The sequence below is a fragment of the Prunus persica genome, chromosome G3 (genome assembly GCF_000346465.2).
Source record: "Prunus persica cultivar Lovell chromosome G3, Prunus_persica_NCBIv2, whole genome shotgun sequence".
NCBI lineage: Eukaryota > Viridiplantae > Streptophyta > Magnoliopsida > Rosales > Rosaceae > Prunus > Prunus persica.
In genome coordinates, this window is record NC_034011.1 from 22,682,573 (window position 1) to 22,750,758 (window position 68,186).

General features: G+C 36.6%; 12 protein-coding genes across 15 annotated transcripts in view; 6 read left to right on the plus strand and 6 right to left on the minus strand.

Moving 5' to 3' along the window:
* LOC18781660 lies at positions 67-4,227 on the plus strand. Its single transcript, XM_020558859.1, has 5 exons — positions 67-140; positions 418-2,405; positions 2,960-3,061; positions 3,147-3,324; positions 3,821-4,227. Exons 2-5 carry the CDS (start codon positions 433-435, stop codon positions 4,010-4,012), a joined length of 2,445 nt encoding a protein of 814 aa, XP_020414448.1. The 5' UTR covers positions 67-140; positions 418-432; the 3' UTR covers positions 4,013-4,227.
* LOC18783989 lies at positions 5,668-7,196 on the minus strand. Its single transcript, XM_007217117.2, has 2 exons — positions 6,637-7,196; positions 5,668-6,527 (listed from the first exon to the last, which is right to left on the minus strand). The coding sequence occupies exons 1-2, from the start codon at positions 6,889-6,891 to the stop codon at positions 5,964-5,966; spliced, it is 819 nt and encodes a 272-aa protein (XP_007217179.2). The 5' UTR covers positions 6,892-7,196; the 3' UTR covers positions 5,668-5,963.
* Positions 13,508-14,718, plus strand: LOC18783817 (transcription factor MYB14). The gene is made up of 3 exons (XM_007216648.2): positions 13,508-13,697; positions 13,820-13,949; positions 14,049-14,718. The coding sequence occupies exons 1-3, from the start codon at positions 13,565-13,567 to the stop codon at positions 14,623-14,625; spliced, it is 840 nt and encodes a 279-aa protein (XP_007216710.1). The 5' UTR covers positions 13,508-13,564; the 3' UTR covers positions 14,626-14,718.
* LOC18783354 (myb-related protein 308) lies at positions 18,275-19,567 on the plus strand. The gene is made up of 3 exons (XM_007216429.2): positions 18,275-18,484; positions 18,581-18,710; positions 18,859-19,567. The coding sequence occupies exons 1-3, from the start codon at positions 18,352-18,354 to the stop codon at positions 19,355-19,357; spliced, it is 762 nt and encodes a 253-aa protein (XP_007216491.2). The 5' UTR covers positions 18,275-18,351; the 3' UTR covers positions 19,358-19,567.
* On the minus strand, positions 28,491-30,706 carry LOC18783138 (putative cyclin-D6-1). Of its 2 annotated transcripts, none has more exons than XM_020558939.1 (6): positions 30,308-30,706; positions 30,068-30,118; positions 29,758-29,853; positions 29,476-29,677; positions 29,235-29,365; positions 28,491-29,125 (listed from the first exon to the last, which is right to left on the minus strand). In XM_020558939.1, exons 1-6 carry the CDS (start codon positions 30,482-30,484, stop codon positions 28,871-28,873), a joined length of 912 nt encoding a protein of 303 aa, XP_020414528.1. In that variant the 5' UTR covers positions 30,485-30,706; the 3' UTR covers positions 28,491-28,870. The 2 variants fall into 2 exon arrangements, with proteins under 2 accessions (XP_020414528.1, XP_007215712.1); XM_007215650.2 differs by having other exon boundaries at positions 30,068-30,148; positions 30,308-30,705.
* LOC18782385 (cytochrome b6-f complex iron-sulfur subunit, chloroplastic) lies at positions 36,499-38,639 on the plus strand. The gene is made up of 5 exons (XM_007215864.2): positions 36,499-36,691; positions 36,788-37,029; positions 37,596-37,713; positions 37,944-38,126; positions 38,379-38,639. Exons 1-5 carry the CDS (start codon positions 36,653-36,655, stop codon positions 38,478-38,480), a joined length of 684 nt encoding a protein of 227 aa, XP_007215926.1. The 5' UTR covers positions 36,499-36,652; the 3' UTR covers positions 38,481-38,639.
* On the minus strand, positions 39,006-40,605 carry LOC18782580 (aromatic-L-amino-acid decarboxylase). The gene has a single exon (XM_007217328.2). The coding sequence runs from the start codon at positions 40,603-40,605 to the stop codon at positions 39,076-39,078; it is 1,530 nt and encodes a 509-aa protein (XP_007217390.1). The 3' UTR covers positions 39,006-39,075.
* LOC18784023 (equilibrative nucleotide transporter 3) lies at positions 43,119-46,495 on the plus strand. Its single transcript, XM_007216039.2, has 10 exons — positions 43,119-43,611; positions 44,188-44,254; positions 44,352-44,456; positions 44,640-44,795; positions 44,889-45,032; positions 45,154-45,259; positions 45,436-45,608; positions 45,699-45,859; positions 45,933-46,191; positions 46,279-46,495. Exons 2-10 carry the CDS (start codon positions 44,213-44,215, stop codon positions 46,384-46,386), a joined length of 1,254 nt encoding a protein of 417 aa, XP_007216101.1. The 5' UTR covers positions 43,119-43,611; positions 44,188-44,212; the 3' UTR covers positions 46,387-46,495.
* LOC18782748 (uncharacterized GPI-anchored protein At4g28100) lies at positions 47,472-49,337 on the minus strand. Its single transcript, XM_007215608.2, has 2 exons — positions 48,102-49,337; positions 47,472-48,012 (listed from the first exon to the last, which is right to left on the minus strand). The coding sequence occupies exons 1-2, from the start codon at positions 48,741-48,743 to the stop codon at positions 47,680-47,682; spliced, it is 975 nt and encodes a 324-aa protein (XP_007215670.1). The 5' UTR covers positions 48,744-49,337; the 3' UTR covers positions 47,472-47,679.
* LOC18782345 (myb-related protein 315) lies at positions 54,233-55,886 on the minus strand. The gene is made up of 3 exons (XM_020560343.1): positions 55,642-55,886; positions 55,420-55,549; positions 54,233-55,329 (listed from the first exon to the last, which is right to left on the minus strand). The coding sequence occupies exons 1-3, from the start codon at positions 55,772-55,774 to the stop codon at positions 54,483-54,485; spliced, it is 1,110 nt and encodes a 369-aa protein (XP_020415932.1). The 5' UTR covers positions 55,775-55,886; the 3' UTR covers positions 54,233-54,482.
* Positions 61,295-67,250, plus strand: LOC18783578 (diacylglycerol kinase 5). 3 transcript variants are annotated; one of them, XM_007215195.2, is made up of 13 exons: positions 61,295-61,824; positions 62,220-62,437; positions 62,591-62,713; positions 62,817-62,945; positions 63,445-63,530; positions 63,836-63,959; positions 64,470-64,518; positions 64,763-64,845; positions 65,399-65,466; positions 65,557-65,634; positions 66,016-66,100; positions 66,189-66,305; positions 66,414-67,250. In XM_007215195.2, the coding sequence occupies exons 1-13, from the start codon at positions 61,791-61,793 to the stop codon at positions 66,732-66,734; spliced, it is 1,515 nt and encodes a 504-aa protein (XP_007215257.1). In that variant the 5' UTR covers positions 61,295-61,790; the 3' UTR covers positions 66,735-67,250. The 3 variants fall into 3 exon arrangements, with proteins under 3 accessions (XP_007215257.1, XP_020414677.1, XP_020414678.1); XM_020559088.1 differs by having other exon boundaries at positions 61,305-61,395; XM_020559089.1 differs by lacking the exon at positions 61,295-61,824 and adding an exon at positions 61,995-62,091.
* Positions 67,163-68,186, minus strand: part of LOC18781967 (protein THYLAKOID FORMATION1, chloroplastic) — a 3,325-nt gene continuing 2,301 nt past the window's right edge. The window contains exons 4-5 of the mRNA XM_007215703.2: positions 67,898-68,013; positions 67,163-67,558 (exon numbers count right to left, since the gene is read on the minus strand). Of these exons, the coding sequence (XP_007215765.1) occupies positions 67,495-67,558; positions 67,898-68,013 (180 nt within the window). The 3' untranslated portion in view covers positions 67,163-67,494. The remainder of the gene's footprint in view (positions 67,559-67,897; positions 68,014-68,186) is intronic.

The following is a 68,186-nucleotide window of genomic DNA, read 5'->3' on the forward strand; positions in this document are numbered from 1 at the left end:
GAGAAGACCAGCACTGCTGAACTTGCTCTAATAGATCCGGTGCTTAAAACCTTAATCAACCGTTAAACCCAAGAAAGAACCCAACTAATTTTTGCTTTTCAAATTCATTCTCATTACGCGCCTTCTGCTTTCTCTCTCAGGTACACTCTCTGCAACTATTGTGATTTTCTTTTTCATTACAAATATAATCGACAGAAAATAGTTTTCCTTCAATCTTCTGTGGCTCTTGTTGTATTTCTCTCTTTACTTTATATGAATTTTACTGAAAAAGATTGGATTTTTCCTTGAAAAATAGACCGCATAAAAATTGGGTATGTTAGGGTTTCTTTGGATGAGATTGAATTGCTATCTTCAAGTTTCTTGAGGATGGAATGAACCCTTCTATTTCTTTTGTGTGCCCTCTTGGTGTGTGATTAGATTCGTCTAAAGAATATGAACGGAAAGGCGATGAACCAAAAAGGGGAAAATTTTGAACCCAATCCTATATCTTTATGTACGGATAATCCAGATGGAAAGATTTATGAGAAGAAGAAGAAGAAATGGAATAAGAAGAAAGGGAAGTTAGCTAAGACGTCTGATCTCCCATGTGATGGTGACAAGAAACTTCCCATCTGCTCCCGTGATGGGTTTCCTGATCATACCCAGAAATGTTCATCAGTTGGTATTCAGAATTCTAATAACTGTTCAAAGATGAGCAACCATGGGTCTGATGAAGTAAGAAATGATAGTTTTCTTGAGGATCTTCAGGCCAGCCACCCCTCTGCTGTACTTCATTGCAGCAAGGTCGAACTTGAAGATTCTAATGGCAGTGTTTGTGAAGATAACAAGACTGGTAGTGGCAGATCCTGCGCCCACGATGGAAAAGAAAATAGATTTTTTGTAAAGAAGTGGCAGAAGAGGCAGCGTACTGCTAGGGATCAACAAAGGCACTGGGTCAAGGAACAACCAAGTTACAGATATCCAGCTGTAGAGAATAGTGTCTGGGTTGAACATGGTAATAGTTTGGAAGCTAATGCATTGGTTTTTTCTGGGCACAACAGTGGTGCTTATGGGAGAATGCCCCGGAGAGTATTGGGTGAAGCACCACAATGGGTTGCTTCTCAACAGAGGTTGAATTGCAATGGGAAAAAAGGACTTGGAAATTGTAGAGCAAACTTCTTTGGGTTGCATGATAAGTTTGTTTCATATCAAAAAGAATTTTCACAGGTTCCTTTTGGCATGCACCATTACAAGAATAGAGATACAGCCAAAAGAATGTTTTACAATAATCACCATGTTGCAAGTCATGGATATGAACTATGTTTGAACTCATCCTTTGTGTATTCTAAAATATCTACTCAAGGTGTGATAAATGGCAGTCAACCACATCAATTCATGAAGATTCCAATCATGGAACATAATTCAGGTAGGTGTTTATATTCTCCTTTGGACGGTAGACAATACTCAGAGTTTGGATATCATAGTGATCATAAGTTTAGGAAAGATGTTACTACTGGAGCAAGTTCTAAGAAGTGGAAACCTGTTGGTACAAAAGAGTCCAGGCCAATGGAGGGGATTTGCTCTGCTGCTACTTGCAATGCTTCAAATCTTGACCTACCAGTTTTAAGCAAGGGGTTGGGTAATATCCATCCAGAGGGAAGTTCAATTCCTTCTCCTTCATCTGATACATTTTCTGAAACTAAAGGCACAAACTCAATATCTAGCCATCAATTGCCTTCGGCTTATTATGAGCACCCAACATTTCATAAGTCCACTGCAGAAGTAGAAGATCAGAAAATTGAAAGTAATGGTTATGAAGCAAATGGTATAAGACCAAAGGACACCGTTGAGTTCCTAATTGGTTCACAAACGGCAGTGGAAGCTCTAAATGATTCTTACAGAATGCAATTAGCATCTGAGGTTGTTCACCTTACAATGGGGTGTCCACTTGCAGAGTTTGAAAGATTCATCCACTGCGCTGCTCCTGTTATTGCTTCTTCATACGAACATAAAAAATGTTCTGCTTGTTTGGACGATCAGCTGTCTCATAGTTTCCTATGCAAGCACCAGATACCAAACTTATCACTTCGCACTGTTTGGAACTGGTATGAGAAACCAGGGAACTATGGATTGGATGTGAAGGCAGATGATTCTAGAAACCTCAATGATTCAGTGTCATTCCATGCCCACTTTGCTCCTTCCCTTTCTGCTGTTCAACTGTTTCGGTCCAACGACCCTGGTTCCAAAACATTAAATTCCACATATTCTGCAGAAGCAGCAGAGCTGAACTATCTTCGGGCAGGGACAGAGAACTTTGATTCGGTCAAGGAGCCTGTTGGTTCTTTTGATTGGTCACCTGATTGTAAGCTCATATTTGAATTTTTTGAATCTGAGCAGCCACATCAGCGAAAGCCTTTCTACAATAAGTATGTTCTTGCAACTCTTTTGACAAGATATGTTGCCTTTTTTTCTTATATTGTTCTATTCATCTTGCAGACAGTAATCAAAATTGGATTGATGCTAACGACATTCATTTACTTCTCTAGCTTTTCACTTTCTGTCTACACTTATGTCAATTTATTCTGGAACCTTGTTCTTGACCTGAGACTGAGGGAGGCTATGTCACAACTTCCAAGTAGATATATAGAAATGTGATTCCTTTTACATTTAAAGCATAAAATAATTATGCAATATGATTGATCTATATTTGAAACAACAAAGAAGAAAGAGTTTCTTAGGCTGTGAGAAATGACCTGATAACCTATAATTTGGTCAAGATTAGAAGCTTGGCAATGAAGTATGCACACAAAGAACTCCAAATGTGTTGGATTTAGTACACTTTTGAGTGCTGATTTAATTTCATGTTTGAAATTCTGTATATTCCCCACTTCTCTTAATTTGTATGTTAATCATTTTTATTTTATTTTATTTGAGATAAAATGTGCAGGTTATTTATACCTGATTTCCTAATTGACTGCAGAATTGTGGAGCTAATTGGTGTTGGAACTTCTAATCATCACATATTTGGTGACCCATCAAAACTAGATTGTCTGAATTTGCATGATTTACATCCTGCCTCTTGGTGAGAATCAATTTTTCTAGCTCATATTTCTGTTTTGATGACTAATTTGAGCATTTGAAGAAAGTTGGGTTAATGTGGATTTCAGGTTTTCGGTGGCCTGGTATCCAATATATCGAATTCCAGAACTAAACTTCCGTGCATCATTCTTGACCTACCACTCACTTGGACATTTTGCACAGAGACCTTTTCCAACTGATGCTTCCAATGAACACACAAGTCGGATTCTCTCCCCTGTGTTAGGATTGCAAAGCTACAACGCACAGGTAAGAAATCGACACTCTTTATCTTTAATGTTCTGTATTTTTTTCAATATCACTTTAATATGTGAGAGTGATGAGCAACATGAATACGGTGAACAGTACATAAAGCTATGCTCTGTGACAGTTTGGAAGTGTGGCAACCCTATAGGATGGGTAGCTGTGACAATAATTTTAAGAGTTTTGCCATATTACTGGGATATTTAGAAATTTACAATCAAGTCTGAGCAAGTCCTAGTATGAGGCCTAGCAGTTACAGAATAAATAAGTTTTCATGCCTAGTCTCTTCACTCTTGCATTAAAAAAATTGAGTTAGGGACCCAAAGTGGACTATACTTCAGAACTCAACTGCTTTTTTTTTCAGCATCAAAGCTAATATGTAGAACTTTCTTGCTGTAATCCTTTGAAGAATGATAATTGTGAGAGATTCTCACTTAGGAAAACTTATTTGGTATTGACACAATTTGTCACAATATATATATTTTTTCTTTTTCTGTTGTAGGGTGAAGGCTGGTTTGATCCCAAAATACCTACAGCTTCTAACAGTGCAGAAATTCTCAAAGAAAGGCTCAGAACATTGGAAGCAAATGCAATACGTTTTGGCAGAGGTTGCGTTTTCAAGGATAAAGTCATGGTGTTCAACAGGCATCCAGATTATGAGTTCTTCAATTCTCGAAAAACACATTATAAATAGTTACATACAAATTAGACCATTTTTCTTGCTGGCTTTTGTGAATTTGGGTTTGCCTCCATTGTAAAGGGTAAAACATAGGGCAAAAGGAGAAAGAACATTGTACTCCTCGGTACTTCTGTTCTGTGTCTTAATTTTGTAGATAACAGGAAAACTTTCTGTAGCTATTGAAATTGATTTGCGATGTTCCTTTTATCATCTTTATTCATATAGTTCCATATAAAGTGTCCAAGTGCCACGGGAGGACTCATCTCCATGGCCTACTTTTTATACCAAGCTTTAACTAAATCTCAAGAAACATGTGAAATCCACGGCTGCAAAAGAAGAGTTGGATGCCTTTCCATATCATTATTGTCATTGTGCCCTCTTTTTGTGGTTTGTAGTTGGGGATATTCTTCAATAAATATTTTAATTAATCTCGATTATTGGATTGTATTCATTAGATGATTAGATTCCTGTCATCTCTTATGACTTGTATTGGTGGAGGTCTAGGGTTAAGAAAACTGCCAGACGGCAGAGACAGAGAGTATATATGTGATTTTGGGGTTTTCTTTTAAGTGAATGGCCTAACCCTTTTTGCAATAAACATGATAAAGCACAGCACTCTGTCCCTTTCTTTCTGATTTTCCTTTTACATGTAGAGATAGAAATCCTTAAATAAATCCTTGCCTTGCCACTTGATTTTTATTAATTACCGTAGACAAAAAGACCAAAAGACAATCTTTCTTTTAATTTTGGTTTAATTCAGGAAAGAAGGGCAAGTGCAGAAACTTGAAAGCTCAAACATTGCCTTGCACCCTACCTGTCCAAAACTTTTACCTTGTTGATAGTATTTTGCTTTAACAATCACAGGTAACGATTTCTTCAACTACCAGAAATCCACGTGGCAGACACCCATTGAATTATATAGACAACAAGCCTCCAAAATCCAACCATCTTTCTGGATCTTGGTAGGGTTAGTAAAGAATCGTTTGCCACCCTTAAATGCTATTAAAATTCGAGATCTTTCGATATTATTGATGAGATCAGTTGCGTGGTTTAAGTCCACGCCTGGCTATAAAGCCTAGAGGAGGAGATAGAAATGTACATGTATAGGTAAAGTTAAACTTACCTCAATATTTAAAGGCAATTTAGACAAACTGGAGAAAACAGTAAAACGAGGACATGTAATTAACCATGTGTTAAATGCTGCCAAAGGTGACTAAGTTCTGCTAAGCGCCAACCAAATAAACAAAAACAGCTGGTGCACTGATATCTAAACTCAGCTTGATTCTTCCTGGGAGGGAGATGCCTTGGAACCTCCTCAATAAACGATGGTGAGAAATTAGAAAACGATATTTAATTTTTCAAAAAAGGAACATCAACATCAGTTGCAGTTTATGTACCAGTTCTTGTAAGATTTTACTGCTCAAATCATCATTGTCAAAACGATCACTAACATGATGAACATCGTTTGATGGTGAGCCAAATCTTATATGCATCAGAAAAATCCTTGTGAAATGGTAATAACAGTATTTTCATATTCTCGGCCAATTATGGTATATCACTCGTGATAACTTTTTCATTTGGCATATCGTAATTGCTCGAGATTAGCAAAATAGTGTTATTCATGTTACACACAAGTGTTTCTCTGTATGCAGAGGGTGATGATTCTCAAATTTGCCTAAAACAATGATCCCAGATTGATTCCATATATAGAAATACATAATCAACCACAAAATGGCCACTTGCAATTTTCTGTGGCATGGCTAGTATGATACATTGTTAACTACATAAAACATGAGAAACCGACAAAACAGAGGAGAAGTAAATGTAGATACAGAATGTTCTGTTTTTTTTTTTTTCCTGCCTCTATTTTGCCACAAGGCACCTACACAATAAACTCACTGCTGCTGTCCTTTCCAAGCAGAGAAGCAAAAGCAAACACGAAACGGAGAATTTTCACGTCAAAAATTTAATGCCCTCTGTTTTCTCTCTGGCTGTGGTGGTTCTTCCTTTCAATCAACCCTTCCATTATGACCTTCTTCTTGTTGTCTCTGCACTCTGCCTCCGACCACTTTCTCACGTTTTCCGGCTTCACATTACTTGCATTATAACGCCCTGGAAAAAAGTAGAGCCAAGTTGATGCGACAAGGATTGCAAAGACCCTGCCCCAAAACACTGTGATCGCAAGGCTTATGAGAAGAAAATATATCCCAGAGTTGAAATCAGAGGAACTCATTTGCGTGTTCTTTGATTTCACTGCAGGGTCTTGTTGGTTTTTTTTGCTCTGTTTCATTGAGTCTGATAAATCTTTGGACAATCTTTTGGATTCTGAAATCGAACTTGAACGTGATATTGATGATGGTGATAATGAACTAGGAGAAGAAGTATGCAACGTCTCCAAATTGGGTTTGGTTTCTTCAACCTTCATCAATTCATCGCTGCCCAAATTCAGAGGTGCTTCACTTTTCACCGAAAAACTTTTTGATCCAAACGAGTCTTGCCTGTAACCTTTTCGATCACGAGCTCTCTTGGCCTGTAAAAATAGCAAAAAAGAAATACTAAAAAAACTTTGTTATAAATCAGAAACAAAACCAACCCAGATATCCATATCTGTCAAAGATTGAGGCTTTAAGATCACTGACCAGAATTGTTTCAAACACAACGGCTTTGATCGCCCGAGAAAACGTTCGGTTTGGACGAGGAGGCATTTTCGTGTTCTCTGACTTGACAGTGCACCCTCTGTCCAAAGACATGGTTTTAGTCGACAAAGAGTTCTCGTTCTTGTTCTCCTTCTTCTCAACAATCCTTACAGCTTTCGACTCGAGCACCATGTCCATGTCCACGACCGGTCGGAAACAGTGCAGAAACTTGGGTTTTGGTTTTGGAACGTTTTTCATTATGTCTGCAAAACTTAAAAGGAAAAAACGGGCTTCGTCTTAAGACGCTAATTAATGGGGTTTGAAGGTTACATATAATGGATATGGTAAGTGTGTTATTAAAGGTTTGGTGAAAACGAGGAAAGAGCAAGAAAAGAAACAGAGACACTCTTCTTCTTCTGTGTTTATTTTGGTGTTTTGGGTGTTCAAGGCCGGCATGGTTTCCTGTTTTTCACATACAAAACAACAAGTGCTCGGTTGGACCTCGGGAGTTTGGGAGTTATATACGAGGGGGGATCTTTTATGCTTATCTTGTTTTCTCTCTCCTGTCCAAATTGAAACATCTGGAGTTCATTTATCAAACACTGTTGCTAAAGTCATCCAAAAAAGTTCAAACTTTTTAGTCGTGTAATGATTTTATAAGCTACATAGCGATCCAAGATTTTGAAGTTTTGTTTTGGTGCTTTTAGTTGGTTTCTTATGGCTATAGGTAATTACACAACACAATTAAGTCTTCATTGAAAGATCATCTTTGCCAAAAATTAGCACAATCAAAAATCATTAAGACATTCAATTGTGATCAACAAAATCGATAATTCCAATAATTCAAGAAAACACAATTTTTTATAGAAATTATTTTTGAAGAAATACTTTTAAAATAGACAATTTGGATTATAAAAATACAATGTAAATAGACTCCACAAAAACATCCTTCAAATAAACTTATTTGAGGATTCCTCAACTGAAAGCTTTATTGGTAAGAATTTTTGTGCATGAATTAGGTTTAGGGTTATAATTCCTATTTGTTTTTGTTGTGATGTGGATTAATGGGTTATAATGAGTTAGTTGATGTGGTTGAGATTTGAGGCTTTGAGAGATAGTGGGATGCAATGGCCGTCCATTAAATTTGAATGCAAACTTTTTCCATGAGTTCATTAGGTGGGCAAATTAATGCGAGTTTGACAAGTTTCATTGTCTTTTAGCTCTAGTAGAATCCATGAATATGCAATTAAGAAACATTGAATAAATTTTCTAGTCTCGACATTGATCTTGACATTGTATGATTCCTTTTGCGTATTTAGAAAACATCGAACCCCTTCATTGAATTAATCTTTAAATAATTTTCCTTTTTATTTTTGAAAACGCTTGGTCCTTATATGTCTATGTCTGAATATGAATCTGTAGGTTGTGATTTGACCCAAAAAAGAAAACAAACAAAATTTGGGTTGGCGTGTGGCATATGTCACAAGACAAAGGAAACCTACAACAACAACAACAGCTACAGGACATGCCAATATTATCATACTTTTTTGTCTTTGTATTCCAATTGGTGCTGACTACTTCTATATTGAGAATCTACAAGTATACGTAAATGGGAAAAGTTGGACATAATGCACCTATATCAAACGTCTTGTATATTACGGTAAGTTTTTGAAGGAGTAGATTAGGTACAAGCATGATTTTTAAAAGTTTCGTGAGTACTCACGTGAGCATCAGTAGATTCAAAGGGACAATGAATAAATATTCATAATGCATATTTTAGGCACATCAAAAGATCCGACGAGTAAACTCAGCTTGTGAAAAACACCCCCTTGAGAGAGCTTTAACATAAACAGTCCCGGTTAGGAGTGGTTGCAAACTTTGCCACCATTTCTTTATAAAAAATAAAAAAAATGGATCCGACGAGTCAACGGAGTCTAGCTCAGTGGAAAATGGTTTTGACTGTTTGAACCTTCATAACATCTTTGATAGTGTGTGTACGAGAAATCCTTCTCTTCTACCCCTTATAGTTTAGAGTATCGCTTGTATTCAAAAAATGATCCGAGGAGCTTTGTTGTAAACTTTCTTTTGTTTTTGTTTTTTAAAAAATTCATGAACTTGGTGAAACATGTCTGATTTGATGCTAAATTAATTAAGTTTGGGTTTGGGTTTGAAGTTCTGGCTCAATCAAAATTAATTAAGTTTGGGTTGAGACCAAAGGCCCCAAAAACAAAGGAAACAAACCCATGAAAGATCCTTAGGGATGAAAGGTGTAGAAATATCATCCTAGGGATTTTGGATCCCAGAGGCCATACAAGCAATTCTTGACCCAACCCAACTGACTAGAAAATTATGTTAATGGGATTTTATGGATAGAAAAATAATCCAAGTACAAAATGCTCTCTTTGACCCACAATAGAAAAATAGAAAGAAGCAAAATACTTATGTTTTTTTTTAAATTAAAGAGGACTTGGTTCAAAACTAGACTCCAGCAGCATTGACTAGGGTTCATAAGAATTTAAACAGTTGGGATGAACTTCCTCAGAAACGCGCACAATATCAATATTCTATAATTAAACGAGTGAGTTTAATTAAGCACATTAAAATCTTGCGGCTCTCAAATTACTGAAGTCGTTTTTTTTAATTTAAAAAAAAAAATCAAGTATTATAGTCAAGTCTGATCATCTGCGGAATTCCTCTGGGGAAAAAATAACTTGACTTAGTCCAATAATAAAAGAAAACAATAAATAAAAAAACGAACCAACTTGGTATTTTGGAGTTGACCTTGCTCCAAGATTTAAATACCAAAAGGGAAAAGATCTCTCTAGACAAAATGGTTTGGCAGCAGCAGATGAAATCATGTAATGTATGAGGTAGGAGACGAAGGTGAGTCTTACACACAAACATACACTTGTAATATTAATTTAATTTTTTACAACAGATGCTAGGGCTAATTTATTGGGACAATCTCAACATCAGCCTTCTATTTAGATGTTAAATTTCCCTTCTTCTTTTTTTGGTGGCTTGGAAATTTTGTTTTGTTTCAGAAAATTAACTTCACATCTCAAATTAATTAGATTTGACTATATGAATGGTATTGGCATATGGTGGGCCCTAAAATTTTAGAGACCATAGGCGAACGAATAAAATGTGACTCTCGACCGTCCATGATGTAATAGACGGTCATCTTGCTTCTATATGCCAAGTGTTATTTATTTTTTAGCAACATAAAATATATATGTTGTTGGACTTTGAATTTGAACTATTCCATTAGCAACGCGTACGTATGTGGGAATTTAAGTATCCAACGGTATACAATTGAGCTTTTATTCCTTACCTTCAAAGAAGCTGCAAAGTCGATGTAGATGTAGATAAATATATATATGTATGTGAACAGAACAACAAAATAAGTTGTGTTTGTTTATAAAGCTTTAGGTTTATTTGGTAGTGACGATACGGTCAGGATCAAATGGGAAGGGGACAGAGTGAGAACATGATGAGAAGTGAGAAACAAACAAAGAGTGCTCAATAATCTTGACAGCACATGAAAAGCTTGACATTGAATTCAAAGTCAACACACTTTCTATCTTTCTACATGGAATTAGGAAAGTAAACGAGGCAAATATGCTTTATATCTTTTATACATGCAGGAAATTCAAGTCTGATGACTCACGACTGCCACGTATTGAGGGCCTGCCTGGTTCTAGAAAGTGAGTTAAAGAGACGACACCATTAATAATTTACTCAATACATACAAAAACAAAGTAAATTTAAATTTTAGTCACAAAAAAAAATTTTCACTTAAAAAAAAAACTAAAATTTTTTCAAAAAAGACAGAAAAACATCTCAACTTTCAAATCAAAGACATGCAAATGTAAAGGATTCTTTAGGAAATCCAAAAATAAATAAGGGCAATTTTGTCCATTTTGGCTTCTTTTAAAAAATTTCTCTCTTCTTTGGATTTTTCCAAAATCTTCCCAAAAACAATCAACTAAGCTCCTTGAATTCTTGTCTCCACTAAAGGAGAACTACAAAATGCTTCAAGTCTCTTGTTATTAACTTGTTTTTTTGTGTTAGTATTTTGCCATAAGATAAAACTCTAAAAATATTGAAAATAAACGCTCTTTTAGTACTTAGAAAAGTCTCGAAAGATAGAGGCTTATAACTCTATAGTACTTAGTAGAAAGTATGAGACCATTTACTTCAACTTTTTAAGAGGTTAGAATTCGGACATTCTTCTCTCTCTTTCTTGCTCTCCTTTATAATTTGTACGAAAAGAAAAAAAATTTAGAAGATTTGTCATTCTCTCTATATCATTTCAGTTTTTCGGCTGGTTCATGTATGTCATATTGCTATTGGGATGGATCCATTTACAGTATGTGTCCTAGGTACGCCTTTTTTCTATTGATCTAATAAAATTTTATCGCATTTTTATCAAAAGAAAATGAAGAATTGTAGTTCTACCTTTTAAGGTAAGTAAATTTAAATACGCTCAATCACTACTAGAATTATAAGTCCCCACAAGTTAGAGTGAGCTTAAAGCATCTCCAATTGGGGGGGGGGGGTAAAGCCAAGTGTATGCTAAATATACACACTTTGTTACCAGAATCACCTGCAATGGGCAAGTGTAAATGGTTGTAAAAATGCATCACAGCCATAGAGATGCATGCACATGTGCATTCTTTTTTACATCCTTTGTAGGCGAGACCCACTTTAGAGAAAGGGAGAGAGAAGGTTGGAATCACTCTTCAGACGCCATACAAGATTATGTTGAGGGCCCCACTTGATGTCAACACACCAAGTGGTGCATTGCAATCCCCAACAGCTCTATGATGAATGGCTAAGATGGATTGGAATTCAAAATGGAAGGCCCAGATGTCATGCAATTTGCATTGCACTTCCAATAGTCTGAAATATTAGAAAAAAATACCTTAAAATAGTTTAAAATAAATTATAAATTTATACATAGATATTTTTATGTTAGTTTGTAGGTAAAATTATATGTTCTCCAAATTTAAATTTTTTTAAGTCCATTTATTTGGAAAAATAAAATAAATCTAACACACACAAAATTAATTTTAAATAATTAAAGCACAAAAATGAATTATCTCAAATAAATCGAATATACATATTTGGATTTAGATTGTTTCCCATTAGAGCAAAAAACAAATTTACACCCTACTCCCCCGGCGGGAGGAGGTGTAAAGGGAATGTAAAAGTAGCTTTACACCCCTAAAAATACACCCTCTCATTAATGATGCTCTTAGATATTTAAAAAAAATAAAATATTATTGCCATATTTGGATTTAAAGTTATTGAAATTGTTTTGAAGTTTACAATAAAGTCGATTATGCTTGACCACCTTTAAACATGAAGAATTTCACTGACTTTTCGTAAAAGGTTTCAAAGGAGGGTGGGACAACATTCTCAACAGGAGTCTTAGATAGAAATTAATTAATTGTACTAAAAATCAATTAAGAAAATAATTAAGAGGACCTCATCTTATCATCTTAATTAATCTCCTATTTCTCGAGACCTTGATTACGAGTGAGGACTTTCGACCCAAAAAAAATTACGAGTAAGGACCACGTAAGTATATGTAATTAAAAAAATGGGGTCCCACTCCCAGTAATTAGTCCTAGTCGTCCCACAAAATAAAGAGAAAAGCTTGGTGTTGGTTCCATCTCATTTCTTGAGAGAGAAAGGTTATTCATTGACTATCAAGTATGTGTATACGTGGAGTGGAGCCAAACGTGATTCAAACCCCACGTATGAACAGGAAAACAAATCCATTTCACATGTGGTGTGAAACCTCTTACTAGTACTAAGTTGCTTCCATCGACAAGCTACTACTGATTAAATCTGTCCTTATTGCCACATGCATGTTGCGTATACTTTAATACATTAAGTTAACAAAATAAATTTGAATCGGAGATGGATCTGGTTGTTAATGATAAATCGGATTTTCAAGTCGAGTCGAATTTTAAATACTCCGATCCGTTTATAGGCATACTTGGCAGCCCTAATTTTTTGACCTCCCTCCTCTACTATATAGTATATATAATAGACAATTTGTAATTTAAGTTACTAGCCCTTCTAAAATAAATTAAACATAATTAAGTTTCAAATATTTAACCTTATTATGTAAATTTTAAATCATATATATTTTATGTACTTTATTTTCTATTTCAATCTCCAATCTTACAATTCTAGCTTGACCACATATAGCATCACTCTGTTTACTGAAACTGACGTATAAATCTGTCCCATGAGTGGACTTGTTTGGCCACGAATCACGATATTCTTGTCATGAATTTGTGGCCGGTTTCCTTTCTCTATTTTGTCCACAATTAGCATTGGCTTAATGGCCACACAATTCGTAAATAGTTGCCAAATTATATGGGTTGACTTGAAGTAACATGAGGCGAATTTAATTCACGGCTCCATGAGAAGCGTTTTCTGGTGCATACACATGGTTGTGATGTGCATGTTATAGTACCAAGGAAGCTGCTGGCAAGCATCGGAAGCAGGGCCTGTTTCCTTGAAGCTGGCTATAGGCACTCGTGTCTAGACAAATATAATTATGTAGAGTCAAGTCAGGCCTTATACATTAAAAAATAAATAAAGAAAAATAAAGAAATATGGACCTCCAGTCCAATCCAATCCAATCCAATGAATCTTCTCTCTTATTAGGGTTGGGGGCCCCATGTTGAAGCAATGACCACTTTGTTTAAGTGTAAATACTGTACTCTGAAACGAATGGGATTGTGGGTCCCAAAACCAGAAAAATATACACATGATTATCAATACTTTATTGTGTGCAACACGTTTTTGGGGACGGTATAAATAAGTGAGAGTTCAACTTCCTCTAGGACCTGAAAAACAAACTACTCTCTTCTCTACTCAAACTTCACAAAGAGAACAACTAGGAAAAATGGTTAGAACTCCTTGCCGTGATGAGAATGGGATGAAGAAAGGTACATGGACACCGGAGGAAGACAGGAAGCTCATAGCTTATGTCACTAGGTATGGCTGCTGGAATTGGCGCCAGCTTCCCAGGTTTGCAGGTGAGAGAGACATGAATTATTAAGTAGATGATAATCATGAACTTCTAATTGATTTTTAAACTTCCTCAATCATTAATTGATTAATTCTTAGCCTAATTAATTTGGTTTTACTTTGAGATTAGGTCTGTCAAGGTGTGGGAAGAGCTGCAGACTGCGGTGGATGAATTATTTGAGGCCAAACATCAAGAGAGGAAACTACAGTCAAGAGGAAGAGGAAACTATCATCAAATTACACCAGCAGTTGGGCAATAGGTATGTAATTAGTGTAAATAAATTTATGCTTCTTTGTCTGATATCATATGGCCAAGAAGATCACATGAAATCTCATGGTTTTTTTCTTGTAATTTGCAGATGGTCAGCTATAGCGGCCCAGCTACCAGGAAGAACAGACAATGAGATAAAAAATCACTGGCATACAAACCTCAAGAAACGCATGAACAATAAACACTACAAATCATCTTCATCATCATCATCATCATCATCATCATCATCATCATCAGTCACACAAACTGATGATCAAGAAACACCCAATTGCTCAGGCCTTGTAGAGCTAGCCGTCGATCAGCTAACTAAGAGTGCTACAATTTTACCAAATGCAGATGAAACAGCTGATCATCTTCAAGTGCCCCAAACTGATCATGATCATCTTGATAATATCTTCCAACTGTCGTCGCCGCAACCCTCGTCGAGTGAAGTCTCGTCCTTGACCACAGACAATGCCCCGGTTGTTTTAAGCAGCATGAATAATGATGATTGGGTTAATTATGTGGAAGAGGACAATGTTATTAGCTCCATGGAAGCATATGCAGATGTTCAGTTCGGCAATGATTTCTGGACCGAGCCATTTTTGGCTGATACCTCCTACATCCCGTGTGGGCTTTTGACTCCCTCCATGGATTCCGAGTTTTTCTATCCACTGTTTGATTGAGATTTCTTGTAACACACAACATGATATCAGCCTATCTAATTTCAAATTTTATGCTTGGAGGTCTTTTGGAATAGAAATGCATGCATTTTATTACGTTTTTCTTGTTTAAATATCTCAAATCATATATATATATATATATATATATATTTATTTATTTAAATTTTCTGAAAATAAAATATAAAATATAGTTCATAATATAAATCAAACAGTAACATTCCATTGATGTTAGGGTGTGTAAAACTAAGAGTTCCATTGATAATATCCTATGAGATTTTAAGAGTTAATCGCATAGATAATTAACCGACCTTCACATCATATTTTTTTTTGTATATCCTCAGTAATTTCATTAATAAAAAGGCATTACAAGAATATAGCCCCACAAAGGGCTCAAACAATAAACATAAATATTGCTAGACAATGACCAAAAATAATTTTACATCTTGAAGACTCAGCTCACTAGGAGCTGAAAAACATAAGAGGATCCATAAAGCCATTGTATTTGATGTTGTAAGAAGATCATATGAGAGATAGAACTCTCTACCAGTTTGGGAGTTGGGGGATAGAGAACACTTACAAGTGGAAAAGCAAATCCCATTCAATTTCCATCAAGACATATGATCACGATGTCTCCTAAACACCTCTAAACCCAAAGCACCAATTAATAGTAGGTCCACAAGTATGGGGAGATGTAATCCGGTTTATTCGTATGATGGAATGATTCTATTAGGAAGAAAGAAAGAAGGCGGATGGAAGGAGAGAGTGCAATCAAAACATCCCATATAATAAAGAAATGTTTTTAATAAAGAAAACTAGCATCAGATTAATAAATCAAGAAAGAGTACAATCAAAACATCCCAAATAATATCATGTGGTTGCTCAACCAAATACAAATCTCACTTATATATAGGGAAAATCATACTAGACGATGAGCAACTCTATTGGCCTAATTAAGTATTATTATTGTTGATTAAGCCAAGGACTTAGAGCCATTAATTGTCTAATTATTATTTAATTTGTCCCAATTGTCAATTATAATTCAAATGATTATTTATTTATTGTTATTATGTGTTTTACTTTTTTTTTTTTTAATAAAAAAAATTATAAGGATATTTACAATGAGAAAATCCACACATAATGAAGCTATACTACCATAAGATACCTCCTCCAATCAAATGGAGAAAATCTACCACTAAACAAAATGCTAGTGAATATAATATGTAACCAATCAAGGAAAAGAAATACCACTCGAATCTAAACATATGCAATTGTATTTGTGCATGTACTAGATCTAATTCAAGATAAAATTAACACGACAACAAGATGATGACATGACATGAACATGATTCAGTACATATTATGTCGTGTGCCCAAATAAAAATGATAAAATTAAGGAAAATATTATTTCATATGATTAGGGCTTTTCCACATTGGAGAATTAGTTTGGTTGGTGTCCAGAATTTTATCCTCTCAAGTCCTCGGTTAATGGTTAAAGGTTAATAATGGCGTTTGGCTTTCAGTGCGCTGTTGTATTTGCGACTTGTCGTATATGTAGATTACCTTGTCAAACACTTGTCGTATCCTATCACCAATCGAATAGTAATAGTTTTATCCTTGTAAGTAGCCGCCATAATTGATTACTTTTAATAACATTGATTTAATCACTGTTCATGTTATATAATCCACGTGATTCATATGGCCCTCCAAGTCTACTGCCTTTTGTTTTGAGCGAACCCTCTCGTCCTAATTGCTTAGCAGCCCTTGTTTGTTTGGTTTTTTTTAAAAAAAAATTGGCAAAGGCTATTATTTTTTCACCAAATAAAAAGTAAAAAATAAAACTCTTTAACATTACACTCAATAAAATTCCTTGCAAGTACTTCAACTCACAATTATAGACGCAGTAAGTAATGATAAGAGGCTTTCAAAAACGGAATAATATGTTAACCTAATTCTATTCTTCTTGTGTATATATATATATATATGTGAAACTTAATTATTTATTTTTAATAACAAAAAATTCAATTCTCTCAATAATCGCAGGCCACAACTTTAATAGAAACACTTCGAATTATATTTGTTGAGCATACATTCATTTCGTCCATGTAGCTTATGTTTGCGGATATGAATATAACAAGTTTATAGAATGATCGTCCAACTAAAATAGAAAAAGCGATTAAAGATTAAACGAAAGAAAAAGGAATCAAAGACTGACCCAAAAAGATAAAAGGAGTAATAAATTAGTAAACATAAAAACGTATTAACCAGAGTCATTTATTTATTTTGTTTTAAGTACGAAATTACATTGTAAAATAATATCTACTAACATAAAGCCTTTTTATATAAAGAATTGTTATGAGCCATGACAGAACAACAAATTTCCATTGACCTGTGCTACACGTGCTTCAATTCAAACCGAGTAATTCAAATTTCAAGTCAAATAAAATAAAGTGTGAAATGAAACCACGTTATCTTTTCGCAGAAACAAACGTGCTAATTTTATAATTAAATTAACGATCGTTAAACAAAACAGACAATTTTGATATCGTAATTAGTGTTTCTAGGTCCAACCATTGATGACATCGCCTCTTCTACGTCACCGGCTGTCGATATATGTATACAGTCCTTTCATGGAAGCATCATCACAACATCACAACATGTGATGTCATCTTCCTCAAATTAATATTTTATGAATTATTTATTTCACCTTCCATGGTTAATCAATTAATTAGTTAATTATGGAAACATTTACAAGGGACAAGATAAGATGCTCCCCATGTGCCTATCGTATCATGGATCCATCATCCATGAAACCTTTGTATATGCTATATATATATATATATATATAGTGTGAAAAGGGGCTTGAGATTGAGAAATTATTTGAAGTTGTTCATACATAAGAAATGGTTTCATGAAATCTTTGGTTGGTTATACAAATTAAATATGAAAAATGAAATAAAGTGGTATTTTTTGGTTATTTTTTCAACCATTATTAGTATATATCTCAAAATTGAGACCGACTTTTCAAAGTAAATTTTAACTAGGCATTTGATAAACTTACATATAACAATTTCAGAAAATCGTGATTTTACTTTTTAAGGCTTGGTCAAAGTCGGTCTTCCCATGACCAATCTGTCATGAGTCATGACGCAGATGTACCCATGATGAATCAATAGTCTCCATGAGAATGAAAAAAATAATAATTATAATTCTAGGCAACCACCAAGAAAAGCACTTGTAATAATGAAGTTAGAGAAAATAAACAAATAAATATATGTGATCAAATCGTAGTGGTGCACTTTTCCTATTGAATTGGCTCTTCCTTCCCGTTTCATGTGACACTTTATGTCCACTCTGATCATGATCCTATTATTTTTATAATCAATTGAAAACATTTTCACTGCATCTTCTATATAAATTACGCATGCATATATTATAATTATATTAAAAGATGCATCTTCGAATCGAAGCCGTTTGTTTTTTCTTTCTTTAATTTACCATCATAGTAAAAGTGACGCAACTCAATTATTAAGCTGGAAAATTTGGTCACATCATCAATCCCTGGAATGCTGATAAGCATGAGGCATTTTGATTTTGGACTGTATAAATACTGCCAGAGTGTCATTTTGATCACCTAAAACAAACTTGCCAGAGTGTCATTTTGATCACCTAAAACAAACTTGAATTGAGAGAGAGAGAGAGAGAGAGAGAGAGAGAGAGAGAGAGAGAGAGATGGTAAGAGCCCCCTTCTACGACAAAAGTGGACTGAAGAAAGGGGCATGGAGTCCTGAAGAAGACGACACGTTAAGAGCCTATATTGAAGAACATGGCCATTTGAACTGGCGTTCGCTTCCCAAATTTGCCGGTGAGTAAGTTTGCAGATAATTTTCTCAATTCCAATATTGTTTTGAAACGCATAAAGCAACATATAATTGCAGCCTGGTTTTGCATATGATCACAGGTATATCTAGGTGTGGCAAAAGTTGCAGACTGAGATGGACCAACTACCTTCGACCGGGTGTAAAACGGGGAAATTACACTCAAGCAGAAGACGATTTGATCCTCAAATTGCATGAAGAATTTGGAAATAAGTATGGCCATGTATTATTAGATATATATTTCCTCTTCAGTTCATGACTTCCAAAGCTAGGTAGCTAGTGTACTTCTACAACTATAATCTATTGGAACATAAATTAAAGGGCTTATGAGTAAAGTCTTATGAATTTTTGTCCTTTGCAGATGGTCAATGATTGCTACAAAATTACCTGGAAGAACAGACAATGAAATCAAAAATCATTGGAACACCCGCTTTAAGAAGCTCACAGAGCAAAATCCAACATCATCTCAATCAGCCAAAGAGCAGCCTTGTAATCACGAGTCTTCCCCAACTGTAACTAGCCAAAACACAGAATTAGGAGCTCAAAGTGGTCCAAAATTTGATGCATCTGTTCACCAAATTTTGGAGAGCTCTCCCTTGTCCCCCGAAACATTTTCCAGTGACTCCTCCTCCCTGAGCTCCAATCAGGCATCTGCATCTACTTCTATGAGTTGGTTTAATGAATCGACCGGAGATTTTTGGACCGAACCATTTCAATTGAATGTCCAAAGTAACTATTCAGTTAACTACTTGAGGGAGGAGGAAGTTTTATCATCACCATCCTTAACGTTTTATGATATAGGGGACAACATGGATTTGTTCTACCAGGTGATGCCAACATGGCCAGAGAATATTGATTAAATTAGGGTAACAACGCAAATGCATAATTAGGGCTTGTGGAATAAAAATTCTCAGCACTTCAGTACAAATGTAGATCATGCAATAAAATTTCTTTGCCAACACTAAAAACGCTTCGAATTTTGGGCTTGTTATTAAGCTTATCCTTCTGATCACAAGTTGATAAAAATTACTTGCACTTGCATGAATAATTGCTGATTGTTCTGATGAGTGAGAAAGAAAGAGACATGGCTGCTGCTAGCTAGTCTGGTCATGCATGGTCTAAATAAAATACAATATATAATGCGTGATTTTATTACTAAAATATCATTCCATTTTTTGTTATAAAATTTCACATCTACTGATTTATGTAAATGATTAAGTTGGAGGCAGTATCGGTGCTGCTAGTAGTGGACTCACCTATTTTTCTGAAATTTAACGTGAATTGGAGAAATCATAAACAACGTTTTAGTAGATCAAGGAATAACAGACAGAAATTAGTAGATCAAACTTAGACTGTAAAATCTAAATGTGAATTTGAATGATCATGGGGACAAAAAGTAAAAGGCACATATGTATAAACTATTTCGATTGTAACTTTAACAAGCAAAACAGGCCTCTGCAATTAATATTTTTTTTACCAGCTTTTTATTTTTTTAAACACCAAGAGGAATCTAGCCTCGGATGCGAGCATCTTCCTACTCTTTGTCAATAGATTGATGTATCCAGATGTAGTGTGAATAAAGGATTGCATGATGTTCATAGCATATATATTGGTGGAAAACTATATCTTTCGAGTGTTCTAGAATAAATTATTTATAATTTCTCTGCCACGTCATGAAGAATCAGAAGAAAGCGGACAGAACATGCATATGCGCTATGGTAGAAAGCTTAATTTGAACTCTCAAGCAACTTCAGAGAACTCACTGTAGATAGATGTACGGCGGGGCCTATTTGGGGTCCGTTTGCTTTTGATGGCAAACTTTTTTGCTAACAAGAAACACGAGTGGGAACAGAGGTGTGCTTGTTTGTCAAGAAACGGATCAATTAAAGAAGAAAGCTTTCAACTATACCACCCCTCTCAGTTAGAATTTTATGCCTCTCACAGAATATAACTCACAATACATACTAAAATATTAAAAATTATTTTGTCTATTCATTACAATTAGAATTGTCCTTAATAAATATATTAAGGACAATAAATATATTAAGTAATTAATTAATATAGGTTATTCAATGACATCATAATACTTTTTTTTATAATAAAAACTGAGTGGAGACATGAGACTGTACTGGTCCCAATCTGCCATAGCCCCTGACCCCACCGTCATTTGAGTCGATCAATTATTGTTTTAACCAATGGCGGACCCATGAATTTTTCAACAGAGGTATTATTTTTAAAAGCTAAGAGCTCAACTAAAAAAAAAAAAAGATAAAGAAAAAGGAAGACAATGTCGATTACTCTTCCCTATAAGTGTTTGAGGCATGTCATTTTCGCTTTTAGGTTGACAAGGACCCCTTTGCAGATAGGCTCTTTGGATTTGTTCTCGAAAATTGAGATTATAATAAGTAATTAGAGGTCTAAGTCCAGGGTCTGCAGGAAAATTAGTCAATATTTCATTCAACTCAGTGACCTCCGATCGTTTTGGACTACTCGAATTATTCAGGGGAGGATGTGAAGTAGGTGGATAATTTGAAGGATGATTTGAACTAGCCAGATTATTTGAAGGAGGGTTGGAACTTGCCAAATTATTTGAAGGAGGGTTGGAACTAGACGGATTATTTGAAGAAGGATTTAAACTCTTTCTCTGAAAGTACCGTTCCATAACTGTACAATTAAACAAAATAAGGGTTTTATATCTCTTACTATGACTATTTGACTATAATTTATCAATTAAATAAATAAATCAATATCAAATTATCAAATAAATAAACAAATAAAAATTAATTATACTTCGAATAACGTGTCACGTAGCCTCTTCCTCCTCGAGTTTGCTACTTGATCTTACTAATATAGAGAGCGCTAAATAAGAAAAAAAAAATATATTAAAAAAAGAATAAACAAAATTGGCGTTTGCTCAAGAAAAAAAAATGCATTCGACTTACTTTGGATTGGCGTTGACAGGACCCGACTCAAATTCCGCTTTGGAATCCGAGCTGGACCCTGTGCGTGTCCGACACCTGGCGGATGTCGAGCACAAATGACGTAATTGCCCTTCTAAGCAAAGCACGATAAAATGACAAGGTTGACTTCTACCGAAAAACCTGCAGAGTTTTCCTTGTAACTGGCTCAATACCGAAACATTTACACTTGCCAAACAGGTATATATATATATATTCAATCAACTGCCAGCATACATATATATACATTCCAACAGTTCAATTCTAAGTCTAGAGCAAAACATCAGAGCGACTACTAAGAATTTACAAAGGAATCAATCCTTTTACAAACAAAAGTCCTACATCAAAAGGAAGGTGCGGAAGATGGAAAACGGCCCGGTGGTGGATTCCTGTGCACGTCTACTGCCTGGGGGCGCAAAACATTAAAAAGGGTGAGTGGACCTAAAAACAAAGTTTAGAAAATAGCATATGAACATACTAACCCCACTGTAAAAACAGTTATACAAACTAACTTATTCTCTTTATTTCTGAAATCAATGCACTCATATAATTTACATGTATATAAGCCAAGCATACTCATGGTCAACATTAATTTCTTAAGGCATTGAAAACAGTTTAAAACTACCACCTAGGTGTATCCTTTATTTTCATCAATTCCTTATATCCGTCAATTCCTTGCATCACTATGAGTGACACATACTCGCAGGTCTCAGTGACACGAGGTCAGTCTGAGCCGCAACTCGCAGGATTCAGGGGACCGTAGTCTACTTGTTCCGCATTACTCACTCCACACGAGTTCGAGTACCAAGGAACTCGTGGGCAATTGTCAAGCATGCTGACAAAACCGAAGGCAACCAATATAATCCGAAGACAACATTTAATCTCTGGGTACAAGGTGATTTAGGAAAATATAAAATTTCTGAAGAAAATCTGCTGGATAACTGAATTCCTGTAACCTTTAAAATTCTGCTGCCATTTATCTGATAATTAAATAGAATTTCTTTTCCTATATCCTTTAAAGGGTATTTCCACTCAGCAATATGCCAAATAAAAGAGTCAAAAGCATAGAACAGATTATAACACTAATCTTTGAACGAAATTTATTCAAGATCAAATACTGTAACTGAAATTGAACTGTTTCAATTCATTTATAAAAAACAAAGAGTCCACTCACTAGTAGTCCGTGCTTGCTGGACCTTTTGAAGGTCCCTCCTGGGGTCAACTGGTGCCCGGGTGCCTGATTCAATGACCAAAATATTCTATTAATACAATATAGTATTAATTTAAAAACCCTGACCCCCGGCTTCTAGAAGTACGTGCGTCAAATTAAGGTTGACTTTTTGATTGAGATAGAATTTGACAATTTCACATACACCGTTGCGTTGAGCACGACGAAATGAGTTCGTAGACACGAAGTGGGCTCGAATCGGAGCTTTAACGAAGAAAATACGATTAAAATATGACGAAGGGGCAAAACGGTAATTAGAAAAAATCAGATTTTACAACCCTCATTCTCTTTCTTCTCCCTCAGTTTCTCTCTCTCTCTCTCTCTCTCTCTCTCTCTCTCTCTCCCGTCGTGACTACCTTTCCCTCCCCACGATCAGATTCTTGCAGCCACCGTCACCACCATAGGCCGTCGTTGGCCACAAGATCGGACTCATTCGAACCGCCGCCACCTCCTCTTCCCTTTCCGATCGATCTCAGCCCCTGGAACCGTCGGATTCGGTCGAAAAAAGCCCAGAATCGCGCCAATTTTAACAGAAATTCGCCGGTTGTGTTCGTCGTCGTCCGGCCACCAAATCGGACAATCCAGGTATGGATTTTGAACCTCTTGAGCTGTTCTAGCTGCCTGTTGGGTAGGATTCAATCGCTTCTTAACGTAGGTCATTTATTTTCGAATTGGAAATTATGCCGGTTTTCAGCCTCCGAGTTCGGCCACTTCCGGTCAGTTTTTGGAGTAGGTCCAAGAACAAAAGTGGTTCCAAATATGGTGTTATACCTAGGGTAGGAGTTTGGAGCTGTGGTTTTGAGATTTTCCGCGATGCGTAATCGCTTTGGACACCTAGCGCTGCCGGCACGTGTGGCGGCGCGTAGGCGAGGGTAGTGAAGCGGCACTGTGTCTTGATGAGATCCTTAGGTTGTCACGAGCGCGTTGGAATTCGCGGATCTCAAATTGGATACCGTTTGAGCCTCGAACGGAGTTTATATATTGTGCGATTTTCGGGTTAAATAATGTTGAGCCGTTGGATCGTAATCCGTTTCAGATATGTTACTCTAGACAATTTCAGAAGCGTGTAGGATTCGACAGATCATGAAACAGAGTTCCAGATACTCCGAAATCACGAATCCTAGGGTTAGGGTTTAGAAATTGTGCGATTGCACGATCGTGATCAATCCAACTGTCCGATCGAGACCAAACCCTCGGGACATGTGTCCTAGATATCTTGGACTTTCTAGAGGCTTCCGGATCATATTGGGAAGTCATGGACCCACGGGGTCCCGGGTTGACTTTTTGGGACTTTAGCGCTTTTTTAGTCCCAAGATTCGTTAATAAATGAGTCCAAGGGCAAAATTATCTTTTTCTCTTAATATATTACTAATTAAATATGAATTTAGGTTTGAGTTATTACAGGCGTACTCAAGAAGGAAAAAAAAACCTAGGATTCTTGTGATGCACACACACTTTGATGAAATTTGGTGATGTTTAATTGGTCTTTTATAAAGAGAAATCTCAATCCTACTTAATTAAGGAATTCTCAAAACCCAATTGAATAAAGAGAACTCCCAATTAAAACCCAATTAAGGAAGGAATTCTAGAAGCCCTTTGAAAAGCCCACAAAAAACCCACGAATTACAGCATCAGTTTCCCTTTTCTTTCTTTATTTTTTTAATTTAAAAACCCTGGACTAAAACGATGTCGTTTTGGCCAGGCTTCGTTAAAAAAAAAAAAAAAAAAACAAGCGCTACGCGCAGAGTGGTTTGCGCATTTCATCGAATATGTGGTGTGCATCGTTGGTTTGAAGCAGAGGTCAACTCCAGCATCTCTAATAGAGTTTTCCGGCGACCGGAAGTGCAGGTGCACCTCCTTGCGCCTGCACAGGTCCGCCACTGATTTTAACATTTGTTTGTACCAACTAGCTCTTAATTTAGTTAAATTTTCCTTTTTAACGTTGAAAGAGACTGAACTTCAAATTTCCCCTAATGATTGCATCAATCAACCCTTGCTTTTTTGGTAAGGTGGAATCCTACATTTGTATTTTTTATGCTTGTATCCTGCTTATGTGAAAAATGATATCGTTATTCGTAGTATTTAGAAATTTATATAGACAAAATAATTAAATATAAATATAAATCGACCTAATTATACATTATCACTAAAAATGCAAACAAAAATCTAGATCCCCAAAGGAAACCATTATTTTTATCAATTATCGTCAATGAAGTTTGAGTTTATACTCTCCTCTAAACAGAAAATTAGTTGAATAAGAATCTAAATGGTTGTTATTGTAGACGTAAGTTGGAATTAAAATCACTAAAAATAACAACAAAAATTATATGTTACAATATGGAGGTAAATTCATTTTATATTTTAGTAACATTAACACCATGTAACGGTATGATGGACACACTAAAAATTTTATAAAATACTAGGCAAATAAAAAATTTGGATCTTGCAATGTCACATCCCGGGACCGGCTCCACCGTAGCACGATATTGTCCGCTTTGGGCCACCCTCTCTGCCCTCACGATTTTGTCTCTGGGAACTCACGAGCAACTTTCCAGTAGGTCACCCATCTTGGGATTGCTCTAGCCCCAACTTGCTTTACTTCGGAGTTCCCATGACTCCAAAGCCAGTGAGATCTCAAAAGGCCTCGCGCTAAATGGAGGCGGACATGTACATATAAGGCACATCACTCTCTCTCCGTTGGTCAATGTGAGATGTTACATGCAAGAGCTTGTAACTCAAATTATAAAGAGTATTTTGTTGATGAAATGGGGGGATCAACCCCAAAAACAAAAACTAAACAGTAAAAATAATACGAGTTCTATGAACTCTTAAGAATATTTACCTTTGCATATGAAGTTATATATTTAATTCTCCCTTCTTCAAAAATAGAGTCTTATTAAACCCGACTGACCATTTTCTTTTGTATGGGGGATTGAGCAAGAGAAAGCCCATCACAGAAACAGGCTCTGCTTCAATTGTTTAAAGACCAGACTCACATTTCACATTCGATGGTTTTTGGGAAAAAATAATGGATAATGGGGCTATGTTTTTTGTTTTGGTCCAACCATTAATTGATCCCATATATATATATATATATATATGTATATCATTCTACACATCTGTGTCGATTGTACAAATAATTGAACAAATGACCCTTGCAAACACCAACATAATTGGCAAAATCACATTGCTTTCACTGTTTAATATTCATACCCACCTAACCTGACCTTGCAATATTGATTACTGATGCAGACACTAAATTAAGCATCCACGACTTTTGTGGAGTGCTAATAACAGTTCTCTCGTATCCAAATAATTGTAGCTAATAACTGGTCACAAGCAAAACATAAGGCAAAATTGAAAGCCCCTAGGGGGTCTTCTTCCCTGCATTAGCAAATGCCTATGACCATTAAAGGAGAGACAATGCGCCACCTTCGTTGTCATGGCAAGTACTGTACTACGTGGCATGCATTGAGTTTTAAAAGCTTTCTCTGGTTTCTGCTGCTGTTACATTTAAACCTAGAGGAGGAACGAGACAATGAGGCAAGGCAACCCTCACATTAATGAAGTTTGGATGCTCATCACTGTGACTTTGATACAGTAATGACTCATAAGAGACCTCTCGGTCTCCATGTGACTCTGCGCCTGCAGGGGAGGGGATCCACAACTTCACTTGCCACTCCGTATTTGCACAGAGAAAAAGAAAACAAAGAACCCAGAAATTAAAACAACTCAGAAAATCAACAGAAGCTTCTTCTTCTCTCCACCAATAAAAACACTTCTGTTCTTCAACTTCTTATGGTATTTATTTCCCGTGTGTGTTTTTTAGTTGGCAAAGGGAATTGGCTAGTCAGACAATTTTATAAGCCTTGGTCCTACAAGAATAATAATGCTTTCTTTAACTAGTTTAGCTCCAATTTTTATAGCTTCACTATGTTAGGAGACTGCTTGACTCATTCCTCTAAGGAGATATTTCTTCTTTTTTCGAATTAGTTTGACATACATATTAAAATAATTTATCAAAAACATTAAAAGAAAAATTTATAGGCAGAAATGTTGGAATTTTTATTTACATAGGGCGGAGGGAAGTATTTTCCATATAGGAATTTAAAAAAACTTGGGCATGCTTATAAACTACAACATAGCTGGTAAAGTATAAGCAATCTGCCAACAACTAAACAACATTTGCCATCATGCATCTGCCAAAATTGCCAATTTAATAACCAGGAAACAGGGATTAATCCTTGTGGAAATTAAGCAGCAATTTTTCCTCTGTGTTAATTATGCCATTATCTCCACCTCTATGAATTTGACAATGAGTGGCTCACAGTCAAAATGCAAATTCCCAAGGTAGGAAAAGAAAATTGTTCTGCTGCAATGGTCCATGGACCAGAGGATGATATCAGAACAGAACAGGCCCAGTACTCCCTCTGTCCTAAAACACTGCAATTACCACCTCTACCCACTTCTCTTCCAAGTCAAAACTCAAAACAGAATTTTAAAGAAGTACTTCTATTATTCTATATAAATCTTTTTATTATACTGATAGAATATAAAATATCAATTCACCAATGAGTTTGAATTGTTCAAAAATGGTCCTTTGATCTATGGAGAACAGGTCAGATGGCCAACTACTTAATGTCAGAACTCACCACACCGCCTTCATATTTAATCATTCATTCGAACTTAAAAGGGTTCATAATTAAGTTTCGTAGAGGAAAGTCCGTAAAAATTATGATTAGATCACTCAAAAGAAATCAGATTTTTCAACGGGTCTAACCTAATGAAAAAAATACCTTGATTTACAGACCAGAAGTTTCATATTCCAATCCTCACGGCATCATAGTTGTGTGTGTGTAAGAAATCCTCATTACTTGTAATTTAGACTATTATTTATATATATAAAAAAACAAAACAAAACAAAAACTAGATTTACATTTTGTATCTTCAAGTAACACATGACTTTGGTTATAAAATTATTTTATTTTATATCGCAGCATTTCACATGTTTCGTTATCCAAATTAGTATTGCATTACAAATCAGGTAAACCATCATATTATAAAATAATAATATTAAATTAATAAGAGTAGCAATTTTCTTTTGATATTAACAAAACCAAGAAAGAGACTGCTTCCTCTGGGTCTTCTTTTTTTCTCTTTTTCTTTTGTTCTTATCTTCCTTTGGTCTAATGCCACTATGCTTCTTGATTAAACAATGATTACGCTTCGTTTGTGTCATAAATCTGGTATCTTAGTCTATAATTAATTAGGGGTAATTCATAAATTTGTATTATTATTTGTATTTTGTGGTTGATGTGGTGAGTGAGCCATTTTTATTCTTGGGTGCATATTGGATACATCCGTCCCAGTGGTCCCAATTTCCTCTGTGCAGTTGCCATCATCTTCCAGGTACAGAAACAGAGATCTCCGAAGTTGGGCCAGATAGATATCTTTGATTAAGAAATCTCATCAGTGGTGGGGGGACCATCGGACGGCTCACATGATTTGATTTATTTTAACTGAAACTAATGATGCCTCAATAACTTCATAATCTCAGAGCAGAAAGAAAAACATACACTCAGAAAGAAACAGAGAATTTTTGCAGCTGTCCAAATTTATTGGTAACTGTTTAAGCAAGGAAAGAACCCATCAATTTCTTCTTCCAAAGTCACACTGTGACAGGGGTAAAAGAGTAATTTTACCAAACTTTTTTCCCGCTCTGGCTGCAAGCAAGATACAGAATTGAGTTTGTCTGGTTATTATTTCTCCTCCAGAAACTAACAAAGCTAAAAACCAACACATACAGAATTGAAAAACCAAAAAATTCAATTCAAAGTTTATTTATTATGTCTTCTTGTCTTGTTTGGTTCCTAAAGAAAACAAAAAGAAGATGGCTTTAAAAAAATACAAGAGAGGACAATTCCTTCTAATTTCTTCTCCTACCAAAGAAAATGTAACTGACAGTGTTAGGTTTGGTTTGGTTTGGTTTGGTCCATCCATGATCCATGAGAGAAAAACTTCTTCTGCTTCGTTCTCTCTCTCTCCCATCAGTTTTTTTTTTTCCTTCTTTTCTTTCTCTATTTGTTTTCTTGACCATTTTCTCTTTTTTTATTGGGGCAGCTACAAGCTAGTGTCACTCTCAAAGAGACCATTGAAGTGATAAGCTGTGGAAATAGCTAAGATTGGTCTCAGCAGTTTTGGATCTGAGAAATTTGGACCCTGTGATCTTTACAATATTCACTAATTTTTCTCCTCTTCATGTCCTTCTCCAATCTTAAGGGGGTCATGCCGGTGACAGTAGTCGTTCCACTTTCTGCAGAGCTTGAAAAATTATGGTCTAGCACATTGGCTGCTGTCACTGAGCTAGACACCATCTCTAACACTGAATCAAACCCATCAGCCACAATGTCCTGCATTGCACTGTAGCATTGCAACATGTTTTCCTGCAGAAAAGAAAAAGGAAAAAAAACATAATTATTAGTTGACATGTAAAGATGCATACTTTCATACAACAATGATCAAGATTGTGTTTATTAAAGAATGGTCTTTTACCTTATTTACATATGAACAGTTGGAGAGTGCTTTTTTAAAGCAGGGGTATTGCATAGGGAATAATTCATGCGAAGCAGAGAGAAGTGCAGAGGCAGCAATTATTGATGGCTTAAACCCCAAAAGCTCAACATCTGCAAACAACAGAAGGTTTTGGTAACACTGTTCATCAAGGTGGAAAATTTAATTTCTGAACAGAAACTGAATTAAATTTCCAAGCGAAGTTTTTATCTTATGGAAGTACCCTTTTGAGATTTGAAGATGATTTGGGCGGCTCTGGCTTTGAGAGCCTGCAGCAATGGTGGGTCTTCTAGTTTGAACAGAGAATTGAAAAATGAAATGAAAGAGAAGGGTGTGATGGATCGCATTCTCCATTTTAGAGCTCCCAAAATCAGCACTTCCATCCTTTGGATCGTTTGCGTGTCGAAAATGATGCGTCCATCACCCTATACATACCAAAACACTCATCAAATCTAAGACCATGAATGAAAAAGTACACAAAATTAATAAAAATGTTTAGTTTTACCTGAACATCAGCAAGAGAGAAATCTGCTTTCTTCATCTTGGCAGCTAAAGAAACGCAGGAGATAGCAAGAAGCTTGATGAGCCATGGCTTTGGTTGCTGTTATACCAAGCATCATTTTAAATCTCATAAAAAAGACTTGAACCCAGAAACAATTTCTAATGTGCCATTTTTGTTGGCATTTGGAAAGAACCATCCATTCTTTTAGAACCCAAATTGTTAAGTAATACAGTTTTTGTTTTCAAAAGCAAGAAAAATGCTTCCAAATTGTTAATCTTTTAAGAAGCAAACACCATGGTGTGAGTTTCTTTACCAGCATTCCTTGGCAGGACAAGAACCGGTCAAGATAATTGACAGCAAGGTACTGCAAAAGGTTATCATAGTTACAACAAAGCTGCAATGACAACATAGATTAAAACAAGTTCAGAAGTCAGAAGAAACACAAAGTGAAAGGAAAATAAAGTGAGCAAAAACAGTTTCTGGGTTCTTGAATTGGCAAACAAGAGCAAATTGAACGGTTTTTTAATATCTCATTTCTCATGAGAATTAGTACCTGTGAGATGGAAGCTATGGCTTCCCTTCGAATGGAGATGTCAAAGTCTCTAGCTTGAACGGTTTGAAAGTAAATCTCTGATGGCATGTGATCAGATTCAAGGGAAAACATAGAAGTGAGTGTATCAGAGTGGATGTCATGGGAGATTGTAAGTGGGTTTTCAAGGTCGAACTCCATGGATGAGTCTGGTTAAGTTTTCAGCGAGTCTGAGGACAGAGCAAGAAAGACATTGTTGAAAGCAAAGCAAAGCAAGTGGTAAGATAAAAAAAAAAAAGCAGAGAATTTGGTGGTGTTTTTTTGTTTTCTGAAAAGAAAAGGGTATGTATTCTGCAGTGAGTGAGTGTGGGTAAGATTTGGACTTCACTCCTTTACAGCTCTCTCTATGACTCTCACTCTATCTTCTTATAGTGTTTTTGCAATTTGCATTGATATATGGTAATGCTATTGGGAAAGAAAAATTGGGATGAGAGGGTTTTGATCAGATGGGTTGCAGCTCAAAGGAGTTTAGAGTGGACCTCACACCACAAGATTGGTTGGTTTGGATTGGATTGGAGTAAAAACTTGGGGTTTTTTTTTTTTTTTTTTCTAATTTATTGGTCTTTGACATTTTGCTATTTGAGCCAATCCACCCTTCCAACCACGTTAATGTATTTTAAAATAGGGCTTCTAAGATCTAAGTTAAGAACGATTAGTTGTCATTGAGTTTAGTCCTCGTATTTTTTGTTTTAGATGTAGATCCTTTAACATTTCTTATGTTTAACAATCTGTTAATGGTAATACTGTTAATTTCTTATGTACATATATGAAAATGAAATACGAATATTGAAATCTAATTTAGTATTTTTTATAGAATGCACAATAAGGTATATTATTTATACAATAACATCACAACTAGGTACGGTATGTGCACATATAAATTAAGGGAGAAAATCGTAAGATTAAAAATCGCTAATAATTTTCTTCCTTGATATGTGTATGATCCGGCCTTCTATGACTATTCAATCGAGGAAATCTAAGCATTGAAAAGAACCCCTAACATAGGTCTAGAAATAAGATAATGTTGTTTCAACTTCTTCATCTGCTCTCCCCACCCTCTTCTTCCATGTATTTCATTAAAGCAGTTTGTAGAGGATTGTGTTTAAATTTACCCATATTGATAGACAGAGAGGCAACTAGGAAGTAGGAAGAATAATATTTATAAGATTTCTATATCCTCATAGGTCGTCGAAATGAAAAACCAAGGATAAATTAGTCAACCAAGGAAACAACAAGGAGGTTTGAAACGTTGCCGCTTTACACCAAACTATGTAACCACTCCAGTTGTGAAAGTCTTTATTAAGATGGGGATGGATGGATGGATCCCCAAACACAAAGTCACAAACAATATAATTCAGTCTTTTCATGGCTATGGCAGAGTGACAGCTCGAGCATATGTCCCAAATTGAATGAGTCTCCATTCTTTCTTACAAGTAGAAAAAGACTAATAAAAGGACAAATTATATACACACTCTCCCACCGCTGAGAATGTATATAATTAAATTATAATCATGGTGGGGTTTGATTCAATTGAAGTCAATGGCCCATATGTCATAACTAGTTCAACTAACAACATATCATGGTTGATTATTATCTGATAACATAATGTTCAATCATATGTGTATGTGCGCAATCTGATTATAAATGGGTGCGTCTTGTAACTTGTAACTTGTAAGTGCTACTTTCCTTGCAGCTTAGCAATTAAGTTTTGTCCAATAATACTCAAATAAGGTATCATAAGTAACTGAACGTGTTAGCCTCTTTTCTTCTAAAAAACACTCTTAGAGCCTTTTTCATTTTGAGAGGGGAGGAAGCCTTTGTTTTTTCCCCCTCCTTTCACCTCTTCCCTTCCTCCTTTCACCTCTTCCCCCATTTTCAGAGACAAAGGTTTTCTCTATTTGTCTTAGTTTTGTTATGATTTTCATCTAACCATTATAAGCGGCTGCGGCTCAGCGTCGGATCTTCACCTGCATTTCGGCGTCGGATCTCCACCACTATCTTTTTTGCAATTTCTTTATGTTTGGAACAAGTTGCAGAGACTCTTTGGGTTCTTTGTATAGTTTTCACCTCTCCTTTTGTGAGAGTTTTTAATCTCTCCTTTGTGAGAGTTTTATTTGTATTGTTATGACTTGATTTTTTCAAGCTTTATCTCTTTTTTATTATTCTAAGTTTACAATCTTAGTTGGAATGCCTATACCAGAGTTTCTTCAATCCTGCCTAATCGTTAGTGGAGACACACTATATTGTCTTAATTTTGATATTAGACCGCACCGTTATTGTAATGACTCTTTTGTGACTAATTTGTATTGACTCTTTGTGGCTAGTGACTTTTTTGGCTGAATTATGAATGCATTTATAGAATTTCTCAACAAAAAAAAAAAAAAAAGTAACTGAACATGCTTAATAGGCACGACCCAATTAAGAGGCACATTATGGTAAGTACCAACCATACACATGCACCAATAGTAGTTATACATGCATTCAAATTATAGCCATTAATGATTCCACAAGTTATAGTCCTTAATTAAAATAACAATTTTGAGATACTTTGCTAATCATTTTGAAATTAATTTGATAAACAAGTACATAAAGGATGTATATGCATTTGCAGCTAAAAAAATTGTTAACAGGGTCTAACCCAGTGAAAAAGGACTTGACTTGCATATCAAAGGTTTAAGGTTCGAAACCCCATGACATCATAATTTTATGTGTGTGAGAAAAATCCTCATTACCTCTAGTTTAGACTATAACTTATATTAAAATATATGTGCAATTAACATTAATGCACACATATATTGACATTACACATGCATGTCAATAATCGTGCATGCTTTATATATGTTATACCAAATAAATAAATAATTAGTATAATTAGGCCTTGGCTGGGGTGAGTGAGACTAATTAAATTGGTGGTGTTCACTAATAGTATTTGATTATGACTGTCGACAGAGACAGAGACACAAAGGAAGACCATCGATCATTAAGAACTTTCTAAATAAAAGTGTGGTTTTATTTATATGCATCTTATGTCCCCCCCCTATAGCAGTAGCCGAAATCGAGGTCCCTTTTTACTGCATGGATTGTATAGATGGCCATAGTCTATTCTCCCTCCCCAATGGATCAACCAAAATGCTAATGAGAACAGAGCTACAATAAGTCTCACACTCAAAAAGCCAAACATTCATACGATTGGTCTTGTGGAATGAAAAGGCCCCCCACATTCTCAAATGTACCTACTTTTTTGAAATTATTCACCAATCCAATTAATACTTTGACCTATCACTTTTGATCCGGAAACCCACATGGCTCTTGTATAGAAAGAGAGAAATGTCATTAAAAAAAAGAGTAAAAATCCCAATTAATTCACCTCCATTATATGGTTGGAATAGAATTATTAGTTATGGAGACTTTGTAGACTAATGTTTTGGGGATACTGATTGCCTCCTTGTAAGGGCATACTCTTCATTCGTACGAATCATAGTTTGACACATATACAAAAATAATTCATCAAAAATTTTAAAAGAACAACTTAGGCACGCATATGACACTGCTATCAGCAAGAATGTAAAAGCTCTTGGTAAGAAGGGAAGTATTTTCCATTTTTAAGGGACTTTCGAACTTGGAATATCTTTCAAAGTGAAAAAAAGAAATACAACCACATTAATAACTAGTTAATTCTTGATAGATGACTTGAAGTTAGGTCTTGACATAGTGATCAAGACATCATGGTCTTGGCAAATAAATAAAAAAAATACCAAATAAAGATGATTTGGCATATGTCATTAGCAATGTGCTTAAGTGAGAAGGAAAAAAAAAAAAAAAGGAAGAGAAAGAAACAATGTGTGGCCATTCATCATAATTAGATCGTAACACATAATTATAGATCATGCCATTCAATTATTATGCACGGAATGTCCTTTGAATATATTTTCTTTTGGGTCCAAATGTGTCCTTTGAAATTTGATTAATCCTTTTCATTATTTTAACATAATAATTTTCTTGAATTTGGTTTCTAACCGCATTTGGGTGCTCATTGGCTTTCAGTGCTTGTAACATATATGGTAATGGCGTCGTATTGTACCATTCATACTCAATTTCAACTTCTAAGAATTCAAAGTTATCGTATTTTACCATTAATGTAAGTTGGGAGACAAAGAAACTTAATTTTGTGTGTGTTATGACTTAAATCGAAATGCTTAATTTGCTTTGAAGAACGTTCCATTTTCTTTGGGGGTTGCTTCAAGCTTGCTCCATCTCGATCCCCTACTTTTAATCATTGATATGGGTACCTTGTATATATATTAATATAAATTTTTTTCTTTCTTCCTACTTTCTTTTACTTTCTTTGTTGTTGTTGGGTGTCTTCATCTTTGACGAAAACAATAGGTTCTCCTTCGTTCTCCTCAACATTGGTGCAAGAGAAAGCTAAAAGAAAGAAACCCAAAGAATACAATTCCTCTCTTTCTTTCTCATATAGTCTTTGGAACACAAATATATGCACAGTCCTTTTTACTTTCTCTCTCTCTCTCTCTCTCTCTCTCTCTCTCTCTCTCTCTATATATATATATATATATATGGATGAGATATAAAATTAAGGAAGATTAATTAATTAATTAGGTTGTTAATGGAAGAGTTTTGATTTGCCAAAGGATAAGGGTGGCAGAGAGTGAAGAGGTGGATAGAGATTGCACGCTTTGGGAGTGATATTGTGAGAAGGCAGAGTGAGTGAGAGAGACAAAGGGAGACTGATGGAAGCACATGATGAGTGCATATTTCACGCCATACCCCCATGCAGATAACATCATCACTCTCTCTCTCTCTCTCTCTCTCTCTCTCTCTCTCTCTCTCTCTCTCGCATTTGCATTTGCAAATTCATGGCGGAGACAGGGAAGTGGGCCTTGTTCTACTTTGGGACAAAAGTGAAAACCTAGCTATACTCAATTATTTATGTTCTCTGGAGAATTCATTGGCAGCATACTGCATACGAATTCCTAGCGACCACAAAAACAGCTTGGGATAGATAAAATCTGTTTATCTCACACATACACACACAGAGTTCACGGAAGGAAAACAAAAATTTAAGATTGTAATTCTTTTTTGTCAAACAAATTACCGTAATTAATTATCGTTTGATCAAAAATTCAATGGTTAATATTTTAAAATGCATCAAACTTAAATGGCAACCATTGAATTTTGTTCCCATCGATAGCTAAGGTAAATAGTTGTCCACTAAAATTCATGGTCCTACTCCTATATATAGTGACCAAGAGAACACCCTTGTTCATATACACTCTTTATTTTGAACAGGCTATAACAGCTATCGTCCAAATAAGGTACCAAATTGTTCCCCCATGAGGCTAGGCTGATATGAATGAGTTGTATTTATGTTTTCCATAAAGATAATTTGCAAGGGGGAGAGAAAAGCTGGGAATGTCAAAACTTGGGTGCAGTAAACTAGGATAAAGAAGCATAACCCTATTATATTTGAAGTGGAAGTGCAGACAATTGGTTATTGCTCTTACTTTACTGTCAAAAGTTGGGTTTCTAAGTTAGAAAAAAAGTGATGTGCTGAAATGTCTATTGCATTTGACTTTTGGTTCATGTGAAATCATGAAATAGTGATCACCAAGCATTCTCATTTGTCCCAGTTTCCATTTTCTTCAGAAGAAAAACCCTTTTTCTGGTAATGCTGACCAAGTCACTACCAAACAAACGTGTTTCACATACATCACAAAAAGAATGAAAAATGGACATCATACAAATTGTTTCAACTTTCACACCAACAAAAATGTTAGCCCAATTTCCCAAATCAATATCACCACAATAATGGCCCATTTCTACAAATAACAAGATTTGTTGGCAAATTCATTGGTGGCCCATCACAATCTTAGGTATCCCAGCCCATCAATGTTATTATTTTTATTGTTTATTTTTTTTAATACAACCAATAGTCTAAACTATATACGAGAGGAAGATTTCTCACAAACACATAACTGTGATGTTATGGGAGGTCGAACCTTAGACGTTAGATCAGTAAATCAATATTCTTTTTCATTAGACTAAAACTCCTTTAGCAATGTTTATTGTTTATTAAAATAATAGTTAAACTTTTTTTTCCCTTACAAAGTTTCTAGTATAGAAGAGGGAAAGAAAAATCTTTGATCTAGAACATGTGGTAATGCGGCGCCCTTTTGGCTATGCGCCTTATCCACTAGCGGCTGTGGTCGTTACAAAACCAAATTTCAACTACCCCAAAACCAGAGAAAGTAGACGCTAACAGTATCATCTCCAAGAGAATAATCTCACACCATGGCTTCCTCTACTCTATCTCCTGCTACCACTTCACAGGTACTCAAACTAAACCAACTTGAATTTCCTGATGTGGGTTTGGAGGGTTGAGCTATAATAATTATGTCATAAATGTGTTTGAATTTTCTTTTTCAGCTATGCTCAAGCAAGAGTGCAATGTTCTCATCAGCACAAGCCCTTGCTGTGAAACCCAGGAGGACCCAGATGGTAGGAAAGGGAAAGGGAATGAGAGTCACGTGCCAGGCATCAAGTATTGCGGCTGATCGCGTGCCAGACATGGGCAAGAGGAAGCTTATGAACCTGCTTCTTCTGGGTGCAATCTCTCTTCCCAGTGGCATCATGTTGGTTCCTTATGCCACTTTCTTTGTCCCACCTGGGTGAGTACACCTACCCTTTTCCTAATTTCCAGTTTTTGACCTTTTTCTTTCATCTTCATGTATGTATTTTGTTGATTGGTGATTGATTTTGTGTTTATAATTGGGTAGTTCATTAAAATTGGATTACTATATAATATATCATGTAAATATTGAACTCATTAACCCAATGTAGCTTAGGGAAAAATATTCACTTGAAAAATTCAATCAATTTTTACCTTGATTTACTTTGCATAAGCTGTTAGTCTCTTTGCTTGGCCCATTGATGTAAAGTTAGCTCTGCATAACCTCAATCAGAACAATCAAGAAATCGGATTGTTTTGATTGTTCTGAAAGTGTAATGAAAATGAAATATTTAAATAGAAAAAAGTTAATTTAAGGTAGTGAATGGTCTATCTCAAATATTTACTACTAAAGACTAGAGTCCAACAAGGTCTCTTGATACCATGATAGAAAAGTTTATTACTTTACTGCTATTTCTACTAGCAAAATCCTTTTTTCTTGGCTTGAAATTGTGTATCGTTTGCTCATTGACATGGTTATTTTGATTGATTGGAGAACAATTATAGCTCCGGGAGTGGCGCTGGTGGTCAAGTTGCCAAGGATGCTCTTGGAAATGACGTGATTGCATCTGAATGGCTTAAGACTCATGGCCCTGGTGACAGGACTCTCACACAAGGATTGAAGGTATTGATACATCTTATTAATGAACTACAAACATGTTCCGTCTGGTTTCATCTCCCCATTTCAATTTATAGGAAAAGTTCAAGCCTGATTTGCAATACCAGCAGCAGCATTATGGGCTTATGATATATTTCCATGTTGTGCTAAAACATTCCCAAAATCAGATTAAGAACTTGGGGAAGTATGCATACTTTGACAAGGTAAACTAATTTTGATTCTTTGTTTATTATCAGGGTGATCCTACATACCTTGTTGTGGAGAAAGACCGAAGTCTTGCCACATATGGAATCAACGCTGTCTGCACTCACCTTGGTTGTGTGGTGCCATTTAACACGGCGGAGAACAAATTCATATGCCCCTGCCATGGATCCCAGTACAATGAACAAGGAAAGGTTGTCAGAGGACCTGCACCCTTGGTGAGTTAATTTAGACTTCTATCAACTCTTGCCAATTTCTTTTTCTTTATGGTTTATCGATACCGGTTTCTCGCTTCTACAATCTGCATTCATAAACTCTGTCAAAGTGAAGGATCATGCAACAATTTTCTCTCCCAACTTTTCCCATAATTGTTAGGCCATCAAATGCTGCATAATACATATTGGTTAGTCTGTTTCTTCATCTCATTCTATCTGTAATAACCAACGTTTCAATTTGACTTGCTGGAACAGTCTCTGGCGTTGGCTCATGCTGACATTGATGAAGGGAAGGTGGTGTTTGTTCCATGGGTTGAAACAGATTTCAGAACCGGTGACGCTCCATGGTGGTCTTAAACATCACAAAGCAACCCTCCCGAATTATATCATGTAATTTGAAATGTTTCGCTACTGCATTTTGCTTCCTTCATAAACAACTTGTATCATAAGGTTCATCTTTGTTAAAATTTGAAGCATATAATATGCAAGGAGGACCTAATTTTTTGGAATCTGCCATCTTCTCATCTTATGTATAAACTAGTGGCTTTTGCAAAAATACGTTCGATTTCACCCTTGTATACTGGTAATTTGTTGAAAAATTATAGAATAATACGGATATACAAAGCATGTTATAAGTTTAAAGAAAAAACATAAAAATAGACACAAATCCTACAAATAGTTTGCCAACAAGAGAGTATTATTACATCGTGCAACTTTTTCCACATTTGTAAAAAAATTAGCATAATTATTATTTTTGAAGCATAAAATAAATTTTAATTTTAATTTTTTAAAAAAAACTTTTCATAAATACGAAAGCGTGTGCAAAGAGGCTAGTGCCAATTAAATGAAGTGACATAACCAACGTGAAATTTATGTCCCCATACATCACAGAGCCACAGCTTGGATTGTATTTGTATACTACTTTATTTTGGCCTACGTTCACTGATCCATATCATACGCCCTTGACCTTGAGAACTGCATCAGCTCCATCCTTAATCAACTGCCACGCGGCAACAACGTGCCTCTCCTCCGTAAGCGTGGCCCCCACCGCAAACCTCAACATGTATACCCCACCGACTACAGTGTGGCTCAAATAAGCATGACCCGTTGAGTTCACCCACTCGAGTAGCTTCCGGTTCAGCGAGTCAACATAACTCGGCTCGGCCCTAGAAAATGACTTGAGCCGAAAACAAACCAACGCAAACTTTCTGGGCACCACAACCTCGAACCTTAGGTCCGAGTTTACGAACCCTTCGAACATTCGAGCCATCCGAACATCGGACCGGATGTGGCTCTGGATATTAGCGACGCCATAGCTACGGAGCACGAGCCATAATCTAAGTGACTTGAACCTACGTCCAGTGCCCAGTTGCCAGTCCTTGTAGTCCACCACTGAGTCAGACTCACTGGGTTGGTTTCTCAAATACTCCGGGTTGGTGCTCAATGCGTTGACCAACAAATCCGACCGCTTGACCCAGAGGCAGCAGCAGTCCAAGTAACTCAGCAGCCACTTGTGCGGGCTCAGACTCAGTGACTCGACTCGCTCCACCCCGTTCAAGTAATGCCTAAACTCGGGACAAATACAGGCACTTCCACCGTAAGCAGCGTCCACATGGACCCACATGTTGTAATCGTTTGCCACGTCGGCAAGCGGCTCGAGGGGATCGACGGCCGTGGTTGAAGTTGTCCCCACGGTTAAACAAAGGTAAAGCGGGACCAGCCCGGATTCCACGTCTGCCTCCACCACCTTACGAAGTAACTCGGGAGACAAAGCGAAATCGGAGTCACGGCTGGTGGGTATGGACCTTACATTGGAAAGACATATCCCGGCGAGCCTGGAGGCCTTTGTGAACGTTGAATGGGTCTGATCAGAAGAATAAACGACGAGATTTTTCACGTCGTTTGTTCCCAAAGCCTCAAGCTTCCGGTCTCGGGCTGCAACGAGAGTTACAAAGATGGCTTCGCTGGTGGTGTTTTGAATGACACCACCACCGCCACCTCCAGCAGTGCCCGATGAAAACATGAAGGACGTGGGAAGCTTGAGCATGTGGGCCAGCCAGTCCATGACGACCATCTCGAGCTCGGTGGCGGCGGGGGAGGCGAGCCAGTTGAACCCGACGGCGTTGAAGCAAGTGCACAGCATTTCGCCTAAGAAGGCGGCGGTGCTGACGGTGGCGGGGAAGAATGCGAAGAAGTTAGGGCTGAGCCAGTGAGTGATGCCTGGGATCACGTGGGCGGAGATGTCATGGAAGATGGTTTGCAGGGGTTCGGGGAGGTAGGGGGCGGTGGAGGGAAGGCGGGAGCGGAGGTAGTTGGGCTGGACTTGGGTGAGGACAGGGTAGGATTCGATCTTGGCGTAGTAGTCGGCAATGAAGTCGACCATTTGGTGAGCTTGTTTGCGGAAGTCTTCGGGGTCTAAAGGTTTGAAGACGTCGGTTTGGGACAGGGAAGAATCTGTGAAGTTCAAGTCTAAGCTTCCCATTTTGATCAAAATGTCAAAATGTTTCTGTGAAGAAGAAGAAGATAGATAAAGCTAGGAGGAGGAGGACGAGGACGAGGTTTGAGTATATAACATGCATGAGTGAGCAAGGGTTGAGGGTAAGGGGGTTATTTATAAGAGAAATTTTGGCGGTTTGGAGTTTTGATGTAAGAGAGGGAAATATTACGTATGAATATATGTTTTTGGGGTAATTATAATTTTAATCACTCAGGTTAGGATCGAATTTAATTTTGGTCACTGCACTTTCAAATTTCCGATTTTGATCATTGTATTTGCAACTGTTAACAAATCATGTCAAATGTTTCAATTTCGTTAGTTTCATTAATTTAAAAATATTTTTTTAAATATCAAATTTAATTATTAGAGAAAGAGGAGGATTTAGAAATTGAAAATTTTCTAACAATTAAATTTGATTTATTTTTAATTTAATTAAATATATATATATATATATATATATTGAACGCCCACTTTGTTCTTCTCATTAAATCTTTATTAAATCGAAGAGTTAGAGCTCGTGTCGGATTGACATTTGCAATTGACTTAGTTAAAAGTCTGTCCACTTTTTTCTTTTTGGTGCATCACTGCCACATTAGTCGTATTGGTTGCATGCATGAAATAAACAAGGAGGTGGATGACTTGAGTGAGCGGCTGAAGTCAGAAAATATATGTATAAAAATTGAAGTTTATCTTCAAAATGAGATGAATGGAGAATACGAAATTCATAGAAACAACAAAAAGGTTTAAAGAATAGAGTTGGTAGCTAGGTAGCTCATCATATTGGATATGGGGGTGAGTTGGGTCGATGGACATTATTGCAAGCAACCGAGTGTAATTATGTAGGAGGCAACTGTAGTCCCTATGTATTTGGAACCATTTGTACATCAGCTATCTTCAAAAACATACCTAAAACTTTACATCCTAAGTACATTTAAAAAGACAAGTACTTTGGATGTAAAGTTTGGGGCTTAGAGCATAGAAAGTGGACAAGAGAATACTTGGGTTGCTGACTATAATCTATAAGTAGTGGTTCTATAACCTCAAATTGATTCAATGAAGCCATTAAACAACACCACCTCAATAAGAAACTACACAGAAAATTAAAGATAAACTAAATAACGGGTATATATATATAGGGACAAATTTAGAATTTCAAAATGGAGTGGGCTAGTTTACCTTACTGGACTGTTAGAATTTAGGCTTACCTAAACCCTTATAAGGAGGCTGATGTAATTGGTCATAAATATATAATTTAATTTTAGAACATATCATTTTTATTTTATTTATTTAAAGATGCCTATTTGACCCCAATAAAGCCAGCAACAATTGATTATATATGCTTAGCATTAACACTAACTATAAGAAAAGAATAAAACTCATATGGGCTATAGCCCAGGTTGTACATGCTGTAGGTCTATGCCTGCATATATAGTTTAATGGTAAGAGCATCTGTTTGCACATCAGTCGTCTTAAGTTCAAACCTCAATGGCACCTCCTCCTCCTCCCCCCTTCTAAACTAGGTTCGAAAACTCAACCTCAAGTTTGTTGTAGTCCACGGATTCTTGTTTGTCTATCTAAGTCGTTTGACTATTTTGCCATATAAAATTATACTCATATTTATGTATTTGTTTAATTGTTTATTTTTATTTGCCCTATCATTTAAAACGGGTAAGATATTGCCATTAATTATCATATTTAATTCCAGATTTCTTCAATTGTATTCATTGACTTCGTTAATTGGTTGGTATTAAGGGCTTAATTTGATAATTTGGCTGATGTCTTCTCCTCCTTTTTTTTTTTTCCATCTTCTTTTTAATTTCTTTCTTTTCTTCATCTTCTTTTATTAATTTCTCATAGAAATCCTCAGCCAAATGCATATACTTCTCTTTTTAATATTGAAACAGCTCTGAAATTCAAATTCTCCTTTCAGCAATAACAAAAATATATATGTGATGAAGCAGAGGCTCGAATGAGTTATGTTACAACAAATGACATGTTATGTTACATCATAAAATGACATAATAATAATAATAATAATAATAATCTATATATATCTATATATATAAAGCAAAAGGCAGAGAATGGTGAAACATTCAAAATACCAGAAAATGCCCTTGGTTAATGCAAATATTAAGAATTGAAATTATTAATTAAATGAGGATAATATGGTAAATTCACAATTTTTCATATTTAAAAAAATTAAAAGAAAAAGAAAAGGCAGATAATGGATCCTATTTTTATGGAACACAACTATCCATTATCTTTTTTAATTCTAAAATAAATTTACTTATTTTTTTTAAAAAACCTCTCGCAAGTGCGGAAGCGCGTACAGAGAAGCTAGTAATAATAATAATAATGTTTTCCTAAAAAAATGTTATTAAAATTAGAGCACCAATGTGAAAGTGATGAGTAATAGGCGCCGTGACGGCAGAGTCAACGCCTCCAAATGTGAATACAGAAAACGTCCTCTTTTAGAGTTTCACTCCTCCTTGTCTTTTTCATGCAAAGAAAACCCAACAACTGTCTCCTCCTCGTTAACGTCCTCCTCAAACTCAAAACACTTCCGAATTAATCATTTTCATTTCAATACCAAATCTTCTCTTCTCTTCTCCCTTTATTTTCTTTTCTTTTCTTTTCTTTTCCTTTCCGTTCCGAAACAAAAAAAAGGGGGGAGAATTGGTTTGGATTAGAATTTGATGAATGTTTAGAAGCCGGAGGCCGCAGAAGAAGAATGAGATAGGGCAGAAAAATCTCCCTTGCCCCCAACAGACGTCATCACTGCCACTCTGGATTTTCACAGCAGACGCCTAAAAGTTTTCACCTTTTTTAGGGTAGTATTTTGTTGAAAAGGGTGTTCTGTTCCCATTGGTGTAAAATACCATATAAAAGAGGGAGCAGAAGATTCAGATTCTGGGAAAAGATTCAGAAGAATCAAAGAGTCTCTTTTCTCAGTCCAACATACATATCCATCCCACCCACCTTCTTCAAAGAGTAAGTTTGCATTTCTCCCTTGTGGATAAAGATTTGATTTTGCGTGTTTATCTGCTCTGTTTCTACCCCTGTTTCTCTCTCTCTCTCTCTCTCTCTCTCTCTCATGTGACATAGAGAGAGTGGTGAATAAAAGTCAAAGGTGCTTGCTTGGTTGCATTCATAAATCTATAATGGGCTGGTTTAGATTAATGTTTTTGTTGCTTCTTGCATAATAAAAATGAAATCTTTGGAGTTGGTTGGGGAGGACTTCTCATATTTGTTCTTATTTGTAATGAGACTTTAGGGGAAGAAGAGGCTAGAATTCAAATTTTACGTCTGCATTGTAGATAAGGGTTGGACCAATGCTCACTTAAATGTGTAAAGCATTCACTGGTTGAACCTAGTACACAATGTTCTGGTTGCTGTGCAAGCAAGAATTTGAAGGGAGATGAATGTAGACTTTAAACATAATCATTGAAGATAGGTTGACTATAATTTATTGCATTTAGCGGCAGATTCACACTAAGATTTGATGTTAGTGGCTTATTTTATGTAGTCAATAAACCAAATGATTTGCCATAACATCATAACTTGTAGGGGAGCTGGTTGAACAGAGGCAATCATGGGAAGCCCTGATGTAAATAGACCCCCACCAAAGCTTGAGGTTTGTAGTGCTTCTTTTGTTTCCTTTAAACTAGAATGAACTTGCAATTAGAGCAAATCTGTTTGTTGTTCTGATATGCATTGGTTCTCAATTATAGGGGAAGTATGCTGCAATGGTGGTGTGCTGGCTTCTGGGAAATGGATGCCTCTTTTCATGGAACAGTATGCTTACAATAGAAGATTACTATGTTGACTTGTTCCCGGTAACTGTCCTATCCGACATGATTTCGATTCAGAAACTACAATATCTAGTTTCTACATTGTACCTATCTCTCAGATTTTCTTTGAGTTATGTGCAAGTAGACAATATGTTTTGACAGTTGTAGCATTTGGAATTGGATTGCCTCATCAGTTGAAGTTTAATTTTCTTTTTTCCCCTGATGCAGCGATACCATCCCGCAAGGGTCCTCACTCTGGTGTACCAGCCATTTGCGCTAGGAACAATTATAATCTTGTCGTATCATGAGGCGAAGATGAATACTAGGAAAAGAAACCTATTTGGATATGTCCTATTTTTCATAACTTCTCTATTGGTGCTAGTTGTAAGTGCAATTTAAATCTTCAAATAACATCACCAAATGCTGCGATTGAGAAACATATGATTAAGCCTCTAAATGTGCTTCATTCTGCCATAGTTGGATTTAGCTACATCTGGGAGAGGAGGCCTTGGAACTTTTATTGGAATTTGTGCCATTAGTGCTGCCTTTGGAATTGCAGATGCTCATGTGCAAGGAGGAATGGTTGGAGACCTCTCTTTCATGTCAGGAGAACTCATCCAAGTCAGTATTTGTTTTGCATAACAATTACATGCTCTATGTTTCATTTTCGTTTTCCTTCAAGTTGTCGAAATTTGTGGATCTGATTATAAATTTGTGAGTTTTCTTGTTTCAAACTGTTCAGTCTTTCCTTGCTGGTTTGGCTGCATCAGGAGCCCTAACCTCTGCTTTGAGGTTAATTACAAAGGCAGCATTTGAGAATTCCCATAATGGTCTTCGGAAAGGAGCTAGTAGGTTCCAGTTTTCAAGTTCTCATATTTGTTGTTGAACATGTTACTGTTTTCTTTAGGACCATCATAAACTTAAATCTTCTGATATTTTGTATCTGTGCATGGTCTTGCCTACCATATATATATGTGCATGTTCAACTTACATTAAAGCACTGGCTTTTTTTTTTACACTGCAGTTTTGTTCTTTGCAATCTCTTCGATCTTTGAGCTTCTCTGCGTGATTCTTTATGCTTTTGCCTTTCCGAAGCTACCAATTGTTAAGTACTATCGCTCAAAGGCCGCTTCAGAAGGATCAAAAACTGTTTCTGCTGACCTTGCTGCTGGTGGCATCCAAACATTGCCTGAAGCAGTATGTCATTCGCTCCAACATATGCTCAAATAATGCCCCAACGCATTCATCTTCTAATGTTCTAAGAAAAAACAATGTAAATTCATGCAGGATGAGGAAGAGCAGAGAGATCTAGAGCGGCTGGGGAACAAACAATTGCTGCTTCAAAACATTGATTATGCACTCGATATGTTTCTAATCTATGCCCTCACTTTGTCAATTTTCCCTGGATTCTTATCCGAAGACACCGGATCACACAGCTTGGGTACATGGTATGTACTTAAACATAACGTTACTTGGTGTCAACAAGAATTTTGTTCTAAAATCTGGAATTATACATGTCAGGTATGCACTGGTTTTGATTGCAATGTACAATGTGTCTGATCTGATTGGGAGATACATTCCGCTGGTGAAATTCCTCAAGTTGGAAAATCGTAGAGGGCTCATGGTTGTGATTCTTTCTCGTTTCTTGCTCGTCCCGGCATTCTATTTCACTGCCAAGTATGGTGACCAAGGCTGGATGATAATGCTCACATCCTTCTTGGGTTTATCTAATGGTTACCTCACTGTCTGTGTGCTTACTTCAGCACCCAAAGGTTACAAGGTTTGTACATTGCATTTTATACGCGAAAAGTTTAACAGTTTGTTTAGTTAAAGAAGTAAGATTGATCAGAATTTTTGGGTTTTGCAGGGGCCAGAGCAAAATGCTTTAGGAAACTTGCTGGTTGTGTTCCTACTGGTAGGTATATTTGCAGGTGTAACACTTGATTGGTTGTGGCTTATAGGCAAGGGCTGGTAAAAATTTGATTTAACTGACTTGAAGGTTGTTCCAATTTGCCACAGTAAGACTGGATTCTGTTTTTTTGTGATTCATTATTAAATGGTAGAAGTAAATATTTGGTTTTTCAGTTTTTTATTTTATTTTATTTCACAAGAACATTTAGGAAGCATTGGAACTAATTCTTTGCTTCTGCATTGTATTTTTTGGGGGAAAACATTTTCTATCCCACAAAACAAATGCAGCCAAAAGGGCCATTCAAATTTGTACTCCAAACCGTGCCATTAGATACAAGCGTAGAGGCTGAGAAATTGGACATGCTGAAGTCAAAATTATTTTGCCCAAATGTTATGGAGTTATACAGGCCGATGGACCACACCCCAAAAAAAAAAAAAAACCTCGTTCAAAAGAGGAGTGTCAAAATCGCTACCAACAAAAAATTGATGTCCACAAAATAAAACATTTATCCAAGCCGGGCTACGTGACAACAATAATTCATCCGCAATTCGCTCCCTAGAAGATGTAAAACTACCTAATTAAAACTGTATTTAATTAATGTAATCTTCACATAACAATGTGTTTGGGTTTTATAATCCAAAATTCTAAGCATCCCGTGTCCCAGTTTTGCATTTCTATGCGACCAACATACTCAGTCATGGGGAGTTGCTAATGCTATTTTCTATCTGTGTGTAGCTTTCTAAACACCCCCAACACAAATGGTCATTAATGAGCTTTGGGTACCACTACCGCATTTCTTTAATTCTCTAGCCCCTCCTTGCTTCTTAATTCCAAATCATTTACAATTAATGCACTCCCACAAATTTTCAGCACCATAAATAAATAATCAGATAGAGAATGTCTCAAACCTCAAATTGCCTTTACTATTCTTACCCATTGACCCAGTCTTTCATGCAACAATCCTAACTTACAAGCCAGTCACTTGAGGACCAACTCATTATAGTACCAAGCAGGCAACTCATTATAGTACCAAGAGGGCAGTGTTCCCATTTTTTGGATTCAGTTGGTTAAGACAGTGTGTCCGTCTATTACACCCTGCTAGGCCGATCTTTTTTCAGTAAATTAGAGTAATTTAGAATATTACTGGGTAAAAATGAAAATGTAAAGAAATTTGAATTAGTAAAAGTAAGACCTTCCCTGCTGTACTTACTACGAGCTGAAATTTACAGTGGGCAAAATGACAAAAACACCCAACAGCCCCGTTTGTCTACTTGCATCACGTGAACCGACACGACAGGGATTACCAAAAAAATTGGGAAAAACCCAGACTTGAATCTTGATCCCCTCTCTCTCACCCTAAACAAACAGAGACACCAAAATGATCAGGGGCAGAATCGGAAACAATAAAATAGACGGTGACGATGCGGGCGCTTGCCCCTTATCGAACTGCAGTGAATCTACGGCCAGCGGCATGTTCTCCTGGTCCGGGCTACACGTGGACTCGTGCGGTGGGTGCGCACTGTACATTATGGCCCGCAGCACCGCCGAAACAGTGGGTATGTACGCCGTTTTGTTCCGGGCCAGCAGCCACGTCAGCCCCATGAGCTGGCAGTCCCTGTTGAACATCTTGCTCGCTCTGTCGCTCGTGGACTTGTCCCCCGCCGTTCCGTTCTTGCTCCCACCCTTGAGCTGCAATCAGTAATTACCAGTCAAGTAAGACGGCATTCTGGTCAAACAAAACAAAATATGTTATAGAATTGTGGAAAGAAGAAACTGACCTTCTGGAGAGCGCCGAGGCACTTGGTGCAGCCAGAATACGAAGAGTTGCGGCAGTTCTTCTCCAAGTTCTTGACGGCGGCGGTGGGCGTGGCGTTGTGAAACCCTAGCGACAGGTTAAAAGCGGCGGGGCAGCTGAGAGAGCCGATCTGGTGGAGCCGGATGCCGCAGAAGCACAAAACGGCGTCGCAGCTGGCGTTCGGCTGAGGAATCCGGATGTTTCGGCCCACAAGCGAGGACTGCAAGGAGTTGACGCACTTCTGCGAGTCGTCCGGCATCATCGGCTGGTCGAGGCCGGCGGAAGGAGCCGGAGCCGATGAGGGGAGCTCGAGAGCTGACCTGGCATGGGCAGCGAACAGCCAGGCGGCTAGGACAGGGCAGCATCGGCTGCGGTCGAGGTCTCGGCCGCATGCTTGGCTGACGCCGCCGAAGAGCTCATCGGAGAGGTCGAGGTGGCAGGTTTGGGTTGGGGTTTGGGACGGGAGGGCCGGGACAGTGTTGGGGCTGGAGTACTCACCCGGTTTGAGTGGCTGGGGGTGACCGGTTATCGGTTGAGCAAGTAAACCGGCGAGGGTAATGTTAAAGCTGGATATTAACAAGAGAAGGAAGAAGGTGAAAATGGTGGAGGTTGGAAATGATGGCATTTTGGGGTGAAGTTGTGTTTGTTTCTGAGGAAAATGATGATGAGCAGGACGAAAGTGAGGGAAAGATAAGGACTTTGATATCTGATTTTGTTTTTGTTTGAGAAAGGAGAGAGCTTTATGCTTCTTTTTGAAATTATGAAATAGTAAAGGTGAAAAAGGAGGAGATTCTGAAATATTCAAAGGACAGCCATTGTGTTTTTGCTTTTCAGGGCTGCAAGGCTGCTGCTGGCACCCACTGTCTCCTCCTCACGACCTAAACAGAGCAAAAGCCAAAACAACTGAGCAGAGATGGGACTGAGAGAACTGTGAGATAAATGGTAGAAACCCACCCAGAAAGAAAGATCGGTTTTTTCTCTGTTCTTCTTTTCTTTGTGGTTGTCTCCGTTTTCTTTCTCTAGAAATGGTGGATATGATTTGATGGGTTTATAATCCAGATGAAAAAGGAAGGAGGAACCGTGAGCTGACTGAGAGAGAGAGAGAGAGAGAGAGAGAGAGAGAGATCTCTCGATTTAAGCAGAGACGCTCTCTCTACTGTGTATAGTTCACTCACGAAGTACAGTGGGCATTCATCAATTGTGTATTATACTATATAGTATATGAACTATATGGAAAAGGATTCTACTTTTGGATTCAATTATTTAAAAAGGAAAAGGGCAATTGGGTTGGGTTGTGGGGTCCAGGAGAAATAGAAGATATTCGTTTGGTAGAGGCTAGACTGAGAAAGAAGGGGTGGTATAATACTGGATTTTTTGCATGATAAGAAAAAAGGCTGTCTGAAGATTTGGCAGCTTGTGGTGTCATTTTCCTTTTCATTCTCTATCCTCCTCACACTCTGATATGATATGAAATGAAGGTGCTCTCTCTCCTCTCTCTTTCTTTTTATTTTTTCAAGTTTGAGTGATTGCTGAGCACCATGAACTTGCCATAGCCTTTTTCCTACTTTTGCTACAGAAGAGGCCAGAGGGTCATTGAGCCATTGATGTCCCATTTTGTGCTAATGACATCTTAATAATCTAATAATGATATAAAGTATAAACCAAGCAAGCAATAGCCATGTTATTAATCATATTAATATTCATATATAATAAATAAATAAAAAGGCCAAAAGGGTATAATTATTAATGAGAAATTAGCATGGCCAACAAGAACAAGGTGAATAACAGACAGAAAAGATACTAGATTTGAATCATTACATTCGTGTAATATGTGTGAATTTAATATGTTACCGCTTCAAAGTTCTTTAAAAATGAAAAAGGGGTAAAGATTAAAAAGAGAAAGCAAAAGAGGGAGGGGAGAGTTTTTGTGTATTGAAACTTGTGCATGAAAAAGGAAACAAATGTGGAATGGGAGGGCATCCTAGGGAATTGACCGTTTCTGTGTTGAACCCTTTCAAGCAAGCACCATATGCGTGACCTTGAGCGTGTGTGGTTGCTAGGTAATAGCTCCTCCCTCAGACAAAAGTCATCGTGTGCCTGCGTGACAGCCAAAGCATCCAACTTTTCCACAAATTATTTTTCAAAAAGATAACATAAAGTAATACAAAACTGGTCAGTCAGAGAGAGAGAGAGAGAGAGAGAGAAAGAGAAGACATTACATTGCAGTTCACATGGAACGAAATGGAATGGCCACACTCCAAAGTTCCAAAGACTGTTTGTTTTACCTACCCTTTTTTATATGCAGAAAAAAGAAAAATTGTAAAATGTCCAAAATGGTGTCCATTATCTTTGCTTATTGATATTCCATATCTACAGAGGAAAAATTAGCAGAAAAAACCCAAGTAGTAGGTTCCAAATCACAGAAAAGATAAGAGAGGGAGAGAGAGTGGAATATATATATACAAGGGAGAGCAACAGTCCAAGGGAGAAATGAATGAATGAAAGGAGATGCATGTTGTGTTTAAAGACAAGACAAACATAAAGCGCCAATCAAGCAAAAATTATTCCAACCAAAAGTTCCTTTGGGAAAAGCTCAACACTCTCTCTCGTTTGCCCCACTGGTTTTCTTTTCTTTACCTTCATTTTAAAGCTTTTTCTCTCGCTTGGGCTCTCTTGGGTTGGGTCCCCCCCTCCGTGTTTTAAAATTGTTAGAGATCACTAGGCTTTTGGTGTGTTTTAGTGCAAGCCCCATTCGTCCTTAAAAAAAGCTAATGGACTCGGCTTTTCTTTACCATTTTGAATCAGAGATTATTTTATCAAAGAAGATTAGGTCAAAAGGAAAAGCAATAGATAGATGATCCTCCTCGCAAAGTTTTTGGTAATTGAGCGTAGAAAGTAGGAGAGGAAAAGCCTAAAAGGTTCAATGATGGTGTTGTTGCAAATGCAGGCTATTAGTATATACACTCTCCTAGTACGTACGGTTGTCGGGTATTGGCATGCCCTGTACGAAAAGAAAAGACATGGTGTGGTGTCTTCGGCCATTGTCGATTGCAAGGGTGAGGATGTGAGTGTTGAATAATTTGTATCTGTGCACAATAACTATTCACTTGTACATGGTTTGAGATATCATGGTGACAATCTGAATTGTGCGTTCAATATGAATTTATCTTATATGCTATATCTCAAATTGGTTTGAGTAAATTGTACTAAAAATATAAATTGAGAGCAAACATAGTCTGATTCGATTAGCTTTAGGTATCAAACTGCATACTTAACTATTGCAACATTATGATTATGTTTAACCTTCAAACTAGTAGTATAATCGAACCAGATCAATTTAGTTAATAACCAGTTTGGTTCAGTCATTTCCTCTCATACATAATTATGCAAATGTTTTTTTCTTTTTCCTGTCGAAAGATGAACTTCATTCCAAGACCTCACCCCAAAACGGAGAGGGCACTTAAACAACAAACAAAGCAACCCAATAAGGAAACCCAAAGAATCTAACTAATCTCTAATATCAGATGAACAAGAATAAACAGACTGTCCAAGATAATGATATCATCAAGTTAACAAAAATAAAAATGACAAAACTAACTGGATTAAGAACAACAAAACAACCCAATAAGCAAAACAACGTCAAACTCAACAAAAAACTAAACCAGCACAGATCTGCCACCATAAGCCAACAACTCTTAGAGCAGCCCCGACAAGGCAAGGGAAAGATAATCATAAGACTATAAAGAGGTGGTGCGAGCACCCGAGCTGTAGCGGTGTCGTAGCTCTACACAAATTTCACAATGTACGCAAGCTGTAGCAGTGTCGTAGCCCCAAGGCAAGGGTAATTTTCACTAGAGTTGGTAAAGCGGTGCTGAGGAGAAAAAAGTTATCTGAATGGTACCAAGTTAGCTTGAACCTGATTATGCAAATGTTATATCATATATATCAAAGGGAATTTCATATCCTAAATTGAAGAACAAATTAAGAGCATTTCTTATCCTTGAAGATGCGTAAATTTTAAGAAAGGGGATTAGATGAGTTAGGGATTTAAGTTTATAATATTAACGGTGATCATCAATATCAAAAGTGTAAAAGGCAAACTAAAAGTAAAGTAATTAGGATTTAGATGACAAAGAAAAATGAGCCGGATCAAGCCAAACTGAAACACAAGACCTTGTTCATGATTTACACGGCTCTCTCTTCCTCTTCTTCCTGATCAATAGAGGAAAGGTGGACATGTGTCGTCGAGTGTCAAAATTTTAAAACATTTCCATTTATTTTCTAGCCACCAAATAAAAGTTATTTTGACCCAAATGCGCATTTTCTCTGAAAAAACAATGAAAACATGTGAAGAATAACAAAAAGAATCGATCGATCAAGCCGCCACTAGTCCTTTTTACCTTCTTTTTTTTCAACACTAAACTTCTTGCCTAGACTAGACATATATATATTTTTGAATTTATAGTGCAATAATTATGTCATGCTTTGCTTGACTCCTTGAACGAAGATCATATGTCAAAAATTGATGGAAAAAAGGAGATGCTAAATGTGTCGGGTTGAATTTGCCCCCACTTTAAGTGGAAGAAAAGGCTCTCACAACTTCAATATTCTTTCTTTGTGTGATTGGAACAAATTCAATGCACACTTTCTATTGTCACAAAGACAAGAAAAATAAAAGATGAATACGAATGTTTTTCTTTCACGTGTTCCTTCGAACTTAATTTCAAACTTAATAAAAGAAAATAATAAGTGGAAACTGATGAGGTTCCATTCCCACAACCCACTTTTTTTTCTTTTTCGTCATAAACAAGTTTCATTAATATAGAAAGACAAAGCCAATTACATCAAAATAAATTTTTAAAAATGAGTTCAAAGGACATAAAACCCATTACAGATAGAAAGTCCACTAATTTCCTACACTATAATCCTATCTGTTTTATTTGGTAGCAAGCATGGCCACATATGCTCCACACAATAATTCAATACCTGCTAAATAATGTGGTTGTGGTTGTTTGTTTTTTTGTTTTTTTTTTCTGGTGGGACAATGATGATATGAAGAGGCATGTGAAGACAATAACACACTTTTTGAGTACTTATGAGCTTTGAAATCAAAATTTTATTTTTTATTGAACAAGTAAGTGGGTTTGTGGATATTGAGCGGTCGAGAAAAAGCCAAAGGAGAAAGACTGAAAGTATATCGAATACGCACGAAAATGTGTGGCTGATTGACCAAAACGAAAAGAAGCAGCTTCATTTTCTTCCAGATCAACCACACTACTACATACATGGTCAGCGTACTTGGCAGGTGGCAAAAACTCAAAACCCAAATGATCATCATCAGAGTTCTACCAATGTACGTTTGTATATGCTAAATATGCAAAACGCGTACAAATTAGACCCAAAAAAAAAGTGAAGAAAAGATAAAAGGGGAGATAAATTTATGTTTTGGCAATGAACATCTTCATAGTGGATTAATCATTAATTCATTTACTATGAATATATATCAATAGTCTAAACTATTGGTGAAGGGGTTTTCTCACACACACACGACTATGATGTCATTGAGGTTCAAATCTTAGATCTCTGGTATGCAAGTCAAAGTCCTTTTTCATTGGACTAGACCTCGTTGGCCTATATTTTCTATGTGCCTCAGCTTACTATTACATAGATTTAATGAACATGTACGAAATGAGGATTTCGGAACTTATAAAAAACGATCTATAGTTTGCTTCTCTGTAATTCATTTGAGTTTGTAAGTGATGGGCCTACATGTACCAACAATATAAGATGAACTACCCAATTAATGATAATAGATCAACTCTAAAAATATTGGATCAATTTTTCACGTATTATTTCACTTACTTACTTCCCATAGACATTCAATTTTTTTACCAAGTTATACCAGAAAAAGTTCGATAGCTCCCACCCAGACTTTTTTTTTCTTCTTTCCGGATATATATGTAGAGATCTCAAGAACCATTGAACTGTACGTTGTTTAAACCTTGAACTGATCATGTATTTTTGCTGGCAGAGCTGATCGAACAGACATGCATGCCAGTGGTGACGGCAGGGTGGTAACAAGACAGAATATACTAAATTCAAACAACATTAATATTTTGGCAAAGAAAATGATAACAGATGCTTTGACAAGAATATTTTCTTCACAGTGCATGGAATGGAACAAACCTAATTTGCAATTAATGTGCATGCAACTCTACTTTGGTACACACAAAAAAAGAAAAAAAAACTGTAGTTAATTAATAAACAATGACGACAAAGAATCTCATTATCCACATCAACTACTTGTACCAGAAATCAAATCAAACTAGAAACACAAAACAGAAGATTTGAGTCTAAAAGATCTCTACATAATATCGTTAATATCCAAAACACTCTCTGGGATTTCAAACTTCAACCAGTCGCTGCAATAGCTTTCTTTTTCATCCTCTGTGCTGCTGTTTATGTATGTTCCCGATGAATTCAATGCGGTGGGGCTTGAATAAGGCGTCGACATAACAGAATCGAAGCTGAAATCGCTACTTCTGTTGTAATTCAAAGATTGGAAATAATTTTCGGGCAAATCAGGAATGTTGGTGGGATCACTTGAAGTAGTGCAAGGCACATAGCTTGGTTGGCAAACAGCAGTTTGATGATCAGCCCCCAAATTTGAATGAACCATATTTTCTTGGGAAACAGTGGGGCAGTTAAAGTTGGTCATGTTGGGTGAGTACCCTTCCGCATTGATCACTTGCATAAGCTGTTTCATTTTCGCCACGTCAGCAGAAAAGTCCCCTTGGATCAGATCTTGGAGCTGGTCATGGGACTGTAAAGGCGGGAGCACTTGGCTATTTTGCTGCTGGGAATTGCAGAGCTGGTTTTGATCATGGAGATTATAGTTTTGGGAACACAATTCTGGGTTTTCTTGTTTGATTGACAACAGATTGGTTGCCAGCCTTAGCAGCTCTGGATTGACAAGCGGTTGCTGCTGCTGGGTGCTACTCAGCAAGCTTGACAAATTAAGAAGGGCAGCAGCTGGATTGTTGCACATATATGAGCTGAGAATTGAGGACAGATCAAGAAGGTCGATTCGTGGAGCATGTGTCACCGGATCAATTCCCATTTTAAGGAGCCTCTTTCTGATATGCGTGTTCCAGTAGTTCTTGATCTCATTGTCTGTCCTCCCTGGCAACCGAGCTGCAATAGCTGACCATCTGCCATTATTGGAGAACAGATAATTTGGTCAGGAGGAGCAATTAATTACAAAAAAAATCATATTAAATATGTTTAGCAATTAAGCTTACTTGTTTCCCAGGATGCTATGTAGCTGGATTATAGTCTCTTCTTCTTCAAAGGAGAATCTTCCTCTCTTTATATCAGGTCTCAGGTAGTTTGTCCATCTAAGGCGGCAACTCTTCCCACATCTTTCAAGCCCTATACATGTAATTACATTTCAATCATTAATTAGATTAGAATGAAAACAAACTGTTTGATGAACATGATCATATATATGTACATGTACACACCTGCGTTCTTCGGAAGGTTTCGCCAATTCCCCGTTCCGTGTGTCTGAATGTAATCGACGAGCAAAGCATCTTCTTCAGTAGTCCATGGACCTTTCTTGAGTCCATTTTTATCACAGCAAGGAGCTCTTCCCATCTTGGCAGTGGCACAGCAGATGTTGTTATCAAACTTGATGTGGAGCTGGAGATCAGAAGGTTTCGATTTCGAATCAAGCTACTTTGTGACTTATAATTGGAAAGTAGTGCAATTAAGTTGCTGATGAAAAGGGAAAGATGAGGAATATATATATAGCGGAGGGATGAAGTTTGAGAAACAATTTGAAGTCAAAGGGATTTGGCGCCGGCCTCATGCCACATGTCCATTTATTTATGTGCAGTATATGAATGTAATATTAGGTATATAATTAAGCTATAAGCACAAGCCAAAAAAGCAACAAAAAATAAAATTAAAACAAAGCCGAGGAATTGGGTCACATGTAAAAGTAAACATGGTCTGTCTAGTTTTATTAATCTTATCTTATGCATGGATACAATTGTGCCAGCAGGAATAATACAAACTATGAAGCTTTTGGACTTATGGGGTTGACTTTTTTATTTATTTATTTATTAGTTTTAATTTTTCTTCGTAAATGTATGTACCCAAGTACTGAAAATGATGGGGCGGTAGGGTTGTTAGATCTGCTATCAACAAGGAGAAAAGTTTCCACCCCTTCTGTTTCGTGATTCATTCACCATTTGATCATATTTTCTATCAACTTTCTGAGGTTACTTGTTGTCGAAGGGCTTTCTTGATTTCATTTACGTTGGCTGTCATCAGCAAAATGCTCCACAATATCATATAATATTACATAATTTACCCAGGGAAAAAAAAAACAAAAAACAAGCTTTCCACTTCACTTACGTAACTGTCATAAGAAATAATAATTACCTCTATAAAAATTTTAAGTTTCGCCGTTGAAGATGAACGTCCCAATTCAAGGACTTCATAGAATCATGATCATGCATTGGTGATCATGCAATTTTGACATTATTTTTTTTGAAAATATTTCACCATAGTTGTCAATCATTGATAAATTAGAAAACGGAACTTTGATTCATGTCGTGTTTTTTTTTTGGTCATGATAATATTGAATCCTTTGACTATCTTTTTCAGAATTTGTCTTTTTTCTAAAAGTGTTCTAAATTTCTTGATTGGTTGAAATTCTACTATAAATAATTGAAAAAATTTCTTTGGTTGGTCCTACAATAATTGACATAATGTTTTTATTTTGTAAAACAAATTTAGTTCTATGTTGAATGCTGCCGTTTTGAAGAATGATAGGAACCTAATTGTGAATTGCCTTAGCACAGAAGATAAACAAAAAAAATGTTTATTTGATTTTCCTCACCTTTAATCAATCAAAAATAATAAACCCAGAAAAGTTCATGATGATGTGTCATGTTGTTAACACATGTTCCCTAACTTTCCAAGCTGGAACGTCTTAGAAATCAAGCCATTAAAATCTAGCCACGTATAGCAAACGGAGACAAGTGTACTTCCTACTTTCCAACAACAAAGTCAACCCATCTACTGCAATCCTGAACTGACAAATGTCCTCTTCCCGCAGCAAGCAAGTGTGCTTCTTTTATCTGCAGTAGCATTGTAACAAGGCAAAACCAAAGAAATCTGAGTCATTGAAAATCAGGTGCTGTAGTCCATCCACCTCTATCTAACATTACCCAAACTGGTCAAATATTATCTTATTATATAATCTCAATCTTACTGAGATTTTGCCTTGAAGTCAAATCAAATTGCTGCTGCTGCTGCTTGCTTGTTTGCTTTGCTTTCCAGTTTTCACCTTTCTTCTTTCACTTCCCAAACTACAAAAAGAAAATCTAGAAGAAGTGATGCTTTTCCGCCCTCATATTGAATATGGGTGCTGCTTGCTTTCTCATCGTAAGGAGTCACTCCTGTTAATCACAGTTTAACACATATATAAAAATAATTTATTAAAAATATCATACTGCTATTAACAGGAATATAAGAATTCCTACTTATATAATAAAAAAGAAAAATGTTTTATATTAAATATTCATATCTCGATATAAAAGGTCATTTATTTTCAATTCTGTGATATCAGCTGTTGAACTTCGAGAATAAGTAGTTCATAAGATCAGCTCATACGCTATCAATATTATATATTCCATGTCCCAAAATAGTTTAATTGTTAAGCAAACCATAATTGTTATCTATGTCTCCCTGTTTGCTGTCTACAGGACACACACACATATATATCATTTAATTTATTTGGATCAGCAATGAAGCTTTTAGAAACTTTAATTTTATGGCTCTGACACGTGCCCAAATATTATGTAACCATAATATCCATTTTATGTGGTCGTGGAAAGTTTTATGCAGTGTGTGTGTGTGTGCGCGTATCGTCACTATATATAAAAATAATTTTTGCTTGTTGAAGGGTTTGTGATGATGAATTTGATGCATGCCTTATGCCTATACGTACACATTATACCAGTTTAGGTAATTACTTGTCGCAAATCTAGGGTTGGTAGCACCTGTATGTATTATATTAAAATTGGGTTGAATCGTCTATAAAAACGTTGCTAGCTAACTTGTTCTTGTTGATGTCAGGCCTCCAAATCTCCCAACAAACTTTGAATATCAATGGCTTCTGTTTTTTAGAGAATTATGGGGGTACGTACTTAATTAACAAAATTAAAACTTCACACACACACATATAATCCCTTTTTATTAAGGGATTCTTTAAATAATTTTATTTGATGGATGCTTTTTAGAGTATTCTACAAAAAAAATTTCAACGATCCAAATTATTTATTTTTTAGGTCTTCATTCATAGATCATCCTTGCAAAAAAAAAAGAAAAAGAAAACCATTTAGACATATAATTGTGTTCTACAAAATCAATTAATATGGTGCTTCAAGAAAGTATTAAAATTTCAATAATTTAATTGAGTAGTCAAATAATATCGGATTCAAGTGATTTTTAATATATGTATATGATCGATCGGCTTGTTTTTTTTAATAGTTTAAATTAAACTAATTTACAGAGAATAAATTCGAACTTGAATGCAAAAGAACTTTAAACTCACTGTCTTGATCAACTGACCTAACCTATATTTATCGAGCGGCTTGTTTCTAAATGAGTTAGGCTCTAAGTTTTTGGTGGATGTAAGAGAAATATAGATCGACCTCTTAATATTCTACGCATCCATGCACGTAGGTGTTGAGTATGACAACATGAGATCTATATGTATATTTTTGTACGATAAATTTGAGGATTGAATTACAGATCTGAATACAGAGAACATGGCCGTTGACCGTTGACCCCCCTCTTGAGGGCTTAGCTGTTGTCACTTGTGTAAACACGTGTACAAGAATTGTGGTACCAAGATTGTATGCGATGCATGGCAAAATTACACGTAAAATGACCGACGTTGTTGGTTGTTCAACCTTTTTTTATTTTTCGGCCACTGTGCTTTGACTTCACTTATATGATGATGATGTGGTACAAGTGATATTAAAATTAATGGATTATATTAATAGCTAGTGGGGATGGATTTAGTGCTGCAGGGAAAACCTGATACATGCATGATATCGTCTCAATTTTTTTTCTCTTTATAATCTTGATTTCGAGTGCATATATAACTGCTCTTAATTACATAAGTTGATCTAAAAGCGTATTTTTTTTATAAATTTATTTAGAATATTGGGACCTTTAAAAAAAAAAAAATTTTGATTTTTGCTTCTCTAATTTCCGTTGATATGCTGAATGTAAAAGAGTTTGGACTGGGTCGAGCCCTTTTTGCTTCCATTAACTTGGGCTATTGATTTAGTTTTGGGCCAGCTTCCACCAATGCTTAGGCCCTGTCTTAATTATTGGGTAGGGAGCTCACTCAAACTAGAGAGCAACCTTTAAACCCAACCCAACCCAACCCACAACTATATGTACTCTGCCATGACCTCTCTCTTTTTCTCTGCTACATAACAAGGTGTTAAGCAGTTCCCAAAATAGGTGATGGCCATCATCACCCTCCATTGAAGCCACATCAGTTTCACTACAATCTCGTGCGTGCCTTCATCAAATACACCCATTTTGGGAAGTGTGTTTTTGGGGCTCCACATTTTCGTTTTTGCATTCAGTCAGGACAAATCGTTTCAAGCTTTGAATATTTTCTCCTCCTAATACAAATGTTGCTCGAACATTATTGTCTGCAACAGTTGAATTAGATTTTCCCACGCTGATCTCAAGCTGATGTACTGGATCAACAAAATGGGCTCATACCCTTTTCGGTCTGTGATCATTTCCTTTTCATAGACTGGAGGAGATTCATATACAAGATATATAAGTCTCCCCTAGACTTGTGCACATAAGCCCAACATTTCATGAAATGGTTAGCAGATCGTCCATCCACAACGTGACGATACGTTATAGCAAGGCAAATGCCAGACTTTGGAAAAATTGTTGCTTGTAATGCATGAACTGAAAATACAAATGTGCTTGTGTCATTGGAAACTGAAATCAAAATGCATATTATTATTGTTATTATTCAAATCAGGCAATTGAGGAACAAGGTGATCAAATTCTTTGACATGCCTTTGGTGGTTGCCTATAATTAATAAGATGGTTGAAATTGGCCGTGGACTCAACAATGTCGAGTGCGACTGAAGAGTCGTTTGCGGAGTAGAGGATGTAAGGCATGGTGGGAGGTGGGGGACAAGTGAGGTGGCCACAGAGAGGGAATAAGCGTTGGAGAGTGAGAGAGAGAGAGAGAGAGTGTTTGAATGTTGGAAGGAGAGTTTGGGTGAGGGAATTCATAGAAGTAGAGGCGTGTAACAGGTCGGGGCATGGAAAAAGCCAAGGCAAGTCTAAGAAAGTGAGGGGAAGAGAGGTGGGGAGAGAGACTTGGCATTGCTCTAGGACCTTATAAACCAACTTTCCACTAGTACATGAATTAATTTCGGGTCTTATATGTAGGTGTGTGGTAGAGATACGTGAAAGGTGCACCATTATAACAAACTCACGCGTACAACTGAAAAGATACAAAATATCTCGTAAATAATTAAAGTTTATTTGAGAGGGATCTCTTGATGAAATAAGTTTGGGTGGGAAGGGGATGTTGAAAGTAACAAAATGTGAGGAAACTTCATGGAAAGTGTCACCTTATTTCTCATTTTCTGACGACCTTTTTTTTTTAGGTACACATTTTTTCTGATAACTTTAATTCACCATATTGTGTGATATTAACAGATGTGTTCACAAATGTCCAGATCATATGGGAATCTCTAACGCGGAGTCATTATTAGTTACCTTGAAAAAAGAAAATCAAGAAGAAAATCAACTCTCAAAACCAAAACCACAACCACAACCACAACAATTGATGACATGTTGGAATATGACATGTTGGAATGTGGGTCCCAGCGTCCACTAATCCCACATCGTTTCAGCAGCAGGGCCCCACCAGAGGATTCCCAGCGGAATCCGACATCAGACCACAAATCAAAGTACCAAACAGATGTTCCATCTGGCAATGCTAACCTTCAAAGTACGTTAAAGGACTTTTAGACGAAATTAGAAGCGCTTTTCGCTCCGTAAAAGTGCTTGTAGCAACGCGTACCAAACTTCTGTTTTTTTGAATGATCCGAAGAGAGAAACACTTTTGCAACGGAAATACCAATATTTTGTATTTCGGTCATTAACGCTGTAAAGATAACAAAACTAATGCTATCCTCTTTTCACAGGTAGAGCACAGAACGACAGAATAGGAACGTTCGCTCCCCTTCATCCATCGTGTGAATAGTAGTAATTTCCAATCCAAGACATTTACTTTGCCTTCACTTCCTCAATAATTTCGATCACGTTTTAATAGCTTCCTTCGGTCATGCTTAATGGCATCTATCACGTTTCCACAATGAGCTTTAGAAGAAGAAGAATAAGTCAACTGTATCATATCATATAATCTCCACATTCCGCGTTTTCTCTGCAACTTTTGGTTCTCTGGATCCGAAAAGCCTCTATCTTTAACCCTTCTTATCCTCAACTGCATATTCTCCCCGAGATTTGGTCTACTTTTCCGCCTGAATTCTGTTTCCCGGGTATTCAGAATCTCACTTCCATCATTCAGCTTATCTGGTAAATGGTCATAGGCTCTCATCTCCTCGGCTCAATAGGTATTTGGTCTTCTTTCGTTGCCTTCTCACCCAATTCGAACTTTTTGCTCTTTTCCAAGTTTACCCAATGGATTTGTATTGTTGGTTTATCTTTTGCTTCACCAGACACTGTATTTCTTTTCATGCTGAGACTTGAAGATTCAAAATTTGAACATTTTCTTTCCTGTTTCTTTTCCTGTGGATGTATTCTCGGCATCCAAACAGAATTTATTTAAATGATGTCTTTGCCCTTTGGCCTTTGGATATCTTGCATAGACTGAATTTTGAGTATGTTCATCAGTATCCTGCAAAGTTACTATTTTTATTTCTAAATCACTATTATCATTGGTTGAAGAAATGGCTATCTTCAGGCTTTTTATTACAAAATATTGCTAATTATGATTTAAATAATACAGTTGGAGGAAAAATGGCACATTCCAACTCTGGGGAGGACTTCTTGAAGAATTTCAAAATTCCAAAGTATGTACTAGTGCCAAAATCAGAGAGTGAAAATGTACCTAATGTACCCGATGTACCCCAGTGTCCAGTTTTAGTGTTTATCAACTCCAGAAGTGGTGGTCAGCTAGGTGGGGATCTTCTTGTAACGTACCGTTCCCTTCTCAATGAAACTCAGGTATTAATATATTTTTTTCTTTTCTGTATGGTCAAATGTTGTTAAATTTCTCAGTTTAAATTATGGATTGATTATTACTTCAGCGGTTGCATTAAGCGGCTATTTTTATTTCAATTTTTTTGCGAATCTGATCTTGAACTAGCTTATTTGTAGGTTTTTGATTTGGGGGAAGAGACTCCTGATAAGGTGCTGAGCCGAATCTATGCCAATCTGGAAAAACTCAAGCAGAATGGGGATGAATTTGCTACAAAGATTCAAGAGAAATTGAGAATAATTGTGAGTCAAACTATAATCAACATAAATGGTGTGCTATTTTTATTTTTCATGACCTTGCAGGCTGTTGCCCTTTCCTGTTTCTGACATGTACCAAATCCTCTAGGTTGCAGGTGGTGATGGAACTGCTGGTTGGCTTCTTGGAGTTGTTTCTGATCTCAAATTATCTCATTCACCCCCAATAGCAACAGTACCCTTGGGAACTGGAAACAATCTTCCATTTGCATTTGGATGGGTAGGCAATTTCCTGTCCCAGTGGCTTTTATGGTCTAGAATTACCTAAATCATATTTGGATGCTTGGTTGAGTTGTCATTTATGCAAAACCACAATATGCTTTGATATTATGCAGGCAGTCAGTAGTTACAACTAGGATTGCACTCATGTCTTGTTGATTCTTGTACCTTTCAGAGTTCAACTTGTTAATGCACTCTATGGAAGGGCATTTTGCGCCATTCTTATTGTAGAATTAGTTCTCTTCTTAATCTTTTCTTTTTACTCTCTAAAATCTCAGAGTTTTTTATTTATTACAAGTAGATGTGCATACTACCAATACATTTCTCAATTTCTTGTTTGAAGACACAATATTTACTAGCAATCCTTAAGTAGTGCTGCCATGTTTGTACTTTACTCAAGTTTAAATTTTCTGAGTGATTTGTAATTCTCATGGCTAAGGTAATAGTGCAGCCATTGATTGCTTGCATCATGCATGACATGCTGTTTGATAATTTTTCAGGGGAAGAAGAATCCCGGGACAGATCCTCAATCTGTGAAATCGTTTATGAATGAAGTAAAGAAAGCCAAGGAAATGAAAATAGACAGGTGTGACAGTCATCATTGTTTCTTTTTACATCCTGATTTTTGTAAATTCGAAGTGCTGTAGATTCACAGTACTGTTTCTAGATGATTCACATCTCATCATTTAAATCATCTCCTTAATTGTTTGCATATAATAGATTTACCTGTCTGCAGATGGAGTTTTGAAGTATGAATTCTTTGATGACTAATTTTATTCAGTCCTTTTTTTTCCTTAAGTCTCCTTCATCTTCATTGCAAGTTTTAACCAGTTCTCCTTTTTTAGTAAATGCAAATTCTGATTTTGTTTTTTCTTCCTTATTCTGATATAGCTGGCACCTCCTCATGAGGATGAAGACTCCAAAAGATGGTCCATTGGATCCCATTGCTCCTCTTGAGCTTCCACATTCTTTGCATGCATTTGGTCGAGTCTCTGATACAAATGAGATGAGCGTGGTAAGTCCTCTCTTATCTGTTTTAGTAGCGAAAAGAACCAGATCCATAGAGTAGCAGGCAGTTAAAATCAGTTACTGAGCCAGCTTTCTGCTCGTGGTTGATTTGCTTTTGAACAAATCTAATGCAGATAGATTTTAAAATTTCATGGTTTCAGTGTTGACCTTAGATGTGTCAAAATTGCATATCACTTGCGTATGATTGCAAAAGGGCCTGATTTCTAACTAGAGTCTAATTTTTTTATTCTTGCTTTGTTCCTTCATCAACCTATATAACCAAATGGAGTTAACCTTCAACTTTACAATTTTTATGCGCTTTTTCTAAGCACAAATTTCAACCAAAATTATCTAGGAGTAATCAAGAAAATGCAATCAACTGATGGAATGATGTTTAAAAGAAGTGTCACTTTTAAATGTTTGACGTTCCTTTTGTGAAAGCTCAAAGCTCTTCTCTTTCTTGTTGGAGACAAGTTTGGTCTGCTGTTTTATACACAAATGTTTGGGTGCTTTGCAGGAAGGTTGCCATACATTTCGTGGGGGGTTTTGGAACTACTTCAGTATGGGTAAGAGTTCTTCCCTTGGAGTCCTGTCAAATATTTTGAGCCTTAATCTGCATAGCTATCTCATTCTTTCTAGAAAATGTCTCCTTTTGCTGAGTCGATTTAAGTTCCACCATTGTCACTTGTTTGTAGTGATATTCAAAATTAGTATCTTATCTTCTTTTTTCCTGTATATAAGCCAAATAATTGTTGATAATATCTTCCTTAACTGTGTTTTTTGAAATGGACTACATGTTTATGGTTGTAGGGATGGATGCTCAAGTATCATATGCATTTCATACTGAGCGAAAGCTGCATCCCGAAAAGTTTAAAAACCAGTTTTCAAATCAGGTACATACTTCTTGAAGAACCATTATGATCCATGGATATCGTGTAGTTAAATCATGATAATTATTTGATATATTACTTAAGAAAATTTATAATAGATAACACAAACTAAAAGGTAGGATGCAAATTAGAAATATTAGTTGGTACTATACGCCATAGGTGTTAAACATAGAGCAGCTAACTTTTACAATGTACATGAACCTCGATAGATGAATTTGTCACGCATTTTTAAACTTGATCCTCATACACCATTAGTGCTGATGCTAACATGAACAGCGAGATGAAGGCATTCACAATCCATTAAATAACTGAAAGACCTTAGGGTTTTAATTCTGTTCTTTTTCGGAGTAATGAATTCATGAACTTCTTAGTAATTTTGCCTGCAACCCCTCATTTTTCATGAACTAGAGTTAGTCATATACAGTAAATTTTCTGGCGTGGATAAATCTGTTACAGCATTCATGTCATTCAGTTTAACTGGATCTTGCTCTGCATATTATGATATAGAGAGAAACACTACTTATTCCTCTGCTCTTTTCTTTAATCCTAAATACAGAGTACTTATGCAAAGATTACCCGTTCACAAGGCTGGTTTTCTTCTTCCCTTTCTCAGTCTTCTTCCCGGTGAGCATCTAGAGATTGCCCGTCCAGCAATGGATTACCTTTTAGCATCTTCTTTACTGAATATGAAATTAACTAAATCTCTTGAAATAGGAACATAAACCAATTTGCAAAGTTGATGATCATGAAAAACCATGGTGGTCATTGGGAAGAGCTCCAAATTCCTTCAAGGTACATTGTTGTCTATATTATAACTGAGTTGAGCTTGCTTGATCTTGGATTCATGCCAAGTTCTGTATTTGATCCAGTTGCTAATTAATTTTCCGGTTCCTATAAGAAAAATTTCCATGCCACCCATGTCCAACGTCACTTTTCTCCTTAAAAATTTCCATGCACTACTTGTACCGTGTTCCCTCGTTTTCATTTTGCATGGGTGTGAACTTCGTTCTCATGAGTCTGTGTTGCGCTCTACTGCAAAAGGGCAACATCTCTTGCACAAGGATTAAATTGATTTAATATTTTGTTTCTCGTCTCTGTGGTACTTGATGCTTGATTTTATTTCACAAATAATGTACAGTTATTCTTTATTAACTTCTGCGTTTCAATTTTCAGCATCAAGTCAATTGTGTGCCTCAATTTGCCTAGCTTTTCTGGTGGATTTAATCCTTGGGGAATGCCAAGTAGGAGGAGGCATAATGTTGGTTCACGACATCACCTAGTGAATTGGATCCAAATTTCTTTTCTTATTATGTCTAACAAATTCTTTGGTGGATTTGACTTTTCAGGGAGAGTTTACTCCACCATATGTAGACGATGGCCTCATTGAGGTCGTTGGTTTCAGAGATGCTTGGCATGGGCTTGTTTTGCTTGCGCCAAAGGGACATGGGACTCGTCTTACCCAGGTAATAAATATGAAATGGTTTTGTTACATAATTTGCAGCAATGAATCTTGATCAAGCTGAAATTATGTTCATAATTGGCTTATTTTATGCTAATCTTATCGATGATAGGCCCACCGGATCCGCTTTCTGTTTCACAAGGGTGCAATCGATCATACGTACATGAGGATTGATGGTGAGCCCTGGAAGCAACCCCTCCCAGTTGATGATGAAACTGTCATGGTGGAAATCTCTCACCTTCGCCAGGTGAACATTCTTGCCACACACGGCTGCAGGTCGAAAAGCATTAACAATCCTGTGTCACCGAGCAGCCATGGAGCTGATGAAGAGGATTCGGATGAAGAAGCTCATGAATCAGCAGAGTATAGGAAGTTTGGTGCAGCAGACACATTTAAGCTCCCGGAAGAAATTGATATTTCTCAGCTTAGCTAAACCACTTATTAAGTCATTCCTTTTCTGTCCAATCCTAACTCCCTTGTGAACGAGTGAGATTTCTATTGGGATTTCATTGCCATCTTAGCTTAGTACCATTTCCAGCAGTCAACCATGAAATATCTTTTTATTTCTTTGTGAAGAATTGTTATCTAGTTGTATATTATTGATTTATGTGAATGAAATAAATGCAAATAATTCTTCTCAAATTCGTTGGATCCCATCAAGTCCTGGCAGAACAAGGGTACAAGCATTGAAGTAAAAGAAACTCAATGAACCAGGAAGATGAAATCTTTATGATAGGAGGCTCAATCATATGTATACACAGTGCATAAAAATCGTGATTACTTGTAAGGTCAAGCTTAGGCAATGGAGGCAAGAGTGATGCTATGGAAGCACTCGATTAGGGTGAGAGAGAGAGAGAGAGAGACTAGCACTTAGCTTTACTGTGGAGAACCCGATTCAAATATTGCAAATCGAGAATTGTAGTTACAAGCTATAATACAATTTTTTTTTTTTTAAACAAAAGGTAATAATAAAAAGTAAATATGTAGACATGTGGGAACATAGGCTGTTGCTGGAGCACCACTGCAAGCAATACACTAACTGCAAACCTACAAGTCGGTGGAAAGGTACATGCCTAAGTGTAAAAACTCCAACTCTACCTCAAAGATTTGGGGATCTGCAGCTTCGCGGAGAGTGACCAGCTTTGAAGGAGGCATCACTCCGACTACTGGCGAACATATTGGTAGTCTCCCATTCATTTTGTAACTGCTTCATTGGCCTTCTGATTTTCAACCCTTTCTTCTCTTTTCTTCTTCTCCCTGAAAGCCACAATCATTGCATTGAAATACTATGGTTACCCATTGGAACACAGTAAGCACAAAAGCTTCTCCGTCCTTAATGAATCATAAGCCAAAACCCATAAATTATTACAGATAATCGAACTAAAGCTATGGATTTTAACTTTATAAGGTCTAGTGGATTAACTGGTTAAATATTTTAGCTTCAATTGTGGATGTCATGTGAATTGTGATCAGGTAGAGACAACTAGTACCAGAGCGACAGGTGTACACTTGAGGATTATTATCATGTCCATCTTATCTATCATATATAATATACTATGAATTCAATAACGGACATGATGCTGAGGGAGATGTTACCTGGCCACATATTCCTTTAGAAGTTCTTTTGCCTGAACCAGCTTGGAAAGCAGATTGCGGTACACATCAAGGTCCCGGTCCACACTTCTTTTGTCAATGTTTAAGGCTGCACATAACTGTTGGACAACCAAAAATGCTCAAACATTGCTCTCTCTCTCTCACCAACCATTAAATATGGTCTCCAGTTAAAAATTACAAACAACTCTTCAAAAGTCAGCAGAGCCCATTAGGCCCAGGAAAAATGTATATAGTAAGTAAATCTATCGGCTCAAGTTGATCATGCAAGGTA

Excerpts from the sequence above, each read along its gene's own strand:
- LOC18781660 (XM_020558859.1), top strand. The coding sequence starts at position 433 with ATGAACGGAAAGGCGATGAACCAAAAAGGGGAAAATTTTGAACCCAAT. Across the intron at positions 3,062-3,146 it reads GATTTACATCCTGCCTCTTG|GTTTTCGGTGGCCTGGTATC; the intron begins GTGAGAATCAAT and ends TGTGGATTTCAG. Across the intron at positions 3,325-3,820 it reads TGCAAAGCTACAACGCACAG|GGTGAAGGCTGGTTTGATCC; the intron begins GTAAGAAATCGA and ends TTTCTGTTGTAG.
- LOC18783989 (XM_007217117.2), bottom strand. The coding sequence starts at position 6,891 with ATGAAAAACGTTCCAAAACCAAAACCCAAGTTTCTGCACTGTTTCCGA. Across the intron at positions 6,528-6,636 it reads TTGTGTTTGAAACAATTCTG|GCCAAGAGAGCTCGTGATCG; the intron begins GTCAGTGATCTT and ends CTATTTTTACAG.
- LOC18783817 (XM_007216648.2), top strand. The coding sequence starts at position 13,565 with ATGGTTAGAACTCCTTGCCGTGATGAGAATGGGATGAAGAAAGGTACA. Across the intron at positions 13,698-13,819 it reads CCAGCTTCCCAGGTTTGCAG|GTCTGTCAAGGTGTGGGAAG; the intron begins GTGAGAGAGACA and ends CTTTGAGATTAG. Across the intron at positions 13,950-14,048 it reads CACCAGCAGTTGGGCAATAG|ATGGTCAGCTATAGCGGCCC; the intron begins GTATGTAATTAG and ends TGTAATTTGCAG.
- LOC18783354 (XM_007216429.2), top strand. The coding sequence starts at position 18,352 with ATGGTAAGAGCCCCCTTCTACGACAAAAGTGGACTGAAGAAAGGGGCA. Across the intron at positions 18,485-18,580 it reads TTCGCTTCCCAAATTTGCCG|GTATATCTAGGTGTGGCAAA; the intron begins GTGAGTAAGTTT and ends ATATGATCACAG. Across the intron at positions 18,711-18,858 it reads CATGAAGAATTTGGAAATAA|ATGGTCAATGATTGCTACAA; the intron begins GTATGGCCATGT and ends TGTCCTTTGCAG.
- LOC18783138 (XM_007215650.2), bottom strand. The coding sequence starts at position 30,484 with ATGGAGTTCGACCTTGAAAACCCACTTACAATCTCCCATGACATCCAC. Across the intron at positions 29,854-30,067 it reads TGTCCTGCCAAGGAATGCTG|CAACCAAAGCCATGGCTCAT; the intron begins GTAAAGAAACTC and ends TTGGTATAACAG. Across the intron at positions 29,126-29,234 it reads ACTGTTCATATGTAAATAAG|GAAAACATGTTGCAATGCTA; the intron begins GTAAAAGACCAT and ends TCTTTTCTGCAG.
- LOC18782385 (XM_007215864.2), top strand. The coding sequence starts at position 36,653 with ATGGCTTCCTCTACTCTATCTCCTGCTACCACTTCACAG. Across the intron at positions 37,030-37,595 it reads ACTTTCTTTGTCCCACCTGG|CTCCGGGAGTGGCGCTGGTG; the intron begins GTGAGTACACCT and ends GAACAATTATAG. Across the intron at positions 37,714-37,943 it reads CTCTCACACAAGGATTGAAG|GGTGATCCTACATACCTTGT; the intron begins GTATTGATACAT and ends GTTTATTATCAG.
- LOC18782580 (XM_007217328.2), bottom strand. The coding sequence starts at position 40,605 with ATGGGAAGCTTAGACTTGAACTTCACAGATTCTTCCCTGTCCCAAACC.
- LOC18784023 (XM_007216039.2), top strand. The coding sequence starts at position 44,213 with ATGGGAAGCCCTGATGTAAATAGACCCCCACCAAAGCTTGAG. Across the intron at positions 44,255-44,351 it reads GACCCCCACCAAAGCTTGAG|GGGAAGTATGCTGCAATGGT; the intron begins GTTTGTAGTGCT and ends TCTCAATTATAG. Across the intron at positions 45,260-45,435 it reads TGGTCTTCGGAAAGGAGCTA|TTTTGTTCTTTGCAATCTCT; the intron begins GTAGGTTCCAGT and ends TTTACACTGCAG.
- LOC18782748 (XM_007215608.2), bottom strand. The coding sequence starts at position 48,743 with ATGCCATCATTTCCAACCTCCACCATTTTCACCTTCTTCCTTCTCTTG. Across the intron at positions 48,013-48,101 it reads GCCTCGGCGCTCTCCAGAAG|CTCAAGGGTGGGAGCAAGAA; the intron begins GTCAGTTTCTTC and ends TACTGATTGCAG.
- LOC18782345 (XM_020560343.1), bottom strand. The coding sequence starts at position 55,774 with ATGGGAAGAGCTCCTTGCTGTGATAAAAATGGACTCAAGAAAGGTCCA. Across the intron at positions 55,550-55,641 it reads AAACCTTCCGAAGAACGCAG|GGCTTGAAAGATGTGGGAAG; the intron begins GTGTGTACATGT and ends TTACATGTATAG. Across the intron at positions 55,330-55,419 it reads CATAGCATCCTGGGAAACAA|ATGGTCAGCTATTGCAGCTC; the intron begins GTAAGCTTAATT and ends CAATAATGGCAG.
- LOC18783578 (XM_007215195.2), top strand. The coding sequence starts at position 61,791 with ATGGTCATAGGCTCTCATCTCCTCGGCTCAATAG. Across the intron at positions 64,519-64,762 it reads TTGGAACTACTTCAGTATGG|GGATGGATGCTCAAGTATCA; the intron begins GTAAGAGTTCTT and ends TTATGGTTGTAG. Across the intron at positions 65,467-65,556 it reads CTTTCTCAGTCTTCTTCCCG|GAACATAAACCAATTTGCAA; the intron begins GTGAGCATCTAG and ends CTCTTGAAATAG.